The sequence below is a fragment of the Strigops habroptila genome, chromosome 11 (genome assembly GCF_004027225.2).
Source record: "Strigops habroptila isolate Jane chromosome 11, bStrHab1.2.pri, whole genome shotgun sequence".
Lineage (NCBI taxonomy): Eukaryota > Metazoa > Chordata > Aves > Psittaciformes > Psittacidae > Strigops > Strigops habroptila.
Window position 1 is genome coordinate 11,888,981 of NC_046360.1, and position 69,645 is coordinate 11,958,625.

A 69,645-nucleotide genomic window follows, 5' to 3' on the forward strand; every position below is an offset into this window, starting at 1 on the left:
AGGTCCTTAAAAACATCCTGCAAGCAGGCAGCCTGGAAGAGGAGAAGGGCTCTAGTGATGTCCCTGCTGCACTCAGCCCTTCTTAGACACCCCAAACCGCTGCAGGAAAGCTGCTCCTTGCAGACAGCCAACCCCAAAGCACAGCTCCATAGGAGAGGGGCTTTAGTGTTCCTCTAAACAGCATGAGCTGTCCGCTTCAGCGATCCTAGCCACCAGCCAGGTGAAAGGGACAACCCCAGGCCCCAGCTCTAAGCCTTGGCTTTGCTGAGCTCTGGGCTAGAGCCTCAACCCCTGCCTGCACAAGCAGATCCCCTAATCATGGGACAAACTCCTATATCAGTGATACACAGCTCAGCCAACTGCTCCAGCCCTGTGAAAGCTCTTCATCCCTGTCCATCCTCAGCAGAGGGAGAGGCGCAGCTCCCACACATCCCAGCATCCCGCTCCCCTTCAGCCCTGCTGACCTCCATGTCCCAGCATCCCGCTCCCCTCCAGCCCTGCTGACCTCCTCCAAAGCACCCACTCTCAAACACTGATTCAGAGCCAGAGGAAGTGAGTGAGGAGTGAATTGGAGGGTTAGGCAGGTCAGCGGGCGGTTAGTGTTAGCCACCTTAAAGCCCAACGATGACACAAACACAGCAGGAGTAACTCTGGAGCAGCCAGTTCATCAAAGGGATAATCTGTGCCCAGCAGGAGATGGAACATGCAGCGACTGGCCGCTCCTCCCCATGCATGGCAGGGTGTGCTGGCAGGGTTAGAGCCAGGAGAGCGCTGCTCCTGCCCCAGGGGGGTCCACACAGCCTCCACCATGGAGCTACTACTGCCTATACAGCTTTGCTTGCCCTGACACGTCCCTGTTGCTGCCTGTGCTTCAGCATCCCCTGCCTCAGCAGTGGAGTGCACAATCACCACCATTGACCATGCTCACTGGGGTGCCAGGGCTGCACGCCAAGACAGTTCCATGCTGTTCATGGAGAGGAGTCACTCCTCTTCTCAGAGGACATACTGGAAAGGGAAAGACAGGCATTTGGGAACAGTAGAGATTTTACTTTAAACCCGGTGGATCTGCTTGTTTCCCTAAGGAACAGAGCTGGACATTTTCAGCCCTTGAAATACAAGATGCTTCTTCCAGGTTTGCACTGATACCATCAGAAACCAGCCCTGGGAACTCAGGTGGATGCTGGTTCCCTGGTGTTCTTCCCAAAGCTGGATCCTGCGGATGGAGTTGAAATGCCATGCACGCCTTCCCGGCGCTCGCCCTGATCTTCAGAGATTGCAGTAAATCAGAATTGCTGCAAATTGGCCTCTTTTTTTAGCTCCGGCTTGATGTAAGGAGGAAAACAAACAGAGTTTTAAAATGCAGCTAATCAAGGAGTTAGAGAGGTTAATCCTAGCGGATTAATCAACTTGCAGGAGGACGGGAAGGAGGTGCGGACAGGGAGGAGCAGAGGAGCAGACAAGCCTGAATGCTTCTCCCAAGGGTGACACAACTTTCAGGGAGGTTTTGGAGACTGTGGTAATGCTCCTTCTTCCGCCCAGCTGCATCAAGCATGGGGACCACAGAGTTTTGATCTAGCAATAGCAGGTGAATCCTGCACTTAGGCACACCTTTCCTGAGAAGACACTGAATCCTCAATGCACTTGTTATCATGTCATGTGGAGAACAGTGAGCAATGTTGACTTCACCACCCTCACCTACTGTTCATCACCTCCCTTCAGCCACCAGTAGAGTTGTCCCTGGCTGGTGTCAACCCCCCTGCAGAACTCAGGAGGTGACTGGGAAAGGGGCTTTGAACACAGCAGAGCTGCCCCAAGGCTTTCCACCACCTCCTGCAAGAAGCATCACCCAGCACGGCTGCCCTGACCACCCTGCAGCATCCAGCTCCTGCAGCCAAATCCAAGCATCTTCCTGCCCAGTAATCCAAGACATCAGCATCTGCCTCCCAGCACAGCCAGGCATTCTTCATGGGGTAAGCTTCTTTATAGGCAGCTAATTGGGCTTAGACATAAGAAGGGCTTGAACATCATTTGTGACAGTGAGAGCAGGGAGGTTTAAAGAAGGTTATTAATCGTGTACACTGCTGTATACAACAGCATAATCACCAAAAAAATATTAGGTCCATTAAGTATCATTATCAAGGCCTGGAGCTAATCATTTAAGCTTAATGAAACTAATACATTTCTCCAGCACCGGCAGTAGTGCTCATTTCTTGGAGAGAAGCAGCAGCCGGGAAGGATCAAGCCGTAGTGTCTCAGCAGAATTGCTGCTGACCCTTCCCTTTCTCTTTTCCTTTTCCCCTTTCCCTTTCTTCATTCCTTCCTCTTGTACTGCAAACCTTCTGATCATCCTGTAAAGATGACCCTGACCATGGCATCAGCACCCGTGCTGGCTCTGGGTTCCATGTTCCCAAGAGCTGAGCCCGCTTCCAGGTACTTTCAGAAGCAATCCACTAATTTCAGCAGGAAACCTTTCGCTTTAGCAGCTCAAAGACCTGGCCAGTGGTGTCATACATGGGGGTTTTCCTCACCAGCCCTTGGTGTGGGTCAGGCTGGTGCTGCTGGTCTTTGCTCCCCAGGACCTTTGGCTCAAGTGTTAACATCATCGAGGAGGACAGCGAGATCTCCCAAAACTCCCTTAGCTGGTGCAGAAACAGGGGTCTGAGGTGTCCCCCTCCAGCACTCTCCTCTGGGGCTGCCACCAGTCCCCCTGCCTCCCCCTACACCTCCTCTCCCCTGTTTTGAGCATCCCTTTGGAGACAGAAGGAGAAATGACTCTGAGCCGAGGCAGTCGTGATGATCTCACTGCTAATTATGCAGAGAAGTCATTTAGCTGTGGCTGTGCGTGATGAAGTGATATGACAGAGAGGACCCAAACCCCACAGCCACTTTGTGCATCACAAATGAAAGAGGGAAAAAAACACTCCAAAGCGAGCAAACTCACATGCCATGACCTGTGTCTGCCCCTCTGTGAACCACTGTGCTGTGCTACCCCCAAACCCACTGCAATTAGGGACAGGCAGCTCAGATTGGGAAACAATTAAGAATCCCATTAGCTCCACTTCCCCCTTGTGTCTGGGTCTGTTTTCTGCCCTGGTCCCAGCAGTGGGGTCATCACTGCAGCAGGACTCACTGTCGCTTTAAAGAGGAGCCTGGGATTAGCATTGGCTTTATCAAAACACTCGCACCTCATTCTACCTTCACACTGGAGATGATTTATCTTGATTTATTCTAATTAGTTGTAATTTTTTGTTTTAATGAGCTCTTCTGCAGGCTTTTTGTGCTTCATAACCACCCTCCTCGGCTGCTATAATACCTTTCAAGGAGGTCTTTTAATAAGGAGAGGTTTCCAAGGCCACCTCAGATAGGAAGCTTTTTGTTGCAATAGGAAAGAAGAGAATTAAGACAAGATTTGCCTCTCCTCCAGGATGGGTTTGCTGTGGAGTGTCTGGCTGGGAACAGGAGGTTGCACTTCAGCACATCACCCAAATGGCAAGACAGCCCTTAATTACCAGCAGCATTTGCAACTGGGTTGAAAGCTTGACAAAAGAAAACAAAGAGGAGAAAAGTCTCTTTCTCCCTCCCCTGGCTACAGCACATTATTTGAGGGAGGAATTCGTGGCTACGAGATGTTGCAGTGCCCAGAGGCAGCAGCAGCTCTAGAAGGGGTTAGTGGTGCTTAACACCAGGGTCACACACACTGCCCACCAGGAGGGTCCGTGCTGCTGGTGGCTTGAGCCCCAAAGCACTCCCAGGATGGGTACAGGCAGAAGCACCCAAAGCACGATGCCATAACACCCCATTGGCATTGCTTTATCCACAGAGGTCTCTCCTCCCTCTCTCTCCTCTAGGATGGGCAAAGCTTCAGGAACTTCTTGGTCTGCTCCCAGGGGTGACTGTGCTGGTTCATGGCCAGGAGCTCCTGCAGAATCTCTGGCCTTTTGATTTCAAAGGGACAGAAAGGCCATCTGGTCAGCCAGGGCGTGTTATTTCTATGGCACTGGATTCTTTCATTAGAGAAAAAGAGAGTTTTTGCTTCTCTGACCCCCACAACCATCACGCAGCAAAGTCTTCTTTCTGGGGACATCCAAAAATAAAGGAAATGATGCTTTGCAAGTTGAGACCAAAACCACAACAAAGCAAAGCCTCCAAACAGAAGAGAAACTCCTAAAGAGAAACATGAAAAACCCCAAATGACCTCGACTTTAGCAGAGAAACAGCTGGATGGTTACGGGATGTTCTCGGGGGAAAAAGGGAGTGGCTTGTACCGAAGGGGCCTGGGTTTGTGTGAGAAAGTGCAGGAAACCCTCGGGGAGCCAGGGAGTGCTCTGGGAAGGAAAAACACCCTCAAGTGTTGTATCAACCCCCCTGTGCAAACCCAGAGATGATCTGCAGGAATAAGAACCATCTGCCAAGCCTGGAGGGTCTGAGGTGAGAACTGCAGCACAGGGGGACCAAGGAAGAGGATGCTGGGGGAAAACAGGCTGAGCTCTTGCATGCCCATGGTGCACACATAGGTCAGAGCTGTGCAGAGAGGCTCCCAGAGTGGCTGGAAAGCAAATACATCCCCATCAGCCAAGAAAAGTGTCTGTGGCCACCCAAGGACCGCGCAGCATCATCTTAACAGTGTGCTGGGAGCATGTGAGAGGCATCGAGTGCATCCCTGCAGGGAGAGCCAGTAAACATGTCCTGACCATGGGCGCACATGGATTCAGGAGCGATGCTTACCCAGGGCAGAGCAGGACACAGCTTTGGGAGGTGCTGTGCCAGCTCTTGGCCATGAGCCGGCTCCTTCCACCGGAGGTGGGAACCCTTTCTAAGGCCAACTCAGCTCTTCCAGGAGGAGAACGCGGGTCTCTGGAGATGCGTGGTGTGTCTGGACAGCTCTGAAGCTTCTTGTGGATTATTTACCCTGCTCTGCATGCTGCCAACCAAAATAAATCAATTCAGCTTTTGCTTCCATTTTAGGAAAATCAGTCCTCTGGGACAGGCTGGGAGCCGGTGCCCTGCGAGGAGCCACTTGCTCGCCCAGAGGGGTATAAACCAGCGCTCAAACACTCAGCCCCACTGGGTGTCCCTGTGCTGAAGGACAGTGCTGGACACAGCAGCACATGTCTGAATGGTTCATTCAGCCTCCTGCAAACCAAGCCTCTGCTGCTGAGCCACCGGCAGCTCTCCCAGGGCTTGGGTGACCTTATCCTTATCTCCCTGTGTCCTTCAATCCCTCCGCAGCCAGCGGCTGGCTCTGGATGGTTTCCCATGATGCAGCCCCCTTATCTCCTGGTGCCTCATTCCCTGCTCGGAGCCCTCCCTATAAGCACATCCCAGCAACATGTCTGCAGCACAGGGATCACCACTGCGAAGCAGCTAGAAACATCTTTCCCAAAGAAAAACACCACATTTCCCTCCAGATGCCCAGGAAACCTTTGCTGGAGCTTAGAGCTGAGCTTCCAAGCACATGGTCTTGAGATGCATCAGCTCCCACCCCGACATCTCTCCCCAGAGCAGGCACACTCCTCATGCTCCTTGCTGTGGCTGCTGCCTGGGCAGCGAGGCACATGCTGTGGCAAGAAAGAGCCAGCACAGGACTGCTTAATTACACCAGCCCCTTTCAGATGTGATTGTGGGCTTGCTTTCTCCTTAGAAAGAAAAGGCTAAACTCTTTCAAACACCTTCTCCTCTCCGGTCCCCAGCTGGGCCTGATTAGTATGGTTCCTTTGCCTCCTTTAGCAGTAAAAATCATTTGGCTTTCAACGATGTGGATATTGATCAGTCTAATGCTGCTCCAGAAGGAGAATTAAGGGAGCACTGACCTCCTGGAATTATTTAGATGGGGCCAGTGGAAAGGTGCTGCTGGAGCTGGGGTGCCCCATGAAAGGAAAATTGCTGATAAACACAATCCTGCCCCTTCAACATGTGAGAGGGGCCCCAAAATGCCCAGTCCTGGGGGTATCAGTCCCTCTTGAACCCCCTCAGCCAGCCCAGGAAGCCTGCAGGAAGCTTCCTTCTCCCCATCCAGACGATGCTCGACCACAGCCACATCCCACACAGCATCTCCCTGTTAGAGCCAATATTAAGCTATAAACGTAATGTGTTATGACACCACCCGATGCAGTGCAATTGCTATAAACCCATGAAATGGAATGTAACTGGTGGAGTGGCCATTACAGGGTTGTGTTACAAGGTCTAATGGCTCCAAGCCATGATCTCCATTACAGGGTTGTGTTACAAGGTCTAATGGCTCCAAGCCATGATCTCACACACAGGCTGAGGATGAGCAAACAGCTCCCACTCCCCACTGACCCCAGCTCTGCAGCACCCTGGCACCACAGAAACACATTTCCCACCCCATCCCCTGCAGACACAGGGGGAGATGCTGATGCAGAAACGCTCCAATGTTTCCAAACTTGTTTTTCCATTTGCAGGAACACCCATAGGGATTATTTATTTTAAAGCCTCCTTCGCTTCAATAATCAGGTCATGCTTTAAAAAAAAAGAAAACAGATATCCACTTACAATTATTTCGTTAGAATATGATACTCCGGACAATGGAACAGCTTGAGAAGCTGCACAGGTCCAAGCACACTGCCTGTGTAAGAGGTCCTCAGTGCTAATTGCCAATGCCAACCTCAGCCATTAAGAAATTATTGCTAATGCATCGTACAACAGCCTTTATAAGATGCTATTAAAGAATTCAGCAGACCCAAATAAACCAGAAAGTGATTAAAAAAATAATAACCTTCTCCTAAACTGCAGGATCAGCAGGAGAGGAAGCAAAGAGCCATCATCTGCCTGCATCAGCCCTTGCCTGTGCAGCACCCCCAGGGTCAAGCCTGGGGCTCCCTTTGCCCCAGCACTGGTGCAGCTGCAACCTGGGACCTCCCCATATACCCTGTAGTGGGAGAGGGGCTCAGCTGCAGCCAGTTCTGCCCTCCAGCCCCTGCAGAGCCACAGCTGGTCCCCTCAGCCCACAGTGGGCACCATCAGCATCCCACAGCTGGGATCACAAGGATGCTGTGGGGCCGCATCCATGCACTCGCTCCAGGAAGACACATGTGCTTCCCATGGGATCCTTCCCATGAAAAGTGCAGTGAAGGAATGGGGCGCTGGGGGCAAAACCGGGGCTGGGCCCGGGGATTTTCCCAACAACTATAAGAAATCATTCTTTGCAGGGGAGAGGGAGAGGAAGAGGAGGGACAGTTTGTGCGGGAGCGGTGTCACCCATGCGGCACAACGGTGCTAAGTGGCATGAGGACACAGAGCTGGGGCTGTGACTCATGACTTTTCAGCTTTCCATCCCCGTGTGGATATTACATTTCAAGGATTATATTTTATTCATAAAACTTGCTGTGCTCACAGCCCTGCCTGGCAGAGCCGTCCCAGCTGAGCCCGGGACTGGCTCCCGCTGACGTGCACGGGGTGTTAAATACAAACGTATTTCAGTATAAACAAATATTAACTATTAAAACTGGGGTGAGAGTCCCCAGGTTCCCCTGTGTGACCTGCTGTGCGGTACCATCGTGGCCCGGTAACCGGCATTTACACCACGTGATGGGCTGTTGTTGGTAACCGCATCCCGAATGAGCCAGGGCTGGGCATGTGAGGTTGTATTTTTAACTCCCAAGTCCTGGTGACATGGAAAACCAAGTGCCCAGCCCAGGTGCCACACAGATTGATGGATACACTCCTGCTGCCCATTGGCACCTCTGCATTGCCAACCCTGAGCATTGCAGTGTGTTGGCACATCTTACCCAGTGCTTTGCCCCTGGGAATGGTTTTAAGGTTGTGCCCACAGCCCCGTAGAAACCATTTGCCAGTACCATTAGCTGGGAAGTGCTTCCCCATGTTGCTGCTGGTAGGGAGCTGGGTGGAAATGGGGATGGTGCAAACCCAACTTTCCAAGCTCAGAGGCTTTAGCACCCTCAAGCACTAAGAACATTTGCAACCTCTCAAGAGGGTAAGGAAAGGATGAGCCCATGGTCCTCACTGGGCCTTCCTGGGATGGTGTTGGCCAGGACTTGGCATTCCCAGGCTGCAGAACAGCCAGTGCTTCAGCTGCCCATCAGTGCCAACATCCCCACACACCTCTCTCCTCCTTCCCCCCACGGGGAGCACCAGTGCCAGGCTAGGAGGTGACATAGGGTGACATCTCCCCCCTGCTCCCCCCTGCCCTCTCGCCAGGCTCAGCTGAGACAAGCGGAGGCTAAGAACATCGACTGGGTTTTATTCCTCAGGTCTGACAAGTAAAAGCACAAATTATCTTTGGAAAAAAAAAAGAAAAAAAGAAAGAGCAGAAAACCTGAACAAAACACGAAAACCCCCAAACCAACGTTCAGAACACGCAGACGGGTGGCGTTCCTCAGGACAGAGGCCGTGCCATCAAGCTCCGCTGCCGGATGCGCATCCTTTGCAGAGATATAGTTTATAAAAACAAACCCCAAAACCTACAGAGGAGGAGAAGACACAGGACTATGGGATTCCACGTCAATTCTAGAGAAAAAAAAAAAAGGGCCCTTTTTTTGCTACTGTCATAAATATCCCATTCGAGCGACTTAGAGCAAAACCCAACCATAAGGAGGACATCTGTTCTGCTCGGCCCCATGGGCACAAAACCTCTACCGGCTCCTCAGACCACTACAAGCCCTCGAGGACGGTGGCCTGGCACCCTGTGTGTGCCCTGGCTCTCAGCTGGTCCCCCCCGGGGTGGCGGGTGCTGCTGCCATCACCCTTTAGCCAGAGGCAGTCCAGACGCCGCGCCGCAGGGGACCAGGGAGCGGGGGTCCGGGGGGAGAGGAGAGAGGGAAGGAGGGATGGAGGGATGCGGGAGGCTGCTCAGGCACACGTGGCCTCCTGGCTCTCGACGGGGATCTCGCTGCCGCAGCCGCCCTCGCCGTACTGCTGGTAGGGAGGGATTTGGGGCGCCTCGATGATCAGCAGCCCCTCCGGCGACAAGGAGGCGAAGACCGTGATGGGGTCCACCTCGTAGGGCAGCCTGCAGGATGGGAGGAAAGATGGGACGGGTTAGGAGCTGGGGCTCGCAGCGCACCACATCGCTGGTGCACATCAACCATCGGGAACCACCAGTGCCCACCCTGCAGCAAAGCCCGTGTCGTTACTGGAGTGCCTGGGAATGTGCCGGGGACATTTAAAGCGGCTCCCGGCCCCCGCAGGCTCTGTTTAATCTCCCCAGCACATGTGTTTGATGGGATGTCACCCGCCCAGGAGTAAATCGTGTGGTGCCGCAGCGTCAGCCACAAGCCTTGCCCGTAAAAGGAGCCGCCGCGGCTGCCGAGCGCAAGCAGGAGGGAGCTGGTGCTCGCCCCAGCGTTCCCATGGGAGTTCGGGATGCACAGGGCTCCGTGGGGGTGGAAAAGCAAAGCTCCAGCTGAGGAAACCCTTTGTGTTCCCAGGGCTTGGCTGCTTCTCCCTTTTAACCCTGCGAGCCCTATGGCTGCGAGTCGGCACCCCCCGCATGGGTGAAGCCTCCGGACTTGCCTTTCCTCCCTGCCCTTTGCTGTTGTTGTTGCCAAAATGAGCCATCGTGGTGAGTCAACACCAGATAGCAATCTAACTGACATCATTTAGGTAGATAGAAATATAGATACATTCACACACAGGGATGTATTTTGGGGCTGATGATGGTGTCAGCCTGCTGAGCCCTGGGGGATGTGCTGGCATCGTGAGCACCCCTCAAGCTCCCTGTGCCCTGGCTGGCTCTAAACACAGCCCTGGGCCTCAAGAAGGCTGGCAAAGCACCCAGAAATAGCTCTCCTCCTCTTTACCTCCCTTAGGGAATCACTGTGTGGCCTAAACCAGCCTGGCATGAGCTGCAAAAGGGCAGGTTTTGGGGTGAAAAGAGGTGCAGGAGTCACCCTGAATGCATGAGCCGGGGCATGGGGACTGGCACAACTCAGCCTGCAGGGACGGGGTCCATAGCAGGACAGTGACATTTGGGTGCAGCCCCCCCCGTGTCCCAGCCCCTTTGGCAGGAGGACACCCCGGGGCTGGCTGGTACTTACTGGATTTTCTTGGTGAAGTTCTTGGAGACGATCCCTCCTTCCACCTGCTGCTCCTCGTGTTTGCCTGCGAGGAAGGGAACACCCCACGTCACCACCGCACCCCAACAAACAACAACAAAACCCAACTGGAAGGCTGTCGGGGGAGTTGTTTCCCTTCCCCTCTGCAAACCCTTCCCGCCGGGGAGGGCTCAGGGAGCCTCTCCTATGTGGGGAAGGAGAAGCCGGACACAGCACACCTGCATTTCCAGCGGGAGCCTGGGGTCTCACAGTCTGCCAAGAGCTGGGGCTTAAGGAAAAGCCCCCAGATGTAGTAAAACCTTTGGAGGTGGCAGCATCCCCCCTTGTCCTGCTCCCCAGACTAAGCTCCCCCGCACTGCGCTGTCAGGATGCGGGTCCCTGTGCCTGGAGCATCTCTGAAGTTAAAACCACGCTGCCTGGATCCCCCTGTCCAGTGGTTTGTCCCCATGCGATGCCATGAGCCATGCTGCCCTGCCCGGGGACCTGGCTCGGGGCACTCGGGGTGATGCAGGATGTCAGTGCTGGGCTGAAGGGATGCTCCTGGCACCATCCCCACCAGTAACTCCATTGTCAGGGACGTGCTTCTGGCCAGCTCATCACCAGACTGGGGTCTTTTAGCTGTCCTCCACTTCCCAGCACTGGAGCTGCCTTTCTCTTGGCCCCTTTAAAGGGTATCTCCCTCCGCACCGGCCTCACCCCAGCTATAATTAACCAAGCCAAGCTGGGGCCCCTCTTGGCAGCTCGCTGCAGGGTGCTGCTGCTTGCCCTGGTGCCTCCCTGCACGTTCACCCCACAGGAGACTTGTCCTTCTCATTTCTGCAGCCAAACCACCACGGCTTGTGAGCCAGGTCCCCCCATCACACCCCCAAACTGCCCCGCAGGGCTGCCCCAAACCCTGCCCCAGCCCTGGCCCTGCTCCCGAGCACGGGGCTGCCACTGCTGGCTTAAAATAAAGGTGATTTTTGCGTGTTACGGCAATTCCTTGAGCCAGCACAGGCAGGGCAGGAGCTTCTCCTGCCCCATGCTCCTCAGCGCCTTTGCTCTCACCTGACACCTCGACGTAGCCATCCTTGGTTTTGACCGTGAGCTCCTCGGGTTTGAAGCTGTGCACGTTGACGCACACCTTCCATGGCTCGCGGGGAAAGGGCGCGGGGCTGCGGCTCTCGGGGTACCCCCCAAAGTGGGTGCCGTAGCTGGGGGCCATGGTGGAGGCTCGGGCCATGCCCGAGCGCAGGGGACCCGGCCAGGTCGTGGTGAGCCGGGGCCGAGCCCAGTCGGGCCAGTCCGCGGTCAGGTCCCCGGGGAAGGGCGACATCCCGAAGTCATCGTCCAGCAGGCGCGAGGTCAGGCCGGGCTCCCGGAAAGGGTCGCGGACGCTGCGCCTGCCGGGGTAATGGCAGGAGAAGGGCATCTGGCTGTCGGCCATGGCTTCCTTCAGAGGGGTCTGGACGTGTCCCCGGGGCTCTCCCACGGAGCCTCAGCCCCTGCGCGGCTGCTCCTGGCTGCAAACTTCCCTGGGGAGCCCTTCCCGGAGGAGACGCATCCACCCCGGGCGGGATGTGGGTGCGCGGCTGCCGGTGGGTGCCGCGGGGACCGCCGCCTACTTCCCTGGCACCAGGTGAAGGACGACGGAGCAAATCAATTCAGGGCTGAATCACTGCGAGCCGGAGGAGCGCAGGAAGGACGGAGAGAGCTCTGTGGCCGAGAGAAAACGCTTCCTGTCTGGCTGTGATCCCAGGGACCGGCAGAGCAAAATCAAACTTCTTGGCGGCAGAGGGAAAAAAACACCCCAAAAGCCCCGAATATCCCAAGGTTCAAAAGCGTGTCTCTCCTCTCTCACTCCTCAGCACTTTATGTGCGACTTTCCCTGCCCCTCCTGGGCGAGAGCTGCAATAAATGCCTGAGCTCGGAGCCGAGAAACTTCTCTAACCTTCCAGCCACCGGGCGAGCCCTATTTATATGGATTTGGGAGGAGGGGGGGTGTGTTTTGCAATCCCTGCTCTGTCAGCCGAGTATTTTGGAGAGGATGAAACAGCCGTGGAGAATCTGGGCTGCGGCAGCTGACCTCTCCCGCCGGCCTGAGCATCCCGGTGCCGCGGTGCTCCGGCAGCTGCCCCGGCCCCCGCTGCCCCCTGCGCCCAGCCCAGCCACCCAAAATAGCCCCCGAGCTCAGCGCCGGCTGCCTTCACCCCACTGTCACCCGTTAAAAATACCCCCCGGTGGGGCTGGGCCAGGCTGCGCCCCGCACTGTAAAGACACGTGTCCCCTTGCTCCAGCGAGGAGCCACTGTACCGGGAAATGGGTCACTGGTGGCACCTCCGGTGCCGTGCTGTGAGGGTGGGAGTTTGGGAGGTACTGAGGCAGTGAAGGACCCTTTTTGTGGCCAGGAGCAGGAGTCACTGAATCACAGGATGGTTTGGGTTGGAAGGGAGCTTAAGCTCCTCCAGTTCCAACCCCTGCCGCGGGCAGGGACACCTTCCACTAGAGCAGGTTGCTCCAAGCCCCTGTGTCCAACCTGGCCTTGAACACTGCCAGGGATGGGGCAGCCACAGCTTCTCTGGGAAAAGTCTGTGCCAGCGCCTCAGCACTCTCACAGGGAAGAGCTTCTGCCTAAGAGCTCATCTCAATCTCTCCTGTTTCAGTTTACACCCATCACCCCCTGTCCTATCACTACAGCCCCCGGTGAAGGGTCCCTCTCTGCATCCCAGCAGCCCAGGGCTGCCCGCAGAGCCCGGGTGTGAACTGCGCTGCGGGATGCAGGCGGGAAGCCGCACTCCAAGGGATGCCCCTCTCCAAGGGATGTCCCTCTGCGGCGCCGCTTCCTTCACCAGAGCAGCATCCCCCTGGAGCAGACAGACCCCAGCGGCGGCGGGGCAGGGTCCTTGCGGCGCTGCTCAGCACCTGCCTCCCCTCACCCTCCTCCTCCTCCTCCTCCTCGCCCCACGGCGTGCGCAGGCAGGGCGAGGCGCTAATCACAGCCGCGGCGGCAGCGGCGCTAATTACAGGGCAGCGGCGGCGGGAGCGGGCAGCGCCGTGGGAAGAGCCTGCGAGCTCCCGGCGAGCTCCCGGCAGGAGCGAGCTGCCGTCGGGAGACACGGCCCCGGCCCCGCACGCAGCGGCAATACCTGGTGGCAACAAGGGGCTTCCCGTGAGGGTGGTCCAGGCACGGCTTGGGTGGGCGATGGGATGCGACAAAGGATGGGATGTGATCAATGGAAGGTCATGCTGGATACGGGACCACTTCCTCATGCCGCATCCTCCCTCCTGGCTCTGCCTCATGCTCCTTCTCTCCAGCATCTGCAATTTTTCTAATGGACTTGATGGAACTAATTACAGCAGGAAGCTTTAATGCAGCCCAGGCCGCACAGCAATTCAGCTGATGGTCACTCCAGCGGCATTAATCACGCTGCTCAGACGCCACACTGCAGGGGGAGGGAGCTGCCTCTCCCTGGTGTGGGGCAGGGATGCTCCCATGGGATCAGCTCCTTTGTTCCCCCGTGCACGGGGACACGCGGGTATCATAGGGGTCTGAGGAGGTGCCTGGGGAGGTTCCAGCTGCTGGCTGAGCACCCATGGATGCAAGGAGGTAGCTTCCAGTGGAGGGGCAGAGCATCCCCCTCCATCCCCTTGTCCTCCCTGGCCCTGCAGCCCAGCAGGGTGTCCTGAACTCAGCCGGGCTCCTCTCACCCAGCTCTGCACCAGCTCAGTCAAACACAGAGCGGAGGGGACGAGCCCCAGGGTGTTTTCGGGCAGCTCCATGGTCCTGCCATTTCCAGGAGCCTCCCAACATCTCCAGTGCCACATTTCCCTGCGGAGCTGCAGGCCATCCTCCCTCCCCGGCCAGGAATCCTCCCTGTCACCTTGTTTATCCCAATTAGTCACATGTCCCCTCCCGCCGGCTCTCACCCTCTCTGGGCCATCCCAATTTAGCTCCTGTTGTCACAGGAGCCTCCGGCCGGGCCCCACCACATCAGCTCTGGGCAGCACGAAGCAACCTCCCACCCTCCCTTCTCCTCCGAGTGACCTGGGGACGCTGCCCCTGTGCCCAGGCTCTGCCTGTGCTGCGGCCAGACCCTTCCCGGGTGCCCTGTTGGGAACAGCGAGGGGACCAAAGCGCCTGGCAAAGGGCAGCAAGAGCCTGGCGCAGCAGGGAAGGGAGAGCTGCCAGAAATACTAACCCGCAACTGTTTTTGCTTCACCCGGTGCCCCGAGGAGCCAGCCCTGGGCAGCTGGGAGCCCAGGCACATGCCCTTCCCTGCGGAGCAGCTGAAATAACCCAAAATATCCCACCGCCGCACGCAGCGGATCCAAAAGGAACATGACAAACAGGGCTGCGATGAGAAGGAAATACTGTCTGAACCTTTATTGGAACCCTTTTTCTAACCAGGCTAACAACGAAAATACCCCAGGAAGACTAAAGAATACAGTCTGCGTTTGGATGGAGAGCAAAGGGGGTGTTACAATGAGGTCACATCAGCAGATGGGAATCGACCAACGGGTGAGAAAACAGAGACACCGGTTTCCCTCATGGCTTTTCTCACCTTTTTGTTCTAAATCTTCTCGTTCCTGGGTTTCAGAGGCAGAGCTGCCCCGGGCTGGAGAGGTTCTGGGTGTTGTTCTCTGGTCAATAGCCCAAAAGTCAGGATGCTTGACCATGGATCTGTTGCTACAACAGCGGATGCACCAGTGCTTCGGAGACCTTCCTGGTCATGTGCAAACTTCCAGGTAGCAGCAAAAGTCATGAGAATTCTCTGGTAAGGAGGTAATAAAACCCCACTGGACACTAAAGGGCAAAGTCAGGCACCTGAATCTGTCCCTTTCTCAAACAAACATCCTGATAGCCCCAAGGATGGGTGCCCTGTGGGTGGAAGGGGGCAAAGTAGGACATGGCACAAGGATGAGGGTCTCAGGATGGGGCAGGGTGGACATCCTTGCTGCCTGGCAGAGACCATGGCCAGTCACTTCAGCCCTATCCCTTTTACCACATCAGTGAAAGGGTGACAAGTCCCCCATTAACTACTGAGAGCCAAGAGATGGGAGAGAGCCAGTGGTGGGAGATCGGAGATCTCCAGGGATCTCTGGTGATCCAGGCAGCCCTGCATGGCATGGAGGGGGAAGAGCAGGATTATTCCTCCACCACAACAGGCCTGTGGCCTCCGAGTGCCCAGCACCTTTCCAGGGGTTGTGATTTGTCAACAGAAGCTGGACCAAGAAAATGGAGGATTTTCCCCTGTTTTGCTCATCTTCATCTAAGTGAGGTTCCTCTGAATCACCGGCGGTTGAGCTCCAGATGACCCTGATTTGTCTCCATGCTGGAAAGTGGCAGCCTCACTTACCAGTATCCACCTCTCTGATAACCTGTCTCTAACGTATATGGCAACACCTCGAAAGCTCCCTACCCTCCTGGACCCAATGGCAAGACCCAAATAGCTTTCTTTAAGGAATGCTCAATAAATAGAAGAAATAAATATTAAATAGAGGCCAAGTCCTCTCAGCCTGTTCAATGTATGTACAATGCATAGCAAAATAACAGTGATTGGCTGTTGCACACAAGTTTGGTACAAATTCAATCCCCCAAAGCAACAAAAACATTGAGAAAAGCTGCAGTCAACATAAAGCAAAGGCCAGCGGAGTGCTGGAACTCATGAAGAAAAGAAAGAACACAGCAGTGCTTTGAAACATCCCTTCTCTTTGCTTTCCAGCAAACCTGCAGAGGTTGGGTTGGGTTGTCTAGAGCCTGGCCCCAGCGCAGGGCTTGGGAGAGGTGGGATGAGCCTCGCTCAGTGTGATAATCCCACAGCCAAGGTAGTCCCAGGAGCAGGGGGAACCTCCAGCACGGCTCTGGGGTCAGGGTGACATTTGGGATGGGTGCTGTGGTGTGCTCTGCCGGGGAAAGGCAACCAGGGTGCTTATGGGATGGAAACAAAATCATGGGTGGGAAAGAGCCTGTGATTGAGGAAAGCAAAACCCTCGGAGATAGGGCCTCCAAAAAATGGCTGAGATGTTCTCCTGAAGCCTTGAGGCTGTGGCCAGCCCAGGGCACCCCCCATGAGGCCAACAGCAGGGCACAGCTATTCACCAACACTGAATGGCTGAGCTGCCTTTCCACCAGCTGAATGCTGCTCGCTGCAGAGAGCACCAGCAGCAAGCTGAGATGCTGGACGTGGAGCAAAAGTCCATGAAAGCAATGAGCGAGCAAAACACCATTAAAAAATAAGCAAGTGCTGGCAAAAGGCACAGACAGAAAAGCTCACGGGCTTCAGGCAAAGCAACAGGAAACCCAGCTTCCACTGACAGGGAGGGTGATGTTCCAGTTGGACTACAAATCCTAAATAAGGTGAAAAATAAATACCACCACTGAGGGAAACTCCTGCACATCTGCACATGTACTCGCACATCCACGTACACACACAGGCTCTGTTGGGTCCTGTCACCACAGCTGGGATTTTGCAAGCACCTTCAGCCTGGCTCACTCTCTCCCAGTCTCATTCCTTTAGTTTTTCCATGGGTGGATAAACAGGGCAGGGGAGCCCTGGCGACGGCATCCTCCCAGGGGGAGCAGCGGGGCCTCTGCAGAGCCGCTCGGTTTCGGGCTGTGCGGAGCCAAGGCAAACAGCAGCAGCCGCCAGCTGGCACCCAGCCGGGCGAGCACGGACCGGGCTGAGCATGGACGGGGTGAGACTTCCCCTTGCAGCACTGCAGACACCCCAGTGCTTGGCCAGCCGGTGAGCAGACCCTCGCCGTCACCTCCGTGTGGTCCTAGACCCGTTTCTATGGTCACATCCATCACAGATCTAATGAGAAACCCTGGATTTTAACATGAAAACAGACCAACAGCTCTGCCCTGCGTCCCTCTGTCTCTCCACTCCGCTCCAGAGAGCGCAGTCAAAGGGAAACGTTGGCAGCAGGAGTGACTGTCACTCCTCACCAAGAGGGACCAGGGCTGTAAACCTTTACATGAGAACAGTGGCATGGATACATTCAAACAAACAAACAGATCCCAAAATAACTTACTGCTTTAAAAAAAAATATAGGAATAAATAAATACTGGTACCAGCGACCACCTGCATCCATTCTGACATACGATTAAAAATAGAATCATAAGAATAAATAAATAAATAAATAAGTTAAGAGGTTTACTCCAACACGAGTCTGCTCGGGAAACCCCAGGAATGTTTATCTGCCATGGACCACGCAAGCAGAGGCAGCCCTTGAAGCATGGATCAGCCAGATGGGAATGAGAGCTGCTGTCAGCCCCACAGAACCCTTGGAGTCATCTGTCCCGTGGTCAGTGGGTGCTGCTGGCCCTGACGTGGTGCTTTGATCATCCATCCCCAGCCACGAGGAACTCAAGTCAGAGTTGTGTTTGGTGTTTACACCAGCGGCACAAAGCCCCTCTTCTCTTCTTTCCTAGTTTTTGACCTCCTGGCTTGTTGCTTCCTTCCATATGCATTAGGAGGGATGAGGCTACTCTTGAAACACTGGTGGATCTGGGCTCTGGGCTCTCATCGCTGCTTTTGGATCCTCCCCAGGAGCAGAAGGACAGGGTGCTCAGTGTCACATTGGAAGAGACTCTTTGGGGAAGAAGCATGAGGTTTCAGCCCTTTACGAGAAGGGAGTCCACTGCAGAAGATGGCCAAGGGGCTGCTGTCAGGGGCAGCACAGGACAGAAGGTTGTGGCACCCCACTGCAAGAACACCCCATCTTTGATCCCTCGGCCAAAGTCTGGGAGCATTTGCTCAGCCTCACCAGCAATGCTTGTCTCTATGTGCCCTAGAAAGTGGCCTCCCAGCAGAAGGACAAGTCCCCTCCAAGCCACTGAGCAGTGCCCAGCTCTCTGCCTCAGCCACCCTCATCCTCAAATTACCTGCATCACCCAGGCAGAGGATGAGGGATTGGGAAAAAGGGAAGGGTTTGGGGTTCGAAGGCAGAGGACAAGGGGGAGCAGCGGTAGGAAGGATACTGTGAAAAAGGGACCTCTGGCATAAAGCTTCCCCTCGTACCTCTCAGGTGGAAACACACCCCACCCTGTTGTACTTTCCAACAGATACCAGCTTTATGTGCTTGCTAAGGTGATCATCCAGCTCCACCACATGGCACTTGGCCTTCCTCCGCTTGCAGCTTTGCCCCTCTACCTGCTGCCAGCGGCGCTGGGGGGACTGTAGGTAACTGCAGCTGGGGGGGATGTTGCATTTCTTTGTGCCCCCTCTCGTCCTCCCCTCAGCCCTTTTCTGTGACACTTCAGTGACACACCTCCTTGACTCATTGAGCCCAAACTCGTTAATGATCATGCAGGATGGAAGGGGAGGGGATGGAAAAAGGGAGGGAGGGAAGCCTTAAGCCCAAATTAACGTCTCTAAGCACCCAGGTGTTGTAAGAGAAATACTCCTGAGCACCAGCTCAGCCTGTGCTGGGAGAAGCCTTTGTTACCCTGCAAAACACAGGAATTGCGCAGGAGCTGGGCTGGCAGGGAGACAAAACCCCAGGGCCCAGGGCTGCCCAAGCAGGCAGGGCCCTCCTCCTGCTGCCTGCAGCTCCTTGGAATTCCAAGGCAATTAGTGGGGGGCCCTTTGTGTCCCCCTGCTCTGCTCCCTCCTCCCAGCAACAAACTGGGGCCAGTGCATCTCCTAGTCCTGCCTCAGTGGACCCTGAGGGTCTGCAGGAGAAACAAGGTCCTGAAATCCTCCTGGCACTGCTTAGAATTGCTGCCTGTTATGAAAAAGGGGAATTGGGGTCCCTGTGTGCTCTCACGACACCCCACAGCAGCCTATCTGCAGATCTTGCAGTCCCACCAGCACTGCCCTCCAAGGGCAAGGCTCCCTTTAAAAAAACCTAATCCCAAACTGCAAGAGGGTTTCTCTGAGAAGGGAACCCCCTGTCCCCTGTCCCCTCTGCCCCTCGGAGCGCAGTGTGGCACCAGCATTCCTCTCTCTTGCACCCCACTGGCCCCATGTCTGCTTCAGACCTCAGCAGTTTGCAAGCAAGTCACAGTGGTGGGGTGAGGGATGAAACAACCCTGTGAAAGATGATGCATACCTGGTAGAAAACGGCAGGAGGAAGAGAAGGAACAGCCTTTTTTTCCCAGGAATTACACCAGGAGGGTTTCTAGCCTTCTATTTATAGCAGGGACTGGCTGACCAGCAATAAATACATATTTTCTCATGGAAGAGGCCTGCTGCAGAATGGGCGGAAACTCTGGAGGAGAGACCCACGGGACCTGATATTTGCCTTGGTGGGGACAAATCACCCGCACCCATCACCAAAGCTTCCCAGCAAATCCATCCCTAACTGGGTTTCTCCCTCCAGCAGAAAATCATTCGCTGGTTCCTGGTTTGGCAGAAGAGCAAGGAGCTGAATTCTTTCCTTTGGACCAGCTGGTAGCACGTTGGAGAGCGGCAGTGATGGGGAGGATGGAGCAAGTCTGCTGTGACAGACCCTCTGTAAAGCACCAACCCTTCTTCCAGCCTTGGCCTGGGGAGCTGGGACTGATCCACTCACTCCATGAGGTGGTGAAGGGGCTGCACTGGGCGCACGAGGGCTCTTACTCCAAACCGGGGAAGGGGGACCCGGCACTGCCACCACATCAGTATCGGGATGATTGCTATCGATGGCCAGGTAGGTGGGAAGGAAGCGGAGAATGCCAGGAATTCGGAGGTGACGCCAGCACTGAGAGCCGTCAGCGGCACTCCCTACCGACGCAGGCTGTCGGAGCTGCCTCCTGAGTCATAGCTCCTGCTCCTGCTGCGGCTGCTCCTGGGGCCCGAGCTCCGGCTGCGGCTCCTGCCCTCGGTGCTGCTGCTGCTCCAGCTTCGGCTCCGGCTTGTCCGATAGCTGGAGTAGCTCGGGCTCTGGCTCGGGGAGCGGCTAAAGCTGCTGTACGAGGAGGAGTAGCTGCTGGCGCTGCTGGAGGAGGAGGGGCTGGGACGGTAGTAGGGGATGGGGCGCTTGCGGGCGCTGCGGGGACAGAGAGATGCGCGTTACCAGCAGCACAAGGATGCATTTAGTGCTGAAGTCTCCAAAAAGCACTGGTTATTCTGCAAAACACTCCCCCAGAATGTGATTGAGTGTTTAAAAGAAAAAAAGGAGATCAGGTAGCTGACAGGCCTGGGGATTCAAACCACCCACCCCCATGGCCTTTGGAATGTCCAACGCACCACGTCTGAGGCTGGACTCTGCTTGATGTTGTCCCAAAGAGCCCTCAGCGTGAAGGTTGGAGTCAGTATTTGACACTGTATAGTGTGGAACATCTACTACAGGAGAGGGTGAAATGAAAAGCTTTGGAGGGGGATGTTCGTGGCACCTGATGCGGGAGCCCCTGCTCTGACTTCATCTGTTATAAATACCCTCCATCCTCCCTCTGCCTCTAGCTGGAAATCCCCAAGCTCTAGGAGGGGCAGAAGGGATCAGGCTAAGGGAAACCAGTCTCCTCCTGGAGAAACCAAGGGCTGGGACCCAAAGCGAGCACACGTGTCCCTGGGGAGTGCCAGCTGAGCTTGTCTCCAAGTGATGGGACCGCATCCCGTTACCTCGTGATGCGCCGAGCTTCAAGGTGGCTGGGAGAGTCTCTCCTCCGCTTCCTCAGGGGTGAATAGGAGCGTCGCTGCCGGTCCCGCTCCCGGAGCGATTCCTTGTCACTGGAGCTGTACTTGTGCTCGCGCTCACGGTCTCTGGGGAAGGCACACATTGAAACTGTCACTGCTGGGGCTTTGGATGTGGGGGCAATGACCCATGAAGGCACAGATGAGCAGAGGACACTCGGCGCAAAAGGGACCGCTCTAAGCAAAGTGCTCTGGTAGAATCAGCCCTGTGCTCATTCATTCAGCTGGACAAAGAGACACTTTGAGCACATGGACACCCACTAATTGTACCTGGGGGTTTGCACTGCCAAGCTAAGACAGCTTCCACATACCTGTGTCTGTGGATGCACTCTGTATTTAGCTCTACTAAAACGGATCTTGCTGGCTATGCTGCAGGAGCAGGCCAGAACAATCCTGGCAGCAGGCCCCACGTGAGCAGAGGGCCCCAGTATCCCTGCAGGGCTGTGCAGCTCTGCCCTGCTCTCCAAGAGGAGTGCCAGTGTTGCTATGGTTTTCTCTTTTGTTAAATTCCCCACACACGTCAGCACAGGCCCTTCTGTGGAGTGTAGCTGACTTCATACATCCTGCTCAATGCCATCTGCAAAGCGCTGTTACAGGTCAAGGGCCTGATCCCAGCAGGCAGGACATGTTCTGTGACACCAGGGCAGGGACTGTCACAGCCTGCAACAACCAGTCCCAGGTAACATAACATTTAAGGGTGCAAAATGTTCACAGCAGCAGAGATGTTACCAGAAAAACCTGCCCAAAGGCATCTCTAGGCCTGAGCTTGTGAGGTGTGTGTTTTCCATGGGGTGTGGAGGGCGTAGAGTTGCCTGGACTGGGTTTTCCTCTGCAAGGCTGTGTGAGTGCCAGCATGAGGGTACCTGATGCCCCCCACATAGCAGGGGCGCTTCAATGGGCCTGACAACTCTTTGGCAGAGCTGTGATTCTGAAAAGCAGTGTCCTTCCCTACTGCACTAAGATCCCTCTCTGACAAGGGCTGCAGCTCTGCTGCAGGGGCTGCTGGCCAGCAGGAGCTCCTCAGGTGATGAAAGATGTGGGTAGATCCAACTGGAGCCTAACCCTCTGCCCACCGTTTACACCAGCATGAGAGAGAGGGGCAGTCCCCGGCTTCTCCTGTGAGGCATCTCCACTTTGATGAGGCTCTGGCAAACACCAGCAAGCAGCCATCTGTGCACTCTTGGCTGCAAATGCTCAGAGCAGAACAGCCACTTCACCTGCCACATGCTCTGAGTGTGAGATAACATCATGCTTCAAAGCCAGGGATAAACCAGGTCTCTTTCCCAGCAACCTGCCTAGCTCCAAAAGTGCTTTGTGTGACATTCCCCTGAACCAGCACAGGGCTGTAGGAAACCCACTTTTCCCATAGGAAGGGAAAGGGCTCATCTCTGGGCTCTTCCCTTTGCAACCAGCACCAGCTCTGGGGCAATAAATGGTGAGAAATTTCCACTGGACTGAGGGCCAACATAACACACAGCCATAATCTTTACTGCACGTCCCCCTGCTTCCTCTCACCCCAAGTGCTGAGGATAAAGCACCCAGTGAGGAAGCTGAGGGAGCAGTTTTGGGCTGGCAGGAGCCAGCAAGTGTGCTGGAGTCCCAACAAGGGAAGGAGGCAGTGGAAAGGGTGAGGCAGCAGGTATCACCTGAGGAGAGAGCTGTACCTGCTACGGCTGTAGCGGGAGTAACTGGGGCTCCGACGAGACCTTGAATTCCTGCTCCCGGGACTTTTTTTGCAGGATTTGGAGGAGTAACTGGGGGAACGTGAAGAAGACCTGGGGATAGGCAAGAACCATTCGAGAGTTAAAGATGCCGAAGGGTGAGGTGTGCAAGACTCCTCCAAATCTGGGGTTCATGGGGTTGGGGGAAGGAGATGCCCCTTCCCAGCTCAGCTCTGTTCAACCCCAAGCCACGTAAGGTGAACTAAGTACCCCCCAAACTCTTACACCTCCCCTGCAAGGAGCCTGCCAGGCTGCAAGAGTTAGACATTGCCCAGGGTCACAGAGACAGGCGTTTTAGCTGGCCTTACCTCTTTCCTGAAGAACGGGACCTGCTTCGGGAGTACCTGGGAGAGGCCTTGCCGCGCGAGGAGCGGGAGCGGCTGGAGCCAGGGGAAGACCTGCCCGTGCTGGTGTAGGACTCGCTGCGGGAGCATGGCCTCAGCGAGGAGCTGCGGCTTGGGGACGGCGGGAAATCTCGCCTCTTCTCCTCTGAACAGCTGAGACATAAGGACAGGCACCCTCTGTGGACATATATTTGGACAGTCGTTGAAGCTGTGGCTGAACTGGGACTGGTCCCTGGCTGAGGGGAGCACCATGCTGCAGCCAACAATTACTCCTATCCTCCCTTTCCACAACTGGGGATAAGAAAGACCTCTTGGCTCTCCAGGCTGCTGTTGCAGGAGACCCTGTGGGTCAGAGCTGAAGAGCTCACCCTCCAGGCTGTGCCAGGGAAGAGCTCTCAGGTGGTGTGAGGGGCAGCTCTTCTGTCCCATGCCCAACACAGCAGGGGTGTCTGGCTGCCAGAGCCTGGGTCAGGCCAGCGAGTGGTGCAGGTCCTGGGAGGGAATGAGGTGAGAAGTGCTGGAGCAGGGGAAAGCCAGAGCATGGCAGGGCAAGGGCCTGTGCTCCAGCCTGGCTGTGGAGCAGCATGAGCAGGGCTGTGTGAATTCCTCTGCTTCCAGAAGTGCCCTGGGTATGAACCGGGCTTAGAGGCCAACAGAAAGGCAGGTCAGCTCGGAGCCAGCCAGGGCCAGCTGCAATCCCAGCTCCACCCATGTGAAGGCAGAGTTATCCCACTGGAGTCACAATGTGAAAAGTACATACAGCCCTAAAATTTTACCCTCTGACTGAAAACCGAGGGCTCGTTCTTCCTAACACCAATTCCCTGGCTCCCACTCCTCTCTCATTCAGTGCTCCCACCCCCAGGCCACATCCTGGCCCTAAAGAGCCGAGGGCTTGAGCTGGAAGAGCTCTCTAACACCGCTGCCTGAGCATAGCCTTGTGTACCAGCCACTGCACTTCAGTGCCTTCATCTCCTACATCACTGGGCAAACTCTAGGAATAGGAGGTGGTGATGGAGGCTGGCATCCACTCCCCTCTCCTGATGATCCTGTGGCGCTGGGTGATGGTTTGACTGCTGTCCCCCAGCCTTGATGCCCCTTAGCCCCAGCACACAGAGCTGCTGCTGTGTTGTCCTGCAGTCAGCCAGGCACTTGCCCTTCCCTGTGCTCCCCATCTGCAGGACATGCTGTCTTGTCACCCAGGAATGAACTGGGAAGGGGCAGGCTGGATTCGGCTCATTGGATAGGTGAAAGAACAGCCCATAATGGTTTTAGTGAAAATAAGCCCCACTTCCTTTCCCCACAGTAAGCAGAGGGAGAAAGTTAGCACAGCAACCCTCTGATGTACCTCTCAGATCTTGCCCAGAAGGGCCAGTGACTCTCTTCTTTGACATGGTCATGCCCAGCTGAGCAGGGACATGTTCAGGACACAGCTCGACCCAGGGCCAAACCCTGCATTAACCACATTAATACCAGAAGAGCTGGCACAAGCAATGCCCAGGGCTGTGATGGCTGGGTTTTCATCTTCCTTCTCAGGCTACAGCGCTGCTCACTGCTGGGTTCTGGACTCCAGACTGGCAAGACCGTGGGTCTCATCTACATCTAACTGCCTCCAGACCACAAACCCCTCCCTGCCAGCTCACCACTGCGACTGGCGAGCGGGCAGGAGATACAGAGCAACAACGTACCAGGTATGTGGCTGCCAGCAGCAGCTACTGGTAATCACTGACCTTCGGTCTTGTCCCTGGGCATCTGGAGACAGATTTTCCAAAGCTGTTCCCTTGGTCTGGGAAAAGCAACTGGTGAAGGAATTTCCTGAATCAGAGCTGTTATCGCTGTTGGCCAGTTTGGGCTTCCCGGACGAGAAGGCATGGCCAAAGCCATCATGGACTAGACTTCTTTTCTCCTGGCTGTCCTTTGACCTGGATGAGCTCGTTTGAGTGGAGGGAGGGGAGGAAGTATCGTTTCCTGAGTCATATTCATGATACTCTCCATTGTGGCTGGCTAGGTTGCCAGGCGGGCTGTCTGTTTTGGTAAAGAGGTCAGCAGAAGACCCTGACTGAGAGATCTGAAAGCAAAAAAGCCATTTGGCATTGTTTGAACGGGTTTGGGGGGTGTGTTTCTGGTTTTATTTTGCCTTTTTTTTTTTTTTAATAAACCCAGAAATTTTACCATCATGATGCACTGAAACAAAAGGAAAGGAAAGAAACAAAGTAAGAAAGAAAGAAAGAAAGAAAGAAAAAGAAGAAAGAGGAGAAGAAAACAAAAGCACATATCCCTGAAAGAAAACCACAGTAAGAAGAAACTTCTTTTCCCCCTGCTATGATAACGGGAAGATTTAGAGATCATGCAAAGAGTATCAGCATGCGATTCATGTTAAACAAAAAGAGTTCAGCAAAGTAAATGGGCAACCAAAGAACCAAAATAACTAAATCAAAAAGAGGACAAAGCCCTTATTTAACCTTAAAGAGGGGAGGGGAAAAAACCAAAAGAATAAATGTGTATATATGTATAAAAACCCCTACATAATCTTTGGGAAGAAAGCAAAAATGAAACCAAATCTTAAGGGAGTGAATTTTTTAAGCTTCCTTAATAAAGAGGCTGAATGAATGTCACTAAAATAAGCAAAGAAAAATCAAATCAAATCAAGGGCTTCTGTACAAAGGAAAAACTTGCAAATAAATAAGTTATCACTTTGAAATTTAAAAAAAAAATAAAAAAAAGAGAAAAAAAAAAGAAAAAAGGGGGAGGGAAAAAGAAAAATCCCTCTGGAAATAAAAGGTATACAGATACTTCTTTGTGTGCTTTTTTACCCCCTGAAGAAGATACAGCTAATGCGCTCGAGTGACCTCTCATACATTCCCTGGTGTCTTGCGGATAGCATCCACTTACCCATCAAGAACTCCTCCTTTAGTAGGTAAGGTGTAAGAAAAAAGGAAGAGCGGGCAACATAAGTCCATCATTAGAGTCTCAAATGACATGAAAAAAACATAACCCCTCTCTTCAATCCACACTGCCAACTGTTTGCTCGCCTCCTCTATACCAATGGCACGACTGCTTTTGCTCTGCTCGCTTGTCTCCCTTATTATTCAGTTTTGTTCCCTTCTGCTTTAAATCAGGCAGTTCAGCCCGTTCCTGGAGGCTGAGTGCTTGTGGTCACAGCTTGCACTAAATCCCCCTGGGTTTCATGAAGTGACAAAGGGAACTCAAGTGAGGGAAGAAGTAAAGGAATTGAGAAGGAAAAATATTCCCCCCTGTGCTGCACTGGAGCCCTGTGGGGCAGGGGACACAGCCTTGCTCCTGCCAGCCTCTGCGTGGGGTTCAGCCAAACCCTGCCTGGGTTTCAGTGGTTGCTGAACCCAATGGGGCCAGCAAGGACCCCAAACCCACACAGGCTGCCCTGGGCAGGGCTGTGTCTGGGACCCTGAGCGCCACCAAAGAGATTTACATCGTTTGAGTATTTTACAGGTCAGTTTTAACTCCACTGGCATTTACCTGAGCTGGTCCAGGAATGCACCAGCGCTGGGAGGGAGGCTACGTTAGTGCTAACATCCTGCCCCTGCAGTGGGGTGAGGTTTAGGGCCAAATGCAGACCCAGCACATCTGCACTTTCATGTAGCCTCCTCCTCTTTCACTCAGATGCTCTCCTCATTGCAATCCATGAGGTTTGGCCCAGGGTCCTTAGTGTGTGGACACATAGGTTTGGTCCTCCCAGCTCGGGACAGTCCTCTGACACATTCCCAACAAGCCGTACTCCCTCAAACACCTGCACATGTCCTCACACTGTGCTCTGGGGCACACAATGCCATCCCTCTAAGCCATGCTCTCCACACTGGGAACTGGGCAACGCTTTGCCTTCACAAACCTGGGGTATTCTGAGATGAGAAAACAACACTGCAATGTTGTGCAAGGACAGGGCTCGCTCTTATCCACAGAGGGACTAGAAACCCTTTACAGCCACCTTTTACATGGAGCTCCTTCATCCCATCAGATGGTGCCTTCACATCCTGCCTTGTGGCATCTGATCTGTGACCCTCAGGGGAAGGTTGCTCTCGACCTAGTTCAAGAGGTGCTAGTTGGGACGTCTGACTTGGACACAAGTGCTGAACCAGCAGTGACTGAAACCAGAGCAAAGCTACCAACACACACAGCAGCTTCCAGCACTGTCTGTGATATGACAACTGCCCACAACATCCTCACACTCTGAAAATGCCTGGAGCTGGAGGATCTCCAAATACTTCCTATATTGCCAGGGAGAGAAGCATTATTGCTTCTAGGATAAGAGACAACAGAATAGGAATTGGTTCATCCTAGCAAATCCATACTGGAGCTGGGGACTCCCCCATCCCCACTCCATACTACCTTCTAAGCGATGCTTAGTGCTAACTTGGAGACATCAGGAGCCCCAGCAGCAAAGGGAACTGAAGTGATCCTTCTTCACTAGCCAGCTTGCACCTTCAGTGAAGAAACCCTCAACAGAGCAGAAACATCTCCCAGGTGTTCCCAACTAGGAATGAATGGAGACACACATTGCAAGTCCTCATCTGGTACTGCTCCTTACTACTTCTCAGCTCTAGCACTTCTCTACCAGTCTTTGTTTACTCCGGTAGAAATTACAGTGTCAAAGGAGCATAAGAGAGGTATTTGGTTCTGGTTTTCACCAATTCTTTCTGAAACCCTGATGCCATATCCAGAGCCCTGAGAGAACTGGCCTCTTTACTTTGAACCACTGCACTCTCCCCAGCCACATCCCAGAAGATACAGGATTGTCTTTAAAACGTGCCACCAGATATTTTAATAGATGGGTTATGGCTTGCATTAGATCTGCACCCTGCCCAAGAGACAGTCAGCTTTTGATCACCTTCCATTTTCAGGCATAAAACCACCATGTGAGGTACTCCCTGGCTGGAGATGCAGGAAAGGACTGGAGTGGGATGAGGCTGCTCTGATGGACACCGACCCCAGCATCACACACACTTGTTTCTGCTTCCTCCCAGTCTAAACCAAAAGGGCTTTATTTCTGCCCCAAAACACAGCAGTTTCTTAGCATTTCTAAACCAGCTTTCAAGGCTGCTGCTGGGCCCGGGGATGCATGCTTCTGCTTATCTTCACTGAAGTCTACCTTCAAACTAGCAACTGTCATCAGCACATCACAAAATCTGTCAAGTGACCAGGGGATCAACAAGCTTCTCTGTAGCTCAACATCAGCGGTAGCAGCACTCTGGGAAAAGGCAACATGAGGGTATCAGTGAAATATGGAGCCCACAGTCCTTGTGAGGCCTGGAGGAGCTGGTTGGGGCAAGGCAGGTGCTGGGGGGACACAGCAACTTCCAGCCCCACCACCCGGGGCTCAAGGCTGGAGCCAGTAACTTCCTGCAGGCTCTGGGGGAGATTTCTGACCTGTGGCAAGAGCCAGGACAAGCCTCGAGATGCTCAGCTTGTCTGTCTGCTTGGATGAATTCCCATCTGATGACCTTGGCTTTGCTTCTGGTCCCGTTTTACTGCCAGCCTCACGAGATGGAAACAGTCCCACATCTGAAAACACTGTGCGAGATCTAAAAACACTGCAGAGCTCAACTGAATTCTAATGTCTTTTTGTTTTTCTAGAGTGTCTTAAAACACTCTGCTCTTTCATGATCTCATTTTCTCTATGTGAACATGTTAATTTTTCCCCCTCTCTAATAAGTAATTAAATAATCCCAGTGAACTTTGCCTCCTCCAGCTTTCAGCAGGGGAGCTACTGCTGCCCTCAAGGGAACCCAAGATATATTTATTGGATTTTTTTGGTTTCAAATCATTACTTAATCAAGATGAAGGGGGAGTAGACATAAGGCACTCACTCATACACCAGACTGTAATTGTGAGTGTGATCCTAGACCAAGAGGCAGTGCAGTCTAATAGGTTACAAAAATACAATCACTACTCATCTTCCAATTAAACTGAACAACTCCATTTACTGTGCTGCAAACAGCCCTGGGGTGAGAGATGACTCTACATCTTCTCAGCCATAAGGGGGCTGAGACCCATCAATGAGCTGCGTGGCACGGCCTCACTTCTGCTTGTAGGATTTCTTTCTTGGGTCTTTTTATTCTTGTTTTGCAACTCGCTTCAAAGTGGAGTTAATTTCCTTTTCAGAGGTGCATAATGTCTCCCTTTCTCTCTTTTCTCTGTGCATTGGAATAATGAAAGGAATAAAACACTTGTGTCAATGACCCTGGTGAGCCTTGTTCTCAGCAAGGGCCCAGCAGACATCTGCTGAGGAGCTGCTGGCGCAGGGAGCAGCACCTGCTGAGAAGGGCTGCACAACTCTGAATCCCACTGTATCGAGGAATGCTGAGTGGAAAATACCCTTCTTTTTGGCTAGATGGAGAGCTCAGGGAGAGGCTTCTTGTACCACAAGGGCTAAGTTAAGTCCAGGAGCATGAAGGCAATGACAGAACTGTCCCTGCAAGGTCAGAGCTTGGGTTATTTGGGGCTGGGTGGTAGCGCTGCTGAGCAGCCTGGCTCCCAGATCCATTGCTGGGATTAAATTCCCAAGAATGCCAGGCAAAGGTTTGTTCCTTTGGAAAGATCTTTTCAGCATGCTGGGGTGCAGCCAGCATCATGTGACACAGGCCAGGGTGTCCCCACCTTGGCTTGGGCTTGGCTGGCCCTACTTTGGAGCAAGGGTTTGCCTTCACCACCTCCTTTGGTACCTGGTGTACAGCACAGCCCCTCAGTGGCTGCAGGCATCCCTCCTTCACCTTTGCCTCCTTTGCCTTTCTGCTCTTCGAGGGCCCTCTTTGTTGACAGGAACATGCTGCCTAACAGTTAAAAGAATAGCTTTTCCTATGTAAACTAGAACAGGCTAGAGCAACAGCAAGCCAATATGCAGGTCTGCTAGAAGGTTTCCTGAGCCCTCCTACACGTGCTATCCCAGTATTTTCTCACTCCTACCTTTCTGCAGACACATGAGCATCATTTGGAACAGCCGTGCCCCACTGAGCCTCACTGAAAATGTGGCTCAAGCCTGTGTTAATTTGTGACATTGTAAATGAGTCTCAGTGGAAGTAAAGGAGCTGGCAAGGAAAGTGTCTGCAGCGTGCAGTTATCTTCATCAGGTACAACAAAGGCAATTAGATTCATGCCCTGCAGGTATTTCTATTGCTCTGCTCAACTGAAAGCACACTGGCATGTGATACATCTGTGCCAGTGTACAATAAAGCATCTGCAGCAGGTTAAGGGCATTCTGTTCAAAAATAGATGCTGTATATTACCCACAGTTTCTCTGCATGCGTAGGCACAGACCCTCATGCAATCCTGTTCTCAATAGGTGGCTATTGTGGCTGCATGGGATTAAAGGGAGAATGAGTAGGAGAAGATTGGGAATTCACTGCCAAAAAGAAAAGCAGCAGGGAACTTTGGGGTGTTTCTGCATGTGTGTATGTGCATGCATCAACCTATGCATAAAGGCAAGAGAGAAAGCAGCAACAAAGTAGATGCATGGATAGGGCATTAGGGCATTATTTCATGTGCTTTATCCCTCATAAATTACAGGTAGACCTAGTTAGAAATTGTGGCTGTTCCAGTAGAAAAACAAACTGGGGGAGGAATGACAGAATTTACTACAAAATGTTTCAAGTTTTCAGAAGAAAACTAATATGGAATAAAAAAAAAAAAAAGGCTTAAAAAGCACAATCTTTGATTTGGAAGTGCCATAACATTACCTCATGGGAGTCTGTGTATTGTCTCTCTGAGTCTCTCCATTGGGATCCTTCCTGGACAATCCCCTTTCCTTTGGGTACATGACAATGCATCTCCCCAGGTAAGGATGGTTTGGCTGGGAAGCTCAGGCCAGAGGCAAGGGTAGGGGTGTGTAACACCCCAACCCTCAGAGGACTGAAACATGGCATTTTTGACTCCCAGTTCTGGAATTTTTCACCCAACATTTTCTTTCCCAGTAATTTATTTTTATGTGATCACCATTTTCTGCAAGAGCACATTTTCATTTCTAACACATCCAGGCTGCTCTCAAAGTCAAGGCTGACAGGACTAAGCTTATTTATAGAGCAACCGTTTGAGTCACAAAAGGGAGAGGCATCAGAGAGTTGTGTATAGTCATTAATAAATGAGATTACAAGTTCCCATTCCATTTTTCCCTTGCCAATTTTGAGTACATGATATTTAATGACCTTACACAGAAAAAATTCAGGGGCAGCACTTAACCAGGGACTTCTATTTAAACAAGCTTAAATGTGGGCTTGGATGATGTCCCAAGAGACTCGACTTCTTTTGGGGAACAAAAGGACCCTAATGGGTTGCATATTAAAGGTAGTGATGCCTTTTAGTCATTTAAATATTTGCCTGTGTTATTAACCCTTACTAGAAAGAAAGCAGCAGGGGCCTGATAACATTTATTTTCTATCCATCCCCTGCATTTCTAACTATAAAGCTCTGATTTTCCCTGCCCTGCAGCTTGTGTGCTCATTTACCCAGTGAAGCAAGTGGAAAGGGGGATGCAGCATGCCCGAGTTTAGCTCATTTTAAAGCTTTTGCAGTTTTAAATTAGAGTTTATTCTTGCTCAGGGAACAGAGCAGCTGGTAGTCAGCCTCACAGGACTCAGGGAGCCTGGCTTCAGAGAGAGAAAACCTACTACTCATTAAAAACCAGGCTTAGACTTGAAAACAGTTACATAAAATACGCCTCTTGAACCAAAAAAAAAACCCTGGTGACATGATGCAGTCTTTGGTTGGCTGTTTCTTGGGAGGAGTTCTTAAATCATTCCTACCTTCCCAAGTTGACAGAGGGCAACACCCCAGGCTCCTGGCAGTAAGAGCTTCATACCTTGTTGCTCTTTCTTCATGTGCACGTGTTGATGTGTGGTGTGCAGGTTCTGCTACTCACTCTACCTTATATGGTGCTATAAGCAATGACTCACATGGGCACTGCACAAGAGAGGTCTATAACGAGAGCAAATATGCATATCTATAATGTTGAGAGACAGCTTGTGCCTGTCTGTACCCACGTATAATCTCTGTGTATTTTGATCAGAACACTGTCTGTGTGGGAGAGCAGATTAAGTCTCTCCTCTTGCTGGCACTACCTCATATCTGATGTAGCTACTGCCTATGGCTGAGCTATTTCAAGCTGATGGCTGGGCCTAAAGGAGAAAAGCAGTTCCCCTTTATATACCACTCTGGGGATTGGAGGACTCTATACTGAAAACACCTCTAACGTTACACATCCACACAAGTACCAGATTCTGCACTACCTTGAGTCCTGTGTAGCAATTTATCTCTCCAGAATGCCTATCAGATACTAACACCACAATCAAGGAGCATCATACCTCTGTTTTGCAGCTAACTGGGAACAAAGGAGAAATATGCCGTGGGAAAGGAAGACTGCATATCAACCTGTATCTAATACCTCTCTCAATCTCTTGCTCCCTCAAATCTATCATCTCTTTCCATGTATATGGAAAAACATCCCAAGGCATGAGCCTGATTTTACCCTCAGCTGCACGTGCAGTTCCCATTACCATCAATGAGAGCTGCTCATAAGTTCTGAGTTCAGCCCCTGGGCTTGTCAGTCCAGAGCAACAGTGATCCTAGAAGGATCCTGATAGTCAGAAAATATCCCCTGCCAATAATCACCAGCTCATTAAACGTAGATGTTTCTTTTATGTATATGTTTCATTCCCTTTCTTCCCCCAAAGGACTAAACTTTTGGACATGAAGACCAGTGAATTAAGTTCACATCCAGCTGAGCAAAGACTGCATAACAAACACTTCCCTGTAAAATATCATTGCTGGAGGCCACTCTTGTTTCTTTTTTGTTAAATGTCCTCAATTCATTATTCATAGGCTAGAGCCTTTGCAAATTTTTCCCCTCTCCAGCCCCACCCTTGGTGGGAAAGCACTGAAGGAAGGAATGACTTGAAATACATTGGAGAACAGCACCATTAATAAATAATAGTTTTAAACCAACTTTGTCTAACATCACTATAATTGAGTTATAAAAATTTCATATCAGATTTCTTGCCCAGATTCCTGTGGCTAGTTCAAGCAGAGGAGCACAGTGTGTAATACTTACTACTTCCTTAGGAGACAGGAAGCTGTAGAGCTGGAGGGTTTGGCTGGCTTTTTGGCTGGCCTGAACCTCTGCGGAGGAGCTTCGCTTTGCTGTGATCTTTGAATGGTGCCGGGAGTGTCTTTGCCGTGTTTTACGCCTTTCCTCCCGAGACCTGGCTCTGTGCCTCCAGAAGACATGAACAGCCAAACTGTTACTCCTTGCTATTGCAGTATTGCCCATTACCAGCTCCACACAAACCCTTGGCAGCTCTGTGCTAAGGCCATTGTGTGTGGGCAAGGTTTTCCACATGACTGCTCTGTGGAGTCATGGTGGAGAGAAAAGGAGTGTTTTGCTTTTCTACTTTTTTTAACAAAGAATATTTTGCATCCAGGCTTTGGATCTCAACCTCGTGTTTCAGCTCCAGTTCATGATTTTACGATGGCTCAAGGCAAACCGTACTTCCATACAGCCTTGAATGTCCCTATGGTAATACACCTCCAAGAGAAGGCACATTCTGTCTGCTCTTGCATGAATGCTCCTCTGATTACTGATTGCTTTCCTCCCCCCACAGAACATCATATCTTCAGAGGAAAATTCCCAGTAGTTAGAAGTGAAGTGGGAGAGAGGGGGTGGTTTGTTCAAGTGCTTTCAGAAAACATGAAACATGATGTGTGTAAACTGTGCAACTTGCTATTGCAGTGATTCTGGGTCTAACACCAGCATCCACTTAGCTGGCCCCAGGATGCATCTGTCATCCACAGGACAGAGATTTTAATCAGGTCAAAGATGGTGGCTATGGCCATGGGCAAATATATTTCCATTACTAAGACCATGTTTAAGGATCTCTCAGGACATAGCAGCACACAGCCCTTGGGCTGGGGAAGGAAGACTAGGCTGGAATCAGCTGTCATGAGCTGATCATCAGCCATGAGGATTAGAAGTGACTGCCAAACCAAAAAGCAGCAGCCACTGCTCCTTGAGGCAAAACCCTTCTAGAGCTGAGACTACAAGAAGCTCAGCCCTCAGTAATGTGACATAGCTGCTACCAGAGTGGGATGTGGCTCTGCACAAAGAGTTTGTGGGTCACAGAGGCTATTGCAATCATGTCCTTGAGCCCATTGGGAAGCATTACAGAACACAGCTTGGGGAACGGTGACGTTACCTGCTTCGGCAGCTGGGGGAGTGGGAGTCGGAGCTCTCGGAGCGAGAGTGGCAGTGGCGGTGGCGATGGGATTTCCGGCTGCGCCCACGGGAGCTTGAAGAAGCAGAGAGGAAAACCACCATTAGGCTGGCAAACTTGGGGGGGGCAAGATCCAGCAGCTGGAGGCTGAGGTCAATAACATTCAAATCAGAAAGGAGATCTGCATTTTAAGCCAAAGAGATTGCGCAGGACACCACTGCAGGAGAAATTCTCCATGCCTTCAGAGCTACGCTGACATTAAGGCATGCCATCTTATAGAGATCTATGCAGCGTTTTAGCTACAAGCTATTAGGTTAGCTCTGTAGCCTTCTGGGGGAACATCTATGGAGTAGCATGCAGGAGTGCAGCAGACAGCACCAATCCTTTCTGTTTTCAAGACTTTCAAGAGCTATGTGCTTGCTCACTCATCTGCTTGCCTTTCATCCTGCAGCCTACCCCAAGACAGCCAGGAAACAACCTGGGACCTTCCCATTGCTGACCCTCAGTGGCGGAGCACCGTCCCTCTGAGCAACCCAAAACAAAGCTCCAATCCTTGCACTTCTTGCTGCAACCCCCTCTAGTGCAGGCTCCCTGTTAAAGAGCAGATGCAGAAGGACAGGCTCCAAATAACACAGTACACTCAGTAACAGCTAGCCTTCCCCAGCCTCCCTACGTGTCTCTGTCACCTTTTGTGCCCATTCCCTCTCACCATTGCCCACCACAGCACTTACTTGACGTGGCAGTGTAACCATCTGCTCAGGCTGGCATTGCTATGCCAGCAGGCAAAGCTAACGATGGGTTAGCCAGTGGGAATGCTCTGGTTTCTTGGCCACACTATACCAGTCACTGACAGCACCAATACAACCTACTTGGACAACATTTAGCCATTTGCTGCTATAAAACTCAGCAAATCAATTGCTTGAGAACAGCATTTCCTTTAAGGCAAGAAGGCAACCCTCAGGGCAATTGCTTGAACTCCACCTGGCTGTTTTCTCTGATGCTTTCACACCCTATTATTATAGTTAACACTTCATATTTGGGGATCCTCCTTATGTCCGTCTGGCTGAAACCAGCAACACTGAACACCTCTTCCTCACATGGTGGATTTGTGTTAAAATCCCCATGTTTGCTCTTCACCTTCTGCATCAGTCCATCCACTTTAAATGTTTTCCCTTTCTGTAGTAGAAAAAAACCTGATCTTGTGTAATTTATATCAGCAGATACACAGATAAGCCAAAGCAGCATGATAATACAAAAATCCTGAATCAAAATGGCTCATGGGATCTATGTGATCCACATCAGGAGCAATAAGGAGGTTTGGAGAAACCAGGAGTCACTCAGCTCTCTTTGTGAGCTGAAAGACGAGGGCTAAACTGCCTTGGCTACTTTATTCCCAAAGAGCAATTGTGGCTGTGCTATTGAACATGCAGAAATCACAGAGAAAAGGAGATGGGCTCTCTGCATGCATTAGAGAGGGCCTCTGCAGGCAGCACAACATGCTCTGCACCTCATGCACTCCCAATCTCTTCAGTCCCAGTGTGTACTGGGGTCACACTGGCGGCATCAGGGGCTGTTAATACCAAGCCAACCATCAGATTTCCATCTGCTAGCTCAGTTTCTGTCTCTAGTAGGGTATCCCAAGTCCCAGCAAAGCTAACCAGGGGCTTGATGCCCAGGGTTCAGCCCCAGAGCTGTTTCCTTGCTGTGAAAGCAGTTGAGAAGCTGCAAGTTGCAATTCCCAGGAGAAGACAGAGAAGGAGGTGAAAAATGGAAAGGGCTTACAGGTCTTCCTTCCATCCCTGAGGAACCATATTTTACACCATACCTCTAGACTGACTGCCCCATAGGACAGGGACTGTGCTGTGCTAACACTCTAGGGCAGATGGGATCCTGAAACCCAGGTTTTTACAACCTCCATCACCTCCAAACAATCCCTTCTTTTCCCTAGTCCCCATTGCCTTCTACTCCCATTTGGAATATTTGGTTGTACTGTATATCATGAATAACCTCTACTGTAACCTCCAAAAGCTGCCAACAAGGAGGAGCTTAGGCCCTTTTCAGCACGAGTGTGCCAGCCCGCCCCTTGGGAGGCTTTGGGGCACTGTGCTCTGCAGAGCTGAGTTCATCCCTCAGGCTGCCCTCGTCAGAAAAGCTGGAGTCTCTGCTCAGGACTGGGTGAACAAGACACTGTACATCCTTGGGAGATACAAAAAAAAGTACTAAATGAGATGGCACAAAAGAGAGGGAAAGATCTCCAGCCTCTACAAACCTTTGCCATTCCAGCAAAACCAGAATTGCTGTGTTTAGCTGCAAAATAATCCTGAGAGTTGCTTAGGGCTGTGCAGCTCCAGGGGACACACCACACCAAGCACTTCCTAGCGTCACAGCTCTGTGCAGGCAGGGTAAGGAACTCCATGAATCACTACTTACTGTTTTTTGTGTTTTCTTTCTTCCTTTCTCTTACTTTTGGGGCTTGAAGAACTAGATAAGAAATGGCTAATTAATTCAGAGATTTCTGCTCTGATAAAAAGCTGCACAATCACATGTCAATGTTACAGCTGCATTGCCCAAGAGCATGCAATAAGAAATGAAAGGGATTAATGATTCTGCCACAGCACAGGGGGTCTCTGAGTGCCTGCTGACAAATCTGCCTGTGGGCTTGGCCAAAAAGGATCTTCAAAGGGAGCAGCCACCTTGGTGACTTCTTGTTTCTGTATACGCATGTACTGGAATCAGAAGAGTTCTTCCAGTACACACCTGGAAAGCCACTGACTCTGAGTGTTTCAAAGATGGGCTCTGCTAGGTGATTCCATACTGTTTGCAAATGAAACCATAAGAGAAATGAAGACTCAAGGTGCAGGATGGATACAACATGGATGAGGTCACCAGGGGCTTGGTTGTACCAAGAGGACTTTTCCAGTTACGTGCTTGATTGCACAGGTTGGGCTGGAGACCTGGTTCCTACAGGGTCTAAGGAATGCTGAATAGGGAGAGGGTAGCTCCAGACCCACAGGGAATTGGGAGAGCCAAGGGGATTCCACAGGAGTCGCAGAAGAAAAGTGTCTTCTGCCCCCAACTAGCAAACATCAGCCTTGTGAGACCTTGAAGAGACCATTAAATTCGTATTTCTATAGGACCACCCACACTTGACCAACTCTTACCTATGTCTTCTCTTCTTTGAGGATAACCTGCAAGACACAAATATGTACACTGAATGCAGGGTCTCACAAAATTGGAAATTTGAATCAGAGACAATGTGTTTAGGCCCAGTGTTAGACTGAGCACTAGGGTGAGACCACCCCAGGTAGCAGCTGGGCAGAATGGCCCTGGCTTTCCTTTAGGCAGCGGGGTAGCTGAGAGATGCTGATGTGGTAGAAGCAACCAACACACTACAAATAACTGAGAATATGATCCTCAGGATAACAAGTCTGCAGAGATCAGATACATCCCCTGTCCCTGGAGGATCTCCTTCCTCTGCTACAGCTTCCAGTCTTGCACTGCACTTAGTTCAAGGGGGCAGAGGTGAGTTCATTCCCTGCTTTTCTGTATGAAGGACCAAGTAGCAGTCAAAGGAAAAATCCTTTCTGTATAATTCCAGAGCATCCTCACAGCCAAACCAGCATCATGCCTCTGTCTTGCTTCCTGGGACATCCTGGGATGACACAGGAGCCGCTGTGCTGGTGGTCCTTGTAAAAACCACCCTGGGAGCATGGAGGACACTCTTCCTTGCAGGCTTGTCCCCAGTACACTGCACAGCCTGCTCTGTCTCAGCTTGGAGCACAACATCCTGCATTGCACATGGCCTGAAGTCCTGCCTAGAGGGACCGTGAAGTTGCCTATAGCAAGGTCAGCTGGGATCTGTAGCTGAAGTGCTACCAAGTGTCTGGAAACAACCTCCATCAGTCACTAATGCTTAGTGGTTTATCATGCTACCTTTTGGGACCAGCGAGCAGGATCCTTGGTTAGCAGGGGCATACATTGGTACTAAAGGTTCAAAGCAGAAGAGCATCTGACCCCAGACTTCCACCAGGAGATGGAATCCATAAATGAGCATAAGAATCCTCATTTGGGAAGGAAGTATTTTAAAGGACTCCATATCCTTGTCTCTCTTCCCTCCCTTCTCTTTTAAGCTTTTTACCCTGTTATCCATTTTTGGCAGCTTCTCTCTTTGCTTCAATGTATTATAAATACATGAACTTTCCAAGGGTGATGGCATCCACTATTCTCTTCAAATGTTGGTTTAACAGTTGAGAGAAAACAGTGAAATATTTGCAACTTGAAAATTTAATTGTGTTCTTTAAATTAAAAACAGCTTTCAGAAGAGGAACGTGGAGGAAGTGACCCAGGGCTGGCGGGGAACACTGGGATGGGGGTGCAGGGAGCTGGTCTGAGCCTTTTCCTGCTCCAAACACTAACACTTTCTGCAGGCTGGGGGAGAAAGGAAAGGGACTGGTGCCAGCCCCAGCCGCTGATCCCATTGGCATCCCAGAGAGTGGGAGCCATGTGAAGCAGGTCAGCAAGGACAGCAGGCAGAGGATCTGCAAGCCTTGCACTGATCTCTCAGTCTCTCCTGTCTCTCTTGTCTCTCTTCCCCTGCACCCCAACAGCTCACATTTATCTGTTGCATCCCGTTTTGTGCCCTCCTCGCCTGGAGGGACACCATCCCTGCCCCTCCGGTGCCACCTCCCCTCTGGGCAGCCATTACCAGGAGCTGATACCTGTCAGTGCTGCCTGGCGCTGGGCTCAGCCCACCGCTCTGCCAGCAACAGCTTCCACCCCTTGTCCAACCCCCCCAGCAGCCACTGCCAGCGCTGAGGAATTACATTTTGAAGGGAAAAATACCTGTTTCTTTTTCTCTTCTTGGAGCTCTTCTTCTTCTTCTTCTTCACAGGTGAGGGGCTGTAGGAGGGAGACCTGAGGAGGCAGAGGGGCATTAGGGACCGCAGGGCTCCCCACAGCCCTCCCTGCCCACCCCAACCCTTACCCCTCCACCAGTGGCATTCCCTTGGGATGGGGAAGAGCCCGGGAATCCTGGGATCCCCCTGGACAGGCTGCGGGTGAGCCCTGCCCAGCCTCTTCTGTCCTGAGGGGAGGGCGAGAACATGGAGGCGCCTGCCTGGGCCTGTGAGCCCCTTGCAGCTCCCCACAGGGTGTCCAGCCTCCATTTTAGTCATAGAATGGTTTGGGTTGGAAGGGACCTTAAAGATCATTCAGTTCCAACCCCCTGCCACGGACAGGGACATTTTACACTGACTTTCTCCCCTCACACACAACCAGGGCTGCCCCTCCCCTCCTGCTGCCATGGCCACCCTCACCTCCTTCGCTTCTTGCGCCCAGATTTCTTCTTCTTCTTCTTCCCCCGGGCTGGCTGTGGCGGTTGCTCCCCATCGCACGACGGGCTGAGGACACGGTGGGGATAAAACGAGCAGAAATTAATAATAATAAACCCTGAATCAGCTCACATGGGACTGCTCTCTCCCGTCCTCACCTCAGGGACATGTGGGGCGGAGAGATCAGTGCTCACCATGGAGCTGGGGCACAGGCAAGTGCTTAATTACCCTCTAACGAATACTTTGGTCACAGTTTAAATGAAGTGTCTCCTCTGTGGGTCTAATGGAGATATAACGAGACAGCTCCTGTACAGCGACGCTGGGTGATGATTTAAAGCATGTTTGCTGAGGTTAACGACTCCGTAACAGATTTATAGGTTTTCATTGCTCTTTGTAAATATGCTTTAAATAATTAATAGGCATTTCATTTGCATACAATAATTATCACAACCAGATGCATCTGACTCTAATAAAAGACTTGACATATGTTAAATAGCAATTGATTAGGAATGTATATGTATTTATTGAGATGCTATGGTAATTTAATGAGATATGCATCTCTTACACAGTTGTTAAACCCTGGGAAAAAAGCCTCCTGTAAATTAATTTCTTTTTTAAACATATGATACTGAATCACGTTATGTTTCAATGAAAAGCAAATACCGTGGTTAAATTAATTCAGAGCTCTGGGCTGAAAATATGACAGATACTCTGTGGCTACTCATTAACCATAGTAAATGCTCATAAAGACAGGGACAGCTGGTGGATCCCCAGATCGGCCTGTAGTTCCCCAAATAGATCCCCAAACGGATCTGGATTGAGGTTTGTGGGGGGCACTACCAGCTCCACAGGGCCTCTGCAGAACCACTGTGGGAAATGAGGGTGCTGGGCTTGTGCCTCAGTTTCCCCACTTCTTGCCCTGCCAGCAGGAGCGGCCACTAGCAGGGAATGTGTGGAAGCAGCCCCATGTTTGGGAAATGCTGCGGGATCTTCACTACAGGAACAGGCCAAAAATTGAGCAGTTTTCTGCAGAAAGAACAAATGTTATCGTTAATAGAAATCCTAATGCAGAGCAAATGGCACTTTGGAGGGGGGGGGGACACACTCAGGCGCCACTGCCTCCCAAGCGCTTGCTTATCTCGGCTTGAATTACTACCAAAATTACCCTATCATAAAAAGCCAATTGCTGAGCTCTTTTAACACACTTTCTAAAAAATTGCTCTGCAAAATGAAACTGCACACTGATGCTTCGGTTGTGAACTGTGAATAGCTGCATGCTGAGTGCTTCTGGTGCAGTGAATCCAAGGTGGAACCACACTGTGACCCCAAGGAGCACCCAAATGCTCTTTCTTTCTTTCTCCTCTCAAGGATTTCACCAACCAGCAGAAGCACTGTTAGGGGATATGGCACACCTTGGTCTCAGTGGGTCTTTTGTCTGCATTAAGGTAGAAGAAATGTGTTTTCCAAGGCAGCTCGTTGCTAAGCTCAGACATCTGCCCAAAGACATCCTAAGGGTCTGTGCTAGACCAGGGACCTGAACACTCATCTCAACCCCTCAATTATCAGGATGCTCAACCCAGCTCCCACATGCTTTCCCCTAGGACAGATTTGGACTCCACAAACAAGTCTTGGTACATCTCAGCTCCCCCCTTGCCCAGGGCCACAGCCACGGGAGAGCTGAGAGAAACTTCTGACCATGCAGCTGCAGGCAGTTTCTGTAGAGCTCTTCTCCCTCTCCAGAGATAAAGCCTTTTGTCTTTGATGTGGAAGCTTTCTCCTTGCACTGATACGACTTTAATTGTTTCTCCACGATTGTAATCAAAGTCTAATTAAAAATATGCTTTAGATTATTGTTCTGGTTAGCCTGAAATCTGAAGATATGAAATGTGCTTTCTTGCTCTTTCTTTCCAGCATCTTTAACCAAACAGAGAGACTTTAATCCCAGAGAGTTTAGCAGGCAGGGCTCAGGGACACCAGCTGCTTCATTTACAACATTCAATTCATTTTTCCCTTCTCAAGTTGTCAGGGACTAATGACAAACTGATAACGAAGCTGTGTCCTAATGAAGTCAGCGCTGCTGGTCTGATGTGGGCATGGGGAGAGGGTAATTGCTGAGGGTGATGCCCAGCCAGGGGTACCCTGTTAACCTGGTAGCACGCAGGGATGCTGGCAGGTCACAGCAAGGAGGCTGTAAGAGCAAGATGTGGAGTGGATGTAAACTACAGGTTTCTCCTTGCAAACACACAGGGGTTTCACACAGTTGCATACCTTCGCTGTACACTCACACAGCCGCTGAAGCCATCCCAAGCTGCCACAGGCCCCCGTAGGGGCTGGGGAAACAGTCACAGATGCCTCCCCTGCCACCCCCCTGCTCACAGCCCTGGCTCGTACCTGCGTGACCTGCGGTGCGCGTGCTCTCGTCTCTGCTTCCCCTTCACACAGCCGTTGGTGCTGGAGGCCTCCTTGCCTGCGCGGCCGCTCAGCTTCTCGGGATGTCTGTCCTCTGCGGGGTACGGCAGGCAGCTGAGCGTCCCACTGCGGGGCAAGAGCACACAAAGAGAGCAATAAAGAACTGTCCATTCAGCTGGGCTCCAAAAAGCCCCCACTTCCAAGCCAGGCTGCATCCCATCATGGGCATGCTGTGCTCAGCTCTCAAGAAGAGATGCCATGAGCACTGTGCAGCCATTGACCATCCTGTACTGCAGGGGTGGCATGAGGTCCATGTAATACACCAGCAAGGAGCAATGGTACCAAATCAGACCAGCACCCCTGACATCTTCCTCTGCATAGGGGGTTTTAGTGCTGCAGAGGCAGCACTGGTTTGCACCCTGGTAGGAAAAACCCACTTTTGCATTTCAAATACCATTCTCCACGCCTGCCATTGCATTGGAAATACCTTGCCACACGTCCTCATGCTGCCCCTGTTGCCAGCACTCAGGTAGAAGAAATTTTGGGAAGCCAAGGAGCAGCCCTCCTTCCCACTCCTATATATAGGGTGCGGGGCCAGTAAACACAGCTTGTCCTGCTTATAGCCCAGACTGGAGAACCTGGAGTAGCCCAGCAGAGTTGAGGGGAACTGCTGGTCTAGGTGGGTGCCTGCAAGAGCTCTGGGGAGACCATGAGAGTTGGCAAGGAGCAGAGCCAGGGCAGGCAAAGCCTGAGGTGAAAGGTCTCCAAGAAACACCAGGTCTTGGGTAGGGCAAGCTGAAATGGAGAAAAGAAGCCAAATGGAGAAAACAAACCCAAATGAGCCTGAGCTCAGACACCTGGGAGGAAATAAACAGGTTTCCAGTCCCTGCAGATGTTTACTTCAAAGAATAGAAAGAGAAGGGAAAGCCATAAACAATACCCAAGGATGCTATGGTTCTGGTGTCAGCCAGAGTATTACTTGAATAGATAAAGCAAGTATTGGCATGTCCACAGCGGCTCAGGAATGCCAGGAGGGTGCTTTGGCTGCAGAGACCATCACACATGGTCTGTGGGGATAGGAACAAGGAGTCAAGGCCAGGTGTGTGGTGCACATCATGGGGTTAAATGGGGCCAAACCAGTGGTTAGAGAGCAATGTGATGCTAAAATGGCATGTTAGCTCCGGTTAGGCATGGCCAGAGTCTTGCATGACCAGAGGAACATCCTGCTGCCTGCTTAGCCGTGAACAACACATCTCAGGGCTGGAGCTGGCACAGGAGCACCTGCAGAAGAAGGGTCACCCCTCTCTTTCCACATGTGTTTTCTCTCTCAGCAAACTCCCACTTTCTCTAATAGGTGACTCCTTGGAGCCCGTTTTGTAATGCCTGAGCGTTTAAGGATGTGCACCAGCCAAATCCAAGTAACAGGGGTACAAGTGAGGGGAAGCTGAGTGAAATATTTCTGGCCCAGGACATGCAGGAATTGATGGTCTCTCTGGTTTTAAAAATTTATTATTCTGCTTAATAGATTCCCAACATCTATGTTATTTTTAAGCATCCAGGAAGCTACATGGTTAATTGCTGTCTTTGTGTGAGCTAATTAGCTTGTGGCCTTTCCTGAACCCCTTTTAAGAAGAGTCTTCTGAGGCTCAATCATTAGGATCTATTAAAAATGTCCCAAAATTAATGACCTGTGCAAAGTCTGGGTTGAATCAGCTCCAGCAGTAGTGGGAAGGTTCCTCCCTGGGCTGGTGGCACACTGGGCACTGCTGCCTTGCAGGAGGGACCCAGCCACAGCAGACAATGTCCTTCTCAGCCCAGCCTCAGCACCCACTAATGGGATTTTCAGGTCCTGAGGTTAAAATACATTGGCCTTGAGACAACCAAGGACTCCTGTCCTGCAATGTGCTAGGTGAACCATTTCTTCTGGGCTTGCAAGTAGTTATTGATGGTAATAATTATTCTCCCAATTCCATCAAAGGCTGGATTCTCCTCTTGCTGAGAGTCACTAACGTTCTAAACTGGCTGGTAATCCCCTTGCATTAAGCTCTATAGACATTGATTGAATATATATATGTATATAGAAACATTTTTGTTGTTGTTCTTGTCTTTCATGTCTTTCATGAGTGGTGTAAGAGCGCAGAGTCCCATCGCCTGATGCCTCCCCTGCCTCCCTCCCCTGGGGTGCTGACATGTCACCCCCAGTTTGTAGTGGCACCACTGAGGCCAGTTAACCATGCTGTGCCCCCCACACTCAGCAACAGCTCCCTTTGGGACTGGACATCACTGTTGGCTGGGGAAAGGCAGAAAGTCACTGACAGGCTTGGCAGGAGGCTTTTGCACCAGGTGTTCTACTGGAGCCCAAGGTGGCTGTGCACATGGGTGGCAGGATAAAGGCCACTTCTCTGCAGTGGCCAAGGAAAATGCAAGACCAGGGAGGTCCCACAGAGTGTTTGCAAAACCTGGGAGATGTGCTACGCTCAGCAAAGGCCCCACATGGAAGTAGTTAAAGACATGCTGTGGCCTCCAGAACCATGAGTGAGCACCATGCGTGGGTCCTGCCCAGCCATGGGAAAATACTCCCTCCTGTTAACCCTCATGGAATTGCACTGCCCTTTCTGCCCACAGAGCGATTCTGGCAGCCTTCACAGAGGATGGGCAAAGGCACAGGGTATCTGCTGCCTCAGGGAGCACAGTCATAAACCATCACCTTTCCTCCGTCCTGCACTGCCACGCTCGGTGCTATGGCCAAGTGCCATCTCATCAGGCCATGAAATGTCGCACTTGGTGATACGCACTTCACGGGAAGCTGAGCCCAGCGACACCCGTCCCCTGCAGCCCCACAGTGACACGCAGTCACTGCGGGTTTGGTGTACGCTCGACAACCCTGCCTGCTGGCACCTCAGTGCTGCTGGGGCTGGGCAGCTGCCCTCCCCTGCCCGCAGGCTCCTGTGTCCCAGCCGAGCTCCTCTGCCCCAGCCCCGAGCAGCCTCCTGCCATAAACCTTCCATCAATCATCCTTTTCCCTGCAGAAACCCATCCCAAGAGAAGAGAAAAGGAGGCAAATATCCTTTCTAGTGACCTTGTAGCTGCTGGATGCTGCCACCAGCCCATCTCCCACCCGCAGCAGCATCGTCCCTTGCCTCCACAAGACGGGCTCCAGCAGTCCCAGCCCTCGGTGGCCTTGCCGCAGCCTGTCTGCCCTTTCCAGCCGCTTTGCAAGCAGCAGTGTAAGCACTCTGGGGCTCGATCATGCTAACCAAGCCTTTCTGAGGTTTTTAAATCCTTTATTTTACTTTGCACACACAGTTGGAATGGGTGCTGCACGTACCCGGCCGCATACACAAGCACTTCGGAGGCCCCAGGCACTGACTGCACTTGGCAGACCTGCACCAACAGCATTTCCAAACTTGGGACAGAGTATCTGGGAAAGCCAAAATGGAAACTTTACTACATTGCCCTTTTCAGCCCTGGTTGGCTCCACGTTCCCATCATCTCTACAGCCCGCTGTGAAAATCTAGGAGTGGCTCCAGCCAACCGGAGCCCTGAAAACGAAAAAGGTTAAAGCATCTCTGATGAGACTATTAGTTGTGAATGTTCCACTGGCATTAAACCAGTGATGGATTCCTCGCCTGGGGTCTGGGGACAGCAGCCCGTGAAAGGACACAGGCTTCCATGGCACCCATAGCTGCTCTCCTGGGATGCTCTTCTTCTCCTGAGTACTATGCAAAACGTGCATGGACACATGATTCAATCTCATCTTTCCTCTCCTTTCCTCACCTGGAGGGTTTGGCTGTGCAGCAGGACTAGGCACTGGGTTGGGGTCGCCGTTGTCCTGCATCCCTGTGGCTCTCTGCCACAGCCACCTCCGATGCACTCCTGCCCTGGGCTCTTAGGGTGGGCTGAGCTGCTCGCAGCACTTCTAAAATCCACCACTTTGGGCTAAGAAGCCTTTTGGTGCTGTCAAAACAACCGTGTTATTTTCTCTTTTGCTCATCTGATTGAAAAAGAAAACGGTCAAACCATTGCTTTGTCCCCGGAGAGGGAAGGGGCAGAAAAGAAGGTTGTAAAGACACTGCCAAGCAAAAACTCCAGCAGATGTGTTTATGTAAAGCTCTTTGCAATAGGCACTAAAAATACCTCTTCAAAATTAGGAGATGGGGAAAATTGCAAGTGCTTCCCACAAACACACACACAAACACCCCGTGGCAGGTTCTTTCCCCACCTCATTCAGCCCGTTATTATTAGTGCAGCAGGAGCCCTGCAGTTTGTTATTGAAAATTATAATAGCAAATCACCGAGATATTTTCCCTGATTACACTGACTCCAAGCCAGTTCAATTTTAATCTTCTCCCCGCTATTTTTTCCCCGTGCATCAGCAGAGGCACCAGCTGCAGAGAAGCACGTGGTTTTCTTGAGGCAGTTGAAACACAGAAGTGAAACACAATTCTGGAATATACATTTTTCATCCAATTTTTGCCAGCCGGGGCTCGCCTCCCCCTCCTGCTCCCAGGAACCGTGCGTCCTGCTGCAAGGCTGTATGCGGCAGCGGCTCCTTTTGCTGCTTGGTCTCCAAGAAAGGTTTAACAACCGCTCTTATCACATCCCAGGCCAAAAAAGCAGCTTGGCTCTTTATTTTCCAGCAGTTGATTTGCTATGCATGGTTGAATCAGAACAGAGGAGCTTCCCTGCTGGAAGAGGCCCCGGGAGCGATGCAGGATCAGTGCCAGATGCTGGGGGGGATGCTGTGTGGTCGCAGCCCATGGGGAGGGCTCTGTCCCAGGCACCAGCTGGCAGCAGTGGGATGGATGGCCGTGGAGAAGCATAAAACTCCATAGGGGAAGGCAATGCTCCCATAGACAACCTTTCCTAGGTTGTCATGAGGGTGAGGACAGCCTCTCCCTGCTCCCCATGGCTGGGTCTCCTCCTCCCCTTGGCACAGGAGCCCCGTCCCCCTTCCTTCCTGAGCACCCGGTCGCCTTGCAGGGCTCAGCATCACCTTCCCTCGGTGCCAGCAATCCAGGATGGTTCCACTGACCGCCTGCCAGCAGCAACAGAGATAAACCCAAGGAATAAAGCATGTGGTCCTATCATGTCTAAAGGAAACCTGGACTGCTGCCCCGTCTTGAGCCATTTCTACAGCATCTTGTGCCTCCCACGCTGCCAGCTCGGGTGTCCCTGCAGTGTTCCATGCCCATCAGCACCTCACTCTGCCAGGCCAGGCTGGATCTCAAGGGGGACAATGCTGTGCCTCTCCTGTCCTCAAATCCTCCTCATTAGACAAATACCCTGCAGGTTCCTGTGCCTGGGAAGGAGCCAGTTTTCTCCTCAGTCAGGGAATAGGAAACGAAAAGCCGTGGCTGTTCCCAGTTCCCATAAATGAAGCCGAAAGTACTGACATTACCATGCTGAGCCATAGCACAGCACTCCTGCACATCCCTGATCCATGTTTTGGGGGACTCCAGGATCCTGAGTGACCCTGGCATGGCAGGGACTGGGGCCAAGAGCTTATGTTAAATAAACCCTACGTAGCCCCACGGCTACTCTCCTCCTGGCTGGCCACAAACTGCACCCCCAGGCAGCCTCAAGCAGCCATGGGGGCAACTGCTCTCTGGTGAAGGGGCAGAGCTGATGGGCGGGCATGGGGACAACCCTCGTAGAGCTTGTGATTAGGAAAAGCCTGAATCTGAGCTCAGACTTCTCATCAATCGCTCACTCGTGAGCAGTGCAGCAAAACCAAGCTGGGTGAAGGTCAGGACCAAGGGGTGGGCACTTCCCAACACGACACTGGGAGATGGAAGCCAAAGGGCCACTGGGAGATGACACTTTATGTTTTAGGGGGGTAAAAAAAAAACCCCAAACTGAAGGATGTCTCAGAAAAGAAGCTCTTTGCCACTGGCTGGAACATGGTCAGGCTGGAGGGCACCTTCATGCCCAACGGGCTTCACAGTGCCAGCATCCCCTGTGCCCCAGAAGCATCCCCAGGGCCACTGCAGCAGCCCGGGTTCAAGCCAAGCCTTGCTGCCATGGAAGGGGCCGTGCTTGCACACAAGATTCCATTCCCTCACACAGGTTAATCTGGGATCTTTGGAGATCATTATCCTCCCGGAGGGCTCGCTCTTTAATGAGGAAGCCACCCTGTGTGCTGCCAAGCCATGGCAGGGCCAGGCCATGGGATGCCACATCTGCGGTGCTCAGTCATTCTGTGTGCTCCCTGCGAAGCACTGGTTCCCTCCTTTGTCTAAAACTCCAGCTCATCTGGTGTGCAAGCAGCAGCAAAATAGTGTCTTTGCCAGTAATATAGCTAGTGAAATTTTAATCAGACAGGGGATTGTAAGCACACAGTTACCAGCAGCTCCTGGGAGCGCGGAGAGATCACTCTAAAAATGAATTAGTAATAAGGCGCATTGGAAGCAGCGAGGAGAAGACAACTGGAGAAGATACTCTTGGAGCAGCAATGCTCCCTTTGCCGCTCACATAAAGCTCTTTCCTCCTCTCCCTTAATTCAGTTTTTGAATGAGGGACATATCTCCTGAACATCCATCCCACCACAGTGCCCAGGGCTGCACTGCCAGGGCCCCACAGGGCCTGGAGGGCTCAGTGATGCCGCAAGGAGCAGATGTCCCCATGCAGGGAAATGTGGGCAGCAGTTAGCTCCCACAGAAAGGAATTAAGCGACAGATTTCTTCTGCTGCAGACGAGGATACAACGTTCCCAGCCCAGGAAGGGAAGTGGAAAGTGGGCTTGAACCCCCATGGTACATGCTGCTGAGGGATTTTTATGGCCCTTTGCCTCCCTGTATCACATCTGCTATGTCAGCTGAGCTGGGAAACTCCCAAATTGCAGCTTCATGGGTGGGAGGGTTTGATTTGACTCCAATCCTCCTTCCCTGTAACGCCCCTGGTCCCATGGGAAAGACCAGGGTGGTCTTCCCAGCTGCCCAGAAAGGATCAGTGAGGAGGGTTTAAGTTAGGGAGAGTTTCTGAGAGGGAAGACAGAGCCTTTGCTCCTGCTGCTGTACTCCCTGAAGGGAAGAGGTTGGTGTGGCCATGCCATCCCTGCCACACAGCAGCCACCAGGGTGCTCAGTGCTGCAGCACCCTGGGGTGTTTTGGGGTCAGAGCCAGAAAGAAACCTCTCTCTCTGCTCCCAGGTCTTGCCCCCAACCATTCCACCACCCTACAACTCTGAACATTGTTTTAAATCATCCCAAAAAAATGAAAGGGGAGGATATTTATTTGCTTGCTGCTCCCTAGAGGGAAGGTTTGGAAGAGGCCATGGGTTCCCGGACTCCTGGACCCATGGCAGACCGTGCCAGGAGGGGATGGGGAGAATCATTTCACTTTTTGTCACATCCATCTTTAATTGGGAGTAATAATAATTTTATTGCTGGCTGGGCTTTGTGAGGTTGAACTAATATTTGTAAACTACTTTGCTATCCTCAGCTGAAAGGCAGCCTGGTATGGCAAAGCCCCAGCGTTATTCACATTTGGATAATCCAGAAGTATTCATAAACAAAGTCAAGATTATGCAAATATATTCATTAGTTCTTAGAATACCTCCAGGAAAATAGAGGAATTAGTTTTGTTAACAATTATATCTTATGTAAGTGTGTGTCTAAGCACACCGAGACCCACACGCTATTGGTGCTGGGGCATATTTGCCTGGGACTCACCCAATGATCTCAGGGCACTGGAGAACACGGACCTGTACAAAGTGGCCACCTCAATTTTGGGCTATCCCAGTGCCCCATGGCAAGTGGCAGCACCTCGCTCAGACCCTTATGCCCCCCCAACCATGGGGTCCCACCGGCTGCTCTTCAGGAAGCACAGACACATGCGCAGCATCCGCTCTGCACCCATCACAGCCCACACATGAAAACCATCCCTTCATTCTAGCCAAAATAGCCTTTCTTTTACCCAAATGAAGGTTTATACCATGCGTGCAGGGCCAGGAGGCTGTGGAGGTGGGATATGGATGCAGCCCCCTCACTCAGGATCTGGCCCTTTCACCTTGCATAAGCCCTCGCCCCAATGCAAGCTTGTGCCCAGCTTGCCTTCCCGCAGTGCAGCACAGCGCAACTCTGTTCAGGGTGTGTTGGGAAATGGGAGATAAAGGTGCACTGAAAATAGCGCATGGTTTAATTAATGCCACATGCCTTCACTCTATAGGTTGTGTGGATTGTTAATTATTTTTATAAAGAAAATAATTAGTCCCAATCAAGGCAGAAGCTCTCCAGAATTACAGCTCATTAACCGCTCTCACATTTTTCTGTTCTATAAAGTCATGTGGTGCTGATGAAGATTATAGACCCTTGGAATCAGCATTAAATACAATTTCAGCCAGTGTTACCATCCTATTACCATCAACTGCATCGACTTGGCTTCGGTAATTGCAGCTGGAGATGAAGGGCAGGGATTTCTGCTCTATGCAATCTCTGAAAACAAGCACTCTGCCCATTAGTTTGCCGGAAACAACCTGACACCAAGCCCCAACTCCGCTAAGTACATCCCTGAGGAGATGAGAGCCACCAAGGAGAAAGGAGAAAGCAAGGTGGCTTTACTGAGGATGGGAAGATGAGGGTTGCTCAGGTTCGGTTCAGCTATGATTGCAAAGAGCAGGGAGGACCATGCAGGTCTGGGTGAACCATGCAGGTTAGGAGGGTGAACTAGCTAACGATGTGGCAAATCTGTCCTATGGGGTGAGTAGCAAAGCAGCCAGTCCAAGGGATGGAAAGAGGGGACAAGGAGCAACCTTTAAGCAGTGGGATTATCCTCATGGGACATGGGGAAAATAAGACACAGAGGGATGCTGTTGTTGGGGATGTAGGAGCATCCCCAAGCACCTCCCTCTGGACTGTCCTGTGCCAGTGCTGGGGCCAGCTCTATCGAACGCCGCAGAGGCTTCGCTCAAAGCCTAATTGAAAGAAATTACAGCATGTTAAAGGGAGTTCAGGTCAAATCAATACCAGTGCAGTGGGGAGGGAGAGCAGGGCAGTATCCAGGGATGGCATGTCCCAGAGCTGGCTGGGCTTCCCTGCCTGTCTTTCCAGCATGGAAAGGCAAAGTGAGACCCGCTGCCCTCTTCTCTGAGCAGGACAAATTCAACGGCACTGCAGTGTGAGGGTTGGCAGCAGCAGCCTGCGGCAGGGAGGGGCAGCGGAGCCACGGGTCCTCGGGATCCTACTTTTCGGTTTCCATTAATCAGGGGTGAATGTGCCTTCGGTGGCATTTGAAGCCAGCAGCCAACTCTCTGGCCCTCAACATCCACCACAAAATTAACCCACCCATCCCTACAGCAGCAGCTCCCTCGCTGAGCTGCTGCCCTTGAGCATCTGAGCCCACTTGGAGGATGGGGATGGGGGAATTGGGGATCTGTATGGAAAAAACACTTTGGGGAAACCCTGAAGGCAATCGTATAGTTAACATCCAAAGGACATCCTTTGCACTGGTTCCTGAACCAGATGTGGGAAATGTTTGGGACAGCACAAGCACCAGTCCAAAACTGCTCTAACAACTTCTCCAGCCATCAGAGAGAATGGGCCACTGTGTCCGGGGATGCCGCAGGATCCTGGGGGAGATACAGCCAACGTGTCCTGTGTCCTGCAGAGCTCAGCCCCGCATGAGCACACTGCAGGGCAGCCAGGGACTGGGGACACACCAAGAGGTCACCAGGAGATCATGTCCATCCTTGATTAGGAGGCATGGGGTCAACACCCTGTGTCCTCCACAGGCCAGGCTGCAAAACACCCTCATGTCAGCGAGTAACCAGCACCTCCCTTTGTTCCTCCTCCACCAGCAGTGCCCACCCAGGCCCCAGCGCACCCCCTCTCCCCAGCACACGTTATCTGCTCTGGTGGCCCTGCTCCAGCATCCTTCATTAACTGGCCAACGCGTGGCTGATGGGCAGACAAAGGCAGCATAGGGCGGGCGGCTGCGGTGGGCAGATAACCACAGAGCCAGCCCCGCACAGCAGGGAAGGGCAGACACAACATGGGCACAGGGCTGCTTTGTTATTTGTTTTTTATCTATGTGTTCCTGATCTTGGAGGGTTTTGGTGAATAAAACCCCCATCCCTTGGAAGGAGCAGTGCTGAACCCACTTGTCTTGTTTTTCCGCATCATAACAAACCTGGCTGTGCTCTGACTGAAGCAGGGGGGATTCGAAGAGGGCAAATGCTTTATAGGCAATAGGTTCCCAAAGTTAAACCATGAACCTTAGGGGTAAATCAGCCTAAACTGCCTCCTGCACCCAGTATGTCATGGCCATGGCCATGCCTTCTCTGCCTAGAGCAGGACTGCTCCACAGGCTGAGAATAACTTATGATCTCTGTAGATGCTCTTACGCATTGGTGTTATACATGCACAGCTTCGGTGGCTCCAGCTGACCCACAGATTAATTCAGCAGGTGGCCTTTAACTGTGAAATCTCTCTTAATACAAAAATATTTCTCTTGCTGGGCAATAACTAATTCTTCATCCTGACAGTAATGTAGCTAAAAACACAGCCTGCTACCCCACACTCTCCCAGTCACACCCCAACACATGAGCTCCCAAGCACACGCGGGCACAGAGATAAATTAAGTACAACCAGCCCATTGCCAAAGTGCTGCGGGGATGATGCACTGCTGGAATTTGGTGTTAGTGAAAGAGAAAAAACATCTTCTCAGCATGGCCCGTGGGTCTCAGGGTATTTTCAGCCACCTGCCTGTGAGATGGTGCCCCCCCTCCCACCTCTGCCCCTGCCAAAGCCCCCGGCTGGGGCTGGGCAGCACCAGCTCTTTCTTCTTTCATTAATGACAAGACATAAATGAAACATGAAGTGTTGAGCGAAGCAGCCCTAGACTTGCTGCCTCCAGACTGGGGACCCACCTCAGCCAGCCTGAGACACCAAGAGAGTGTTTAATACAATGTTTTCCCTCATGTTGTTTCTGAAGCCCTTCCTGCAGTCCCTGCTCGCTGGCAGGGAACGCGCTCCCTCCACGTGCGGAAAAACTGGCTATTTTTAAATTCCCAGCATTTGTCAGAGCTTTTGGCATGAGTAGCTCGTGGAGAAGCCACTTCTGCAGTACCCAACGTCCCACAAGGTTTGTGTGGCCTTTGCCAGGCAATGGTAGCACCAGGATGTGGGCACTGAGCCTGGTCACACTGCTGGAGGTGGTGGTCCAGCCCACTCATCCGCCCGGCATGTGCCAGATCCAAAGTCCTGTTATGGATGCTGTGCTGCTGGGATCCACTGCTCCTGCCAGATTTCAGGCATCCCAACTCAGCGCCTTTGCTCGCACCTTTACAATCAGCAAGTAGGGCTGCACAAGCCAACCGGTTTGGTGTTTCTCCCTTTGCTGGGAATGCCAAAGGGCTCAATCTGGGTACCAAATCCAGCCCTGTTTTCCAGCCAGTGACACCACCAGGGATCAGGGCCAGAGGAGGACCTGGGAAAAGAGCCCTGGCATCACCCGCAACCAAAATATGGGTGAGATTTGCTGGCCTGGGTCAGGCTTCGCAATGATGAAGAGGTTTCGGTGGATGTAGGGAGAAAAGGAGAAAAATAAGTAGAAAAGGAGAAAAGGAAAGGGTGGTCATGCATGAAATTATTTCATTACAGTGACGCGGGCTTTGCATTTGATAAGTTCATCTTGCAGAAAAACGTACATAGAGAAAGGTCCAGCCACCAGACACGGAGATGTGGGAAGGGGCAGGAGTGGGGCTAAGCAGAGGAGGGCTCAGATCCAGCCATGGCCCTCTGGAAGGAGAAATCTCCCAAGGCCAGGGACCCCAGGGGAGAGCGGGGCCTGCGGAGCCCCTCTCTGGGGACAAGACACAGCGGGACAGGCTGTCCTAGATGGAGGCAGGATGGAAGGAAACAAGAATGGCCACAAGACCTGCCAGTGGGCAGAAGGTCTTTATCAAGGAAGGAAGCAAATCAAACCTGTTTGATCTCTCATCTGAAGAGGAAGAGGAGGGCAGGAGATCAGACAACCTTCAGCTCCTCATTCGCTTCTGGGGTGAAGGTGGCAAAACCTCAGGTGACCGCAGCAGGGGTACAGCGGGGAGAGGCGGCACTTCTTAGAGCCCCATCCATGAGTTTGGGGTTCCTACAGGGGCTTCCAAAGGCCCTTTCCCTAAATCCTTAGGTGCTTGTACACCCTCTCTCACTGGGGCACAGCACGCCTGGCTACAGCACCCATGGGTGCTGAGCCCAGATGTACCACGTACCACTCACTGGATCCCACCTGGCCTTGGCAGGAACCTCTATCCCGATCTCCCAGACACACTGGGGGGGCCACCGCTCTGGGGACAGAGTGTCCCCCAACCCACCAGGGAGGCCAGCAGGGTCCCCAGCACCAGCCCAGTGGGCAGGCAGATGGACGAGGCTAGGAGGAGAGAGGATGATGAAGGTTCTGAGAGCAGCAGGGAGGGGGTCCCGCAGGCTCTTCCCCTTGCTCAGCCCAGCCTCCCAGCAGCTCCCGAGCTGTCTAATTAGCTCTCCCCGCCATCCAGCTGGAGCTGGAGGGCAGGGGCAGACAAAAGCCTCCCTATTGACAGCCCCTCCGAGGAAGGGTCTTTTCTTCTCTCCCTGCTTTTCTATTCAAGCCCCTCTCCCCCCGCCTGGGCCGGGGCCATGGGCTCATTAGCGCTGGGGCTGGTTGGGAGCAGATGGCAGCCGGGCTGGCGCGCCGGCCCTGCCTCTGCCCGCACAGCAGATGCCCGACCAACGAGGGGGGATTAACGGGAGTAGGGGGGGCCACCAGCACGGCAGAGCCAGCGAGTGCTTCCCCCCCAGCAGCAAACCCTAATGCCGATGCCCAAGGGCTGACGAGCAGGGATTGGGGACAACAAAACGTGGCCGGGAACCCAGAGGTTGGGTCCCCAGTTCAACAGAGACATTCCACGTGGCCAAAAGTCACTGCTGAAGTCACCGGGGTGCTGCAGCCACCTTCTGCCCTCTCTGGGGTGCTGTGACCCCCAGCACTGCCACCCTTGTCCCAGCAGGTTTGCAGCAGCAGCACCCGTCTCCGAAATCACCCATAGCGGCAAACCAGGCAGCAAAACTGTGTTTAATCCCACTGCAGCAACCCCCTTCTCCCTCTGTGCATGGTGCAATCCTGGGGATTAAGGGTTAAAGCATAAATCCCCTGCACTGCCCTGAGATGACCCACTTAGACCATCTGGCAGGGAGGGATGCAGGAGCCTCCTTTCCCCCAGCACTGCTGGTGCTCATCCAGCATCACCAGCTGCCCAGGAGCTGATACCAGCACCCGCAGCCCCCGCACTCAGCAGTGCCCTTGGTCTTCATGTAGATGTGGATTTCGGCTGGGTTTGGGGTGCTGGGACAGGGCAGCCTGTGCCGCACTGCTGTAGCTGGCAGCGTAGGAGAAGGGAACTCAAACACCCCAAAAGCATCCCACAGTGCCCTGGACTGCTACCAGCTCTGCGCCCTGGGGGCACCCTGGAGCATCTCCCAGCCTGGCTGGGTGCTGACAGAATATGCAGCAACACTGGGAGAAGTCAGACCATGGAGTGCAAAGCCACCACGCTGTGGCTGAGGTGACAGCCAGGGAAGAGGTGCAGGCAAAAGCCCAAAGAGGAAAGGGGATCCAGGTTGTGAGGCTGAGGCTGCAGCATGGTGGTGATAGCCACCCCCAAAGGCTGGGCTGAGACTGGGTGAACCTTATAACGGGGTGTTTAAAGAGTGTTTTCAGTTCACAAGAGCCAAAGCTGCTTGCAGCATCCTTGTGGACCAGCGAGAGGGAGCGAGGGCACCTCGGCTCCTGTCCCCAGCGCTCCCCAGCCCACTGGGCACACAACCCCCTCCAATCCCACCCTGGGATTTTGCCTGTGCTGGAGCAATCCCCCTGCAAAGGTGAGTACAGGGCAGCCCCACGCCTGCCCAGTCCTCCCCCCAGGGCAGAAGCTGCACCACGAAGCCCCGCTGGGCCCTGCGGAGGGGAAAGGTTAATTGGAAAAGCCCGTTTCCCCGTCACCTCGGCTTTTCCTTTCTCATTGCAAACTGGTCAATAATCCATTTACTTTGGCAGAGCCCTGCTCTGGGCACAAAGCTGTGTTTGGGGCTGAGTAAATACCCCATCCCCCCATTCTCCCCCAGCCCCGGCAGGACAGAGAGAGAAGGGATTAATATATTCTTTTGTTCCAGGATGAACCTGGGTTTATCAGAGCTTTAACCCTCCAAACATCCCAGAGAGCTTGATGGCAGTTTAGAGGGAAGAGGCTTTATCTCCAGGACCAGCAGGAGGGTGGTGGCAAGGGATGGAGCACAGGGCAGAGCCAGCTCGAGTAGTGGGGAATGACACAGGGACACAAAAAGTCATCTTCTACCCCCAGGAACCCCACCATGCCTCCACAGGGATGCAGGATTGAGCTCTTAGCCATGCCCTGTAGGGATGGATCTGGGCTATGCCCACTGTGGGTGTTCCCAACAGGACCCCCATACCGCAGCTGAGCCCCATGGCACCCCACAAAGGCACGGGCTCAGCCAGCCCAGCGATGGGGAGACAGGCAGCACTGTCCTAGAAACCCTGCCATCGCCTCCGCTGCTACGGGAAGTGTGGGGCCAGATCCAGGGCACAGACCTGCGGAGCTTGCACAGGACCAGCTGTCAAGTGTGGGAGAAAACAGGAATCCAGATGGTCATCTTAATCTTTCATTTGGCTAACAGGTCTCCCCGTCTCCTCCCCAGTGCACTCTGCTTGCTGGCTTCACACTCATTTGCTCTTAAATTAGATGGGAACTTCATCAGGGAAGAAAGGCCAATACGAGCAGCAGCACAGCAAAACCTTCAGGAAAACAAACCCAGAGCGGAGCCAGGCACAGAGACAGCTCCAAGAGGAGCTGCTGCAAGCCTTGGGGCTGTTGTCTCCATGGATGGGTAGCCGGAACCCGCCTCTAGCTATTGCTGGGCTACAAACGTGGTGCCAGCTCAGGGTGCTGGGAACATCGCTGTGTACCCCATTAGGGAGATCCTTGTAAATGTGAGATCTGGAATCTCAGAGGTGTGATTGTACCAAGACAGCAGCCTCAGGCTCTCAGCAGAGCCCCGCATGATGCAAGCCCTGACAAGAGGAGCCAGGAAATCTCTCTTTCTGCTCCCTAATCTTTGGCTTCTGCTCCCCTGAACAGCAAAGCCCCTCTATGGCACAAGGGCAAGTGCAGCAGAGAGCCCTGTCGGGGCTGACCCCCTTAACATCTCAGTGAGGGCAGTGGAGCAGATGGCTGCGCCACAGGGAATATCCCCTTGTCCCGGCCGGCAGCACACACTGCAAAGAGACAAAAGGAGCTGGACTGGGGACCTGCCACGGGGACCTGGCAGTGTTGTGACTGGCTGCAGGGAGCGCACCCCTACTTGGGGACCCCGTTGTACAGCATCTGCCGGTGCCAAGGTGCAAAGCGCAGCAAAGCCAAGCTGGCAGGTCCGTTTTGTTGTGTACTAAGAGCTCCTGACCCTGACATAGACTGTTCCCCTCCAGTTGGAGCTGGCATTGCCAGCGAACCAGAGAGCCATGCACCTTCCTCAACTTCAGAACGGAGTTGCCAACGCTCCAAGCCGCGGAGCTCAGCCTGACCAGGCTGCCTGCGGCAATCCCAGTCACTGCTTAGAGCCATGCATCATCCCCGGTACTCAGGCTTGCTGTATTTCCCCAATGCCCTAATTTGCTGCTGTATTACATCTCCAACTGTGAGATATTTAAGCAGCACAGCTTGCTTGGACATGTTCAAGCTGGAAAGATTGTGTGTGCAAGCCAGCACCCAGCCTGCTGATAGCCCCTTTGGGAGCTGACTGTAGCCTGATGCAGGGGAGGAGGAAGGCATGGTGGTTCCTCTCCCCCATGAAGGCTGAAGCCCTGCAAACACTGTCCCTGGAAACGAGGTTTGCTCATCTCCTTTAGAAGCCTTTCCCAATTTCCTACTCTGATTAATGGCAATAGGAGAGATCGGAAAAATTCATGCTTGGGCAGCTTGGTCACAGAGGCAGAAGTGATCCTTGCATTGCTTGAGTGCTGGGACCCCCATTCCCGTCGCTGCTGTGGCTTACAGCCTCTGCCAGCACGGGAGGCAAAGAAAGCAGCTCCCCACGAGCTCTCTGCTCCTTAGTGCAGGCTGAGCCTGACACCCAGCCCACTGCACACCGAGCCCCTCTCTCCTAGAGACCCATCACCCTCATGAAACATTGGGGTGCTCCCCACACTGTGTGAGGAGCAGCCAGCAGTGGAATTACAGAGCAAAGAGAGAGAAGAACCAGCAAAAGCCTCTTTTCCTTATAAAAACAGTGCAAAGAGGATATTTTTAACCAATATTGAGACAGTCAGCAAAATAAAACTGGTCTGAATTAGAGAGCGCATTGTTGTGAGGAAGCCACACGGATGCTTGTCCATGCGACAGCCTGGCTGAGTGGCTCGGTGCGTACAAGGAGCCCCTCTCCCTAGTTTTGTGGGGTTTGGCCATTGCTCTGCCTCTGGCAAAGACGGGGAACACGAGGGACAGGGCAGGCAGGCACTAGACGTGCCAAACCGAGACTGTTTGGCTTTGGGACCTGAGGGACACCAGACCTGGAGCTGCCGCGGTCCATGACTGTGAACAGCCTCCCTGGGCAGCATGAGCCTTCCCCCTGCGCCAAGGCAGGGTCCAGCTGGAGGGGGGCTGTTCCCCTCCCTGAGCATCACCTTCCCAGTGGTCCCTAGTGAAGGATTGATGCATAAACAAGACAACCACCAAGCAGGACACACGCCCCAGGGCTCTGCATGGCAGGGGTGGAAGTGGCCACACTTTCTGGCTAATGACCCCCACCACAGCCCCCCTCCATAGCCCAGCTAGAGCTTTCCAGGCTCCTCTCGGGAAGCAGCCAGCTCCAGGGCTCCAACCACCTCTGAGCCAAAGTTTCCCAAGCCTGCTCCCCTCGGGAGCACAGCATCTACCCGGGGGGGGGTCCAGCCAGCCAACATGCCTCTGCCCCAGGCATGGGGAGGGACCCCACATCCTCCAGTACCCAACTGGCATGGAGTGGGGAGAAGATACTCCAGTCCCTCCTGATGGGGAGCTACTAATTGGGGGTGATGGGGGGCTCGGGGTGATGCAGCCCCCAGCCGGAGGCAGGATGAGGGGGTATCCCCGACCCCCCCCCCACCGTGCCCTGGCAGCCCTTACCTGGGCAGCGGCTTGCGGGCCGTGATGCTGGCCACGATGATGCTCTCGGGTCGCGGCGTGGCCACGGCTTTGAACGTGCCTCTCCAGAACTTCTCGAAGAGCTGCTTCTCGCCCTGCTGCACGCCGGCCATGACCTCCCACCAGCCCCGGCCCGGCCCTCCCCGGCCCGGCCCCGCCGCTCTCCGCGGTGCTGAGCGCTACATCCCGCTGCGCGGCGCGGCGCCGGCCCGGGAGCTGTGCGGGAGCCGCCCCCCGCCCGTTATGTGCCGGCGAGGCGGGGAGAGGAGACGAGAGGAGCGGGGCCGGGCTCGGCCGCGTCCGTCCCCTCCCGGCACCGCCTCCCGCGGCAGCCGCGCCCCGAGGACAGCTCCGGAGGGCAGCCGGGGCCCGGCGCCCTTCTCCCGCCCCGGGCCGGGGGCAGCCAGCGCACCCGCTTCCACCCTGGGGTCTCCACTGAGCCCAGCACCTTCCTTACTCCATCCCTATCATTACCTTCCCTAGCAAGGAATTGCCACCAGCTCGCTGCCGGATCGCAGCACCCCCACGCCTTGCCCTTTGTGGGCACAAACCCTCCAGCGCAGAGCACTGGCCTGAACCCCACAAGTCTCCATCCCCCAACATGGGCTACCTTTGCTTTTGCCTTGTCCAAAGTGTTTACCAGACACAGAGCATAAAGCCACCAGCCCGGATGGGCAAGGGAGAAAGCAGCAGGAGGCCATGGCTACCTCTCTGTAACTGGTCCATACTTCTCCCCATGCAGGTCCCAGAAGCTCGCTTTATTTTCCCCCCTCCTTATCCCTTCCCATCTAACAGGCACTGGTGGAGGGGCAGGGACGGGGTAGGCTGCTTCTTGGCTGCAGCAATGGGGCTGAGAAACCCTGCAGTGGGATCCCAACCAGCTCAGAAAACAACTCCTCACCTTCCAGGGCAGCATTAGACCCTCCAGGACCAGGCACATGGAAAGTGGGAGGGAAGGGCTGGGGCAGCACAAGTGCAGCAGAGCAATTCCCCTTCGCTTCTGCACTGAGTACAATAAAAACATCTTCAGGAGAAAACGTTTCTTGTACCAGATGCTTTGAAGTGCAAGTAAAAGCCGGTGACCTTGGATGAATGAGACTCTCTCTATTGTGCCTTGGAAACCCGCATGATACATTTATGTAAGCGGCAGGGGGATAATGGAGCCAGGAACAATAGGTGGTGGGAGCCAGGAAAGAACGAAAAATTATGGAGAAACTTAATAGCTTTCTTGCAATAAATACAGCATTATCAGGAGGCTCATTCTGACAGCGCTGCTTGTCAGCTCCCCCTTCCCTGCCCCACTGGCACATGGGGACAGGCAGCCTCGACCCGTGTCCCCACACTGGAAGCCACAAAGGGAGAGCCTCGGCGGCACGCGCCGGCCGGCAGCACTGGGCTTTGTGCTGCGAGGCTGGAGACGGCTGCTGGAGCGGGCACGGGTCCAGCAGGGCTCTACAGAGACGCCGTCAGCTCTGCCAGACATCCCCTACGAAGCTCGATAGGGAAGGACAACGTTCAGACACAGCGCAGAGATGCTGCCTCCCCTGGGAAACCACCCAGGGGCAACGGGCACCGCGAGGGGCTGGGAAAGGCCAGACACAAAGTATGGCTCCGCTCTTAGCCCAGGGCACATTGCACATGCCACGGTCAGGAGATGGGGACTGCCACAGCCAGCACACAGCGGGGCAGAGCAGAAAGAGCAGGGGAAAGGGCTTGAGAGGTCTAGAGCAGCCACGCCGCAAAAGCACGACAAGGGGAGGGCACAGCAGGCACCCACCAGCCCCAGGACAGCCACCAGTGGGAACAGGGATAGGCCCTCACCACCCAACCCAATCCAAGCTTGGGTTTCCTGTGGCCCTTCCAGACACTCCCAGAACACACAGCCTGTTTGTTAGGAGCCTGTTTCCCTTCGGAGCACATTAAACTCAAAGAGAGATCAGGTGCCCATGCGACCTGGCCTTGCTGTACAGTTGAATGACCCAGATGCAAGTGGGGGTCAGCCCCAGCCCTCTGCTTGTAGCTCATTAACCAAATACCCTGCAAGGCATCAGCCCCTGCATCCCACTGAGCTTTGAAGGATGAGTCCAACCATCCCAGCTGCAACCAGGCTCCTCATTACACCCCAGGGCATTTCATCCCCTTCCTTCTACCAGCAATCCCGGAACAGCTCTAAACATCCTAAAATTAACTACAAAATAAAAGGAATAATAAATGTTTGCACTATTAAATTAGCAGCACTGGTGGCGTGTGGGCAGAAGAGAGGCTGTGATCATTACAAGAAGAACCCTCTCTCCTGGCATACCTTGCGGATACATCAGTGAGCCAATTAAGCAATTGGCTCAGTTAATGGAGGCTCCTAGGAATAGACTTCCCTGCTATAGAATAACTGTGCCATAATAAATCGTGTCATAAATAAACAGCCTGGAAAAGCATTACAAGATACCCAGAAAAAGCAGTATATCAGAAGCAGAAATTAAACCTTACATTCCTAGTGTGGCATTGCCAATGCTTCCCCAAACCTGGGCTGTGAGGAGCCATGGGGACAGCGCCATGGGGCGCAGGCAGCCCCTGCTGCCCTCCCTATCCTGAGCCCTTGGGGTGGTCACAGCCATACTCTAGAAACAGCATCCCCAGAGCCCCAGCAGATGCTGCCTACCCTGCCACAGCAATAAATGCCACCTCAGGTTATTTACAGCCCCAGCAATAGCACAGTGCTCTGCCAGGTTCAAATGTTTGCACCCAAACGGGTGCAATAAACTGTAGTGAGTCCTGGGATGGGAACAGAGAAACAGGGACTTGGAGGGGAGCTGCACAATTTCCTCCAAAGCAAATAAAATAGAATAAAATAATCTCTTCTTTAGAGCACTCTTCTTCCAGGATTTGACTGCGTTTGGTTGGGTTTTAGTAACACAAAGGGCTGAGTCTGGGCTTCTCCCAACTCCCCTGCACAAGGGCTGCAAACAAGGCTTCCCCTAAAGCTGTGGGTCCCCCAGCACCACTCATTGCACCCAGCACCCCTCAAGGCCCAAACTCCCTGGGAAACCAGAGAGGGACCTGCCTGGCTCAGAGGCAGGTGGGGATGCTCAGCACCCAGCCCTGCCTCCTCCTGCTTTATCCTCTCCCATGCTTAAAGGGCCCAACCTCCTCATTCCCTCCTATCCCCAGGCTTTGATTTTGGGGGTGATCCAGAAAGGAGAGGGGTCCCTGCCCTGTGTGAACACCTGCCGTGGGTGCTCAGCCTCTGTCAAAGAGGACAAGAGACAAAGGGACCAGCAGGGTGAAGCTGTGAGTACTCAAGAGGTACCTGAGGGGAGGGAAAGGAGAAAATGTGTTTAACTAGGATTAAATTTTAATCTGCTCCCCCTAGGAGAGAGAAGAAAGCTGGGCCTGCCCTGGAGCTGCGCTAATATTTATCTATAAATGTTGAATTTTGTGTTTCCTTCTTCTTCCACTTGCACCTGCAGGAAGAGCTGGAGCCTGATTTTGCCCAAACTACCCCATTCCCACCTCACGTGGCGTTGCTGCGGTGCTGCTCCAGCCCTTCCCCAGTTAACAGGTTTTCTGCGAATACAGAAAATCAATAATTATCTTTGGAAGTGTTCATTATCACTCGAGAGTCAATAAACAAAGGCCACGAGTGCCCTCTATTCACGGCACTTCAGAAGCACCTACCAATTATTCCCTTGACTAAGCCAGCCTTGCCTGGCAGGAGGGGGGTTCTCCACGTCGTGCTACAACACGGCTGCCTGCTGCAGTGTCTTACTGCTCCGGCCAGGGAGGAGGAGAAGGAAGAAGAGCTCCTTGCTTAAAGTAACCTTTGCAACTGAGATGTGAGCCTGCAAAGTGATGTGCAGCTCCACTTTGGATGCAGATGGATGCTGAGTGGGTCTGGCCATGGGGCTGCTTGGGCAGAGGGGCTGGGAGGTGCTCAGTGGGCTGGATCCAAGCTGGTTTTCCCAGAAAGGTGGTGTGGAATGGGCTGCAGGGCAAGGAAGCAGCAATGGCCATGGGACAGCATGCAGCACCACATGCCGAGCTGGGAACAGCCCTTGGAGGGTGGTGGGTAGCGGAGCAGCCCCACGCTGCTGCTGGAGCGTCTTTAACTCAGTAAATGAATCTTGCAGAGTCAAGCTCTTGCAAAAGGGTGTTCATCATCATCCTAATGGTGGAAAATACCTGGTTTATGGCTCTTTCCCTCCCATTGAAAGGCTCCTGGCCAACCCCACAGCCCTGGGCAGAACCTGGTGTCCCCCCTCTGCCTGTCCCCACTGTCAGGTACATCCAACAACAAGGCGCTTGTCAAGGGAAGGGGCTGATACTGGGGGGGGGTGTAGCTGTGTTCCCCTGGTTTGAAGGTGCCCACATCCCCTCCATCAGCGCTGGCTCCACTGTTCCTATGCATTCCTTGGGGAAGGAGGAGGGAACCTGCAGGCTTGGGGTGTGAAAACCTGTGGCGGGAGCAGGACCAGCACAGGGTGTCCCCCCCCAGCATGCAGGACACCCCCAGCCAGGCCCTGGCTGCCTTGCAGTGGTCCCAAGATGCCTCTTCATCATCTCCACATGGACACTGGGCACTTGCCGAGCCCCTGCATCCCCCTCTCGAAGAAGGGCACCCGGAGCAGGCATCTCCCACCCTGGCTTTCTGTGCTGCCTCTGAGGAGGCACCCAGATTCCCTGTTGGCACAAGAGGCTCTGCAGCTCTCCTGCCCATGCACCCTCTTCAACAAAAGCACTTTTTCCTCCTCGCTCACCTACCAAAGCCGTCCAGCCCTGATATTTAGGCAGCACAAGATGAAAAGACACAGAGAACAGATAAGTGCGGGCGCTCGCAGGCAAAGCCATTTGCAGCTGCCGGAAAGAGGGGAATGAAAGGGCAGGCACAGAGGGGAAGCAGGAAAGCCAGACCACAGCCTTTTCTTCCCTTTGGCTCTAAGAAAGCTCCAGAGTGGGAAGGGGGATGGAGGGCTGGAGATGAAAACACAATTTCCCCCTGCGAGCCGCAGTGGCCGTGGCAGTGAGCCGGCCTCCGGGGACCATGCGGCAAAGCAGAGCAGCCGCTGCGGCGCTCCGAGTGCCACTGCCCAAAGGTCACACGCAGATGATGGGGTGATGCAGGGGCTGGAGGCTGCAGCCACATGTGTCCCGGCAGGAGAGGCAGGGCCCAGCTTGACAGCCTGGGAGCAAGTGAAGGAAAGCCCCTTGCTGGGCTGTGGTGGCCACAGGCAGCCCCCGACTGCAGGCAGAGGGTCCCAGCACCCTGAAGAGATGGGGAAGGTGAAATGCAGTCTGCCCTCCTCTTCATCGCCTTCCCTGGCTGGCGATTAGCAGCCACAATCACACAAACAGCACTGTTGCCTGGTGGGGTAATTACTAGCTAGTGAAGCGGAGCGGTTCGTTGGATCCCAGCCTCCAGTTTGGGATCTGGCTGGAATTGGGGGTCAAGGATGCTCAACACAGGTTTGTGCTGCAGAGCTGGAAGGCTTTTGCTTCCAAGCTGGGAAGAGTGGGATGGGTCAGACCCGGGATGCATGTCCTCCTCCAAGCCAGCACTGGGATTTTCCCATTCCCAGCTCACTCCAGGTCCCGGTGCAAGCTCCTGCCTCTCCTCCTCCAGCACCTCCCTGTGCCTGGGAGGTGCCTCACTGCACAAAGCCCACCAGCCTGGGAGGTGCCTCACTGCACAAAGCCCACCAGCCAAACCAGGGCAAGAGGAAGTTTGGTTTCCCCAAACTGCATAAGCTTTAAAACCCCAGCAGGCTCAGCACCCTTCACCGTTCCTTGTCCTCCCTGGCTACAAGAGCGCATGTCCCCATAGAGCTGAGATCTGGATGAGGAGGGACAAGGTACAATCCCTGCTCGTTCAGTTTGGGCTCAGGCCTCAAAACTCATTTCACACCATGAACTCTCTATCCCAGGCCCACCAGGGGTGGGGAAAATGCTGCCCAAGGAACAGAGATCTGGCCACAAACCCAAAGCTATTTAACCAAACCTGCCTGGGGTGCACCTATGGGATGAGCAGTTTGACACCGTGCCATCACCAGAGGTTTTCCCCCCCTCCTCTGGATTATAGCATTGCAGCAGCAGCCATGGGCAGAGGAGCCTTGTTCTGCCATGCAGGGCTGCCCGCACCGTGGGGGAATGAAGCAGGAGGGAGCAAAGTGTCACATTCCGGCTTTTATACACTATTACTTATAATGGAGAGGAACAAAATTACTCTAAAAAAAAGCACTTGAGGGCGTCAGCCTGAGCATTAAATAGGCTTCTGCTAAAGAGCTGCTTTGACTGGAAAAGCTTCCTGATTTGGATCAAAGGCATTGCCCTGCTTGTGAGAGAGACAGAGATTTGATAAAGCTGGGGAGACAGGCAACACCATCCCAGGAAAAAGCCATTGTGCTCCTCCTGGGATGCTCCTACCTCAGCTCCCTCGCAGCAGCCACTTCCAGTGCCTCAGGGAAGCACCCAGACCCCTAAATCTGAGGCTTCCCATCCCTGTGGAGCAGCAAAACATGAGGAGCATTTTGCGATGTTAAAGGCAGCACAACTGCTACTGTGTGAACTTTGCTGCTCTGGAGAACAAACAGAGGGCTTGGGGAGCAGACACTTCCCATTAAGAGGCACTAATGAAATGTGAAAATGTTTTACTCTGCTATCATTTCATACAGGTTTGAACACAGCCACAGCTGCAATGGTGTCCCATTGGTGGCTAATTTAAGCACCAATTAAACAGGGCTGAATTACAGTGGCAGGAACTGATTTGACAAGGGACGTGGCCAGGAGCCCCAAATCTTGCTGACCTTGCTGTCACCAGGCAGGCTGGTTTGCAAGCCAGATCAAGAGCAGCTGGAGAGCTGGTGGGGGTTCGTCCTTCCTTTAGGGTAAAGGAAAGAATGAAGTACCTAAGGGCTGCGTTGTGCCCACCAGTTTCCCCTTTGTAGCACCCCAAGCAGGGCTTGTCCTGGCTCTCTTTAGCAGGGATGGAGTTCAAATGCAGCATGTGTGTCCCACAGCCTTGAGTCCCACATGGTTTAGGGTGCAGAGCTGATTCTCAGCACTTTAGGGTTGTTTTTGGTTAGCTGATAATGGCCTTAGGCTTTGTTCCAGCAAGGATAGCTTAGAGGGCTTCAAAAGAGCTGCGGGTTGGTGTTTTGCACCAGCAGCCCCAGTGTGGGGATCTGCTGGCTTTCCCGAGAGCTTTATTTCCTTTAGTTAATTTAGGCAATTGCAGTAAATCCCCTGTGGTCCCTGGTTCCCAGCTGAGCCAGGTTAGACCCAATTTATCTCAGGGACAGCAGGGCTGGCATCCTCCAACAGCCTGTGGGTATGCTCCTTGTGCCCAGGGGCACCCCATCCCTGCAGACCCCCTGCCTGCCCCCACCTTTCCTTGAGCCAGATGGGCAGCAGGATCCACAAAGAGCTTTTTCTAGTACCTACACACATATATGTGAGAGTGGAGGTGAGCAAAGGCATCATGTGTTGCCCATCAAACAGCTGAGGCTGTTGGAGAAGTGACCCATCCTCTCCCTGCCAAAACACCCCACTCAGTTCCTTACCTTGGGTCCTACCCCCCCACAAGACCCTCCGAGCCCCTTGGCTGGTGCGGAGCCCACCCGCAGCCCCTCTGCTGCCACTGCCTCTTGGAGCACCATTAACCAGGCCATGCCTCATCAGCTCCAATTAGCACGCAGGTCGTTTCCATCAGCCGTTATCAGGCTCCAGTGCCCACCACAGGGTGAGTGATAGCCCCGGGGAAGCAGGGCTGCTTCTGGCATCTCCTGGTGATGCTGATCCAGCACCCGGCAGGCACAGATCCCACCACTGGAACAGGCTGCACCAGGGAACAGAGGTCCCCAGAGCAGCCGCTAGCTCCTCTCTCATTAATCTAATTACAACATTGCGTTGGCAGCACAACCAGTGGCTTAATTGCAGTTTGCTCCAGGTAAATGGTAGGCAGAAATGCTCCTGTGTTCAAACAGGCTCGTTTGAACTATTAACTATGAGAAGCCCGGCCTCACACCCGGCCGGTGAGGAAGGAAGTCCTGCTACCAGTATTATCCTCATTGGGGGAGCAGAGAGTTCACTCCTGCAGAGCCCTCACGTCGCTCCTGAAAACCAAATCCTCATTTAAGACTGAAAAAGCAAAGATGAAGGGGACAATGCTCTGAGCAAGAGTACAGAGCAGGAGGCTAATTGCTCTTAAATATATATATATGTTTTAATAGAATAGAAAGGGGTTTATTGGAAACAACTAATCGTTCAGACTGTCCGGAAGATGCAAGTGTCAGGAGTAAACAGATGCTGGTCACGATTCAGCGCTTGTTAAGGAAGGAGAAAGATTCATTTCACATGCGTGATTAACTCCTGGCCACTGATGATTTACACAGCAGATGATCAAAAGAGGATTAATTATTCCACAGATCAGGCTGCTGCCAGCCTGGCCCCTGTCCTTGCCAGTGCTGCCAATGGCACGGCCCACAGTCCCCGAGATCAGGGCTGGCACGGCCACCGCTGCCCCACAGCCTGCACTGGGCTGTGTGGTGTCTGCCCCTGTCCCCCCAGGTCCCCACTGTCACCAGGCACCACGAGGACCTCCTCAGGCACCTCCGGCATCACTGTGTTCAATGTGGAAGGGGTTTTGTGCTGCCAAGCCCTGGGCTGCTATCAGCTTTCTGACACCCAGCCCAATAATCTCCTCCTCCGTTAGCAGTAATTAACCCAGGGAAGGTTTCTCTTCACTTGACACCTTTTCTTTCCTTTGCAAAAGAAAGACTGATGGAGTGGCTCGCTGTAACAAATCCACGCCGTAATTAAAGGAAGGAACTCCACTCCCTCTACCTGATTTATTGTTTAATACAGTCCCCTTTTGATCTTATCTTAATTAAATTAAGAGCCGTGAATCAACACCCCGCCACTAGGAAGCTGCTCTGCCTCGCTCACTTCCCTCCACGCTGTGTCTCCAAATCTTGGTGACAGGGAATCGCTGAGGGTGACATGAAACACCAGCTCTGCTCTGCTTGGGTTTTATGAGGAGCATAAAATCCTGTGTGCTGGTGGGCTCATGGAGAGCAAACTTGAGCCCCGCAGCACTCGGGTGCAGAAAAAGGGGTGATTTCTTTGCAGCCACCCTGTGTCCCTGGTGGGTGATGGGGTGATGGTCCCTGGTGGGAGAGGGACCATGGCCTCAACCCATCCCAGGCATCACTCTCCTGCTATCACCTAGTCCCAAGGAGGGGAAAACCATGCCAGGAACAGCACCTGAGCTCCACAGGGCTTGTCCATCTTTGGGAACAATGACTTGTTAGCCCTCAAAGCTCCCCCAGCACTCACCTGCTCCGAGACTCAGCCCATCCTCAAGCATCCCCAGCGCACATGGTGCCATCCCTGCCCTGCCGGCAGCATCCCTCCTGTGCCATGGCACCCCAGTGTCCATGCGCTCTCCTGCACCTTCCCTCCCTGCTCTGAAACCAGGGAAGGAAGCCCACTGAGGGAAAATTGGATGTCAGGCCCCTCACACAGCAGAGCCCTTGGCCAAGCACCATCAGCCCATCATCTGACGTGCATCACCACGGCTGCTGTGCGGGTAACCCTGTGTCACTGGGAGTGTAATGGCCTAATAACTCTTTCCTGTGCAGTCTGGGTGATGACAGAGCTTTTAATGGAGGATAATGGTGTTTTGCATTTAAATCTACTGCACTGTTGACTCATGACTGCAGCAGCCCCGGGACAGGAGGAGTAAATCAGAGAGGGCTCCTGGTGATGGTTGCAGCCTCGTCCCGCTGGAGACATTGCTGCAGCAACCCATGGTGGAGGACAGGGGGGGCAGAGACACCCTCTGCCTCCTCCCTCACCAAGTGCAAATGAGGCTGATGCTGATTTAATGAACTTCTGATGATTATCACCTTTATTTCTAAAGCTGAATTCCTGCAGGAGTCACCTTCAGCAGGGAAATGCAGCCCCCCCCAGGCGGCGGCGGGGGGATGAGCTGATTGCCTGTGTCTGATTAGCAATTACACTTCACAGTAAATGCTGTCACCCTGGGCTGGGGATGAGGTGATGGCAGATTGTGGGGTCCCCGGGGAGGGTGCTGGGGGAAACGGGAGCCTCGGCATCTGGATGGTGCTGGCACCCACCCTAGGCTCTGAACCTGCACAGTGCAGAGCAGGAGGCCACCAGCACCTCCTGGCTGGAGGGGACAGACCCCAAAACCACCAGGGATGAACTCGCTGCCTCTCCCGCCCCAGGGATAACTGTCTCCTGCTCCTGAAGCCGCTGGGCTGGTGCTCACAGGCGTTTATGAGTGGTGTCTTTAATATGGTGCTGGAATATTTGCCTTATAAATTCTTAAGAACAGATTTATAGCTGAGCCATTACTGACATTACAGATTATTAATAAATCTGTTAAACCTACAGGATAAACGTGCATTCCCTCCCTTTCTATTGGCATAATAAACATAAGGAGGGACAGGAAGCAGCGCTGCAGCTGGGGGTGGTAATGCCTGTCCATGTGCCGTGTCCCCTGGGCCACCTGCCCTCTCCCTGGTATCCACCAGCCATCCTTCCCTTTGGGAATGTGGGACACACACAAGCCTGTCAGCAAAGCTGGAGATCCCAAGCTGGGACACAAGCACCTGGACATGGAGGACCCCGGCACATCCTGTTGTGTCCTGGGGGAAGCAGAGGGTTTCTGCATGCTGGAGACACCACCAGGGCACTCAGGAGTGTGGAAGGGACACAGGGACGATGCTCCTCTGTTCTGGGAGGTGAGCTATTTGCAAAGCCGGCTGCTCGGTGTACGGAAGCTATTTCTGGAAGA

The 69,645-nt window shown here is 53.1% G+C and overlaps 2 protein-coding genes across 5 annotated transcripts; both read right to left on the reverse strand.

Annotated features, from left to right (window-relative positions):
- Positions 1–8,196: 8,196 nt before the first annotated feature.
- HSPB8 (heat shock protein family B (small) member 8) lies at positions 8,197–11,935 on the reverse strand. Its single transcript, XM_030501278.1, has 3 exons — positions 11,082–11,935; positions 10,017–10,080; positions 8,197–8,989 (listed from the first exon to the last, which is right to left on the reverse strand). Exons 1-3 carry the CDS (start codon positions 11,458–11,460, stop codon positions 8,830–8,832), a joined length of 603 nt encoding a protein of 200 aa, XP_030357138.1. The 5' UTR covers positions 11,461–11,935; the 3' UTR covers positions 8,197–8,829.
- A 2,431-nt stretch (positions 11,936–14,366) lies between these two features.
- Positions 14,367–59,097, reverse strand: SRRM4 (serine/arginine repetitive matrix 4). Of its 4 annotated transcripts, none has more exons than XM_030501375.1 (13): positions 58,818–59,097; positions 41,647–41,790; positions 39,241–39,324; positions 38,768–38,839; positions 37,087–37,113; positions 36,356–36,406; positions 33,908–34,000; positions 32,767–32,923; positions 24,425–24,762; positions 22,662–22,874; positions 22,297–22,407; positions 20,561–20,701; positions 14,367–19,988 (listed from the first exon to the last, which is right to left on the reverse strand). In XM_030501375.1, exons 1-13 carry the CDS (start codon positions 58,946–58,948, stop codon positions 19,724–19,726), a joined length of 1,827 nt encoding a protein of 608 aa, XP_030357235.1. In that variant the 5' UTR covers positions 58,949–59,097; the 3' UTR covers positions 14,367–19,723. The 4 variants fall into 4 exon arrangements, with proteins under 4 accessions (XP_030357235.1, XP_030357236.1, XP_030357234.1 ...); XM_030501376.1 differs by having other exon boundaries at positions 22,662–22,850; positions 32,767–32,929; XM_030501374.1 differs by having other exon boundaries at positions 32,767–32,929.
- Between the last annotated feature and the right edge of the window lie 10,548 nt (positions 59,098–69,645).

Excerpts from the sequence above, each read along its gene's own strand:
- HSPB8 (XM_030501278.1), bottom strand. The coding sequence starts at position 11,460 with ATGGCCGACAGCCAGATGCCCTTCTCCTGCCATTACCCCGGCAGGCGC. Across the intron at positions 10,081-11,081 it reads TGGCTACGTCGAGGTGTCAG|GCAAACACGAGGAGCAGCAG; the intron begins GTGAGAGCAAAG and ends CCTTCCTCGCAG. Across the intron at positions 8,990-10,016 it reads AACTTCACCAAGAAAATCCA|GCTGCCCTACGAGGTGGACC; the intron begins GTAAGTACCAGC and ends CCCATCCTGCAG.
- SRRM4 (XM_030501374.1), bottom strand. The coding sequence starts at position 58,948 with ATGGCCGGCGTGCAGCAGGGCGAGAAGCAGCTCTTCGAGAAGTTCTGG. Across the intron at positions 38,840-39,240 it reads GGGCGCAAGAAGCGAAGGAG|GTCTCCCTCCTACAGCCCCT; the intron begins GTGAGGGTGGCC and ends CTGCCTCCTCAG. Across the intron at positions 22,408-22,661 it reads TCCCGTTCTTCAGGAAAGAG|GTCTTCTTCACGTTCCCCCA; the intron begins GTAAGGCCAGCT and ends GCCTATCCCCAG.